The following is a 72089-nucleotide window of genomic DNA, read 5'->3' as shown; positions in this document are numbered from 1 at the left end:
ATGTTTTGCACAAGGTCCTGCTAGATTTTTTTTTTTTTTTTCCAAATTTAGTTCAGCTTCTGCAGCTACAGGGGCCAGGTTTGGGTCACATTGAGTTGGCTGAGTGTTATATTAGTGTGTACAGTTTTATTTCTTTCTCCAAGGACGGTCTCAGTCTGTGACTTGTCTTGTATCTCCTCTGAATCAAGAGGAGGGATGTGAATGAAGACCGTGCCAGCGGATGACAGGAGGTGTTTTCCAGATCCAGTTGCAACAAATCTGGGATTCATCAGATGCAGTGAAGTAAAAGAAGTAGCATGATCAAGTCATTAGGTAATTAGCACTTTTTTACTCTGCGCTGATCACAAATTTATTCTCACTGTAGAATATGTTCATTATTGCCAGTCGAGCTGAGCAGACTCCTCACCTGTTTCACCCAGTACATGTGGCAAGGCGCTCTTTCAGTCGCTGTAGAGTCTGTGCTGTAGTGGCAGGGGCAGCAGATGGAGCAGATGTTAGTGTCAATGCTCTGCATGTGTGAAGAGATGCAGCATTTCTCAACACACCCACACACTGTCTCCTCAGACTCACTGTTCGCCTCCTGCTCTAACCAACTCGTCTTGGACTCCTCTCAAAGGTAAATTAATGTTGACTTCCTTTGGGAGGAAACTCGTATATTGGTGTTGATTTAATAAACATGACATACTGAGAGGGAGGCCCAGGCACATTCTGACAGTTTGCCACCTTTCATCCTTGAAAACTTTTGCATCTGGTGTGCTGTTTTAAAGTATCGGACACATTCACAAGAGAAATAATCAGTGGTGGCAGACATACTCAGATCCTTTAATTTGGTAAAAGTAGCAATACCACAGTGTAGAAATACTCTTTTACAAGTAAAAGTCATGCATTCAATATTTTACTTAAGAAAAAGTACAAATGTTTCAGCAAAGTACTGTAATGTAAAAGTCTTCATTGTGCAGAATGGCACATTTTAGAATAATTTATAATATATTATTGGATCATAATTATTGATGCATTAATGTGTTCTTCACTTTAATGTTGCAGCTAGTAAAGGTGGAGCTCATTTTGATTAATTTTACTTGACTTATAAGGTCTGATCTTACATCATCGTTTTTTTGGTGGCCATATGTGTAATCTGAATAGTCGAGAGGAATTATAAAGTAGCAGAAAATGGAAATACTCCACTAAAGTGCAAGTACCTCAAAATTGCTCTTAACCACAGTACTTGAGGAAATGTACTTAGTTACTTTCCACCACTGCCTAACTCCATCTTTTATTTGCATCAAAAAGTAATTTCTGTGCTGTCATCTTAATGTACGTATGTAATATCATATCAATATCCACAATTGACGACTTAACGGAGTAAAATTTTGTCAGAGATTTAATATATTGACAAAAGATTGTAAAGGCAAGAGGTTGCCAATTTTACAGTCTCCATACCAATAAGATCAAGATTTGTAAATTAGTTGTAGTTAATTAAAGATTTGACAGGGATCAATTTAAAAAAATATTCAATTTGGAAACCAGGAGAGACAGAAAATTGCTCTGCATCTTGATTTAATGGCTTTATAGAGTTTTAACAGATTAAGATGAACTTTTTCCATCCACATCAAGACAAAAATAACCCATTTATCTAAACATAAAAATAAATGTACTGGAATACAAAGTACTCTTCCTTTGACATGTAGAGCAGTGCAAGTATAAAGTAGCAGAAAATGGAATTACTAAAGTACAAGGTACTCAAATAAGTACAGTACTTGAGTAAATGTACTTAGTTACTTTCCACCACTGTAGATATTTAGGATCACATCAATTGATAATAATCTGTACAAGGATAAATTATTTCATCCTACAGAAAGCACCCAGGAAGGATAGCAAACAAAATACAGAGGAAATTATGTGATCTCCACTTGCTGTCATTTATATCTCTGTTGAATGATTTGCACGGTTACAGAATTAAGATAGACATATTCTCTCATAATCCTGGGCGTTTTGTTTTTTTCTTATTAGAACAGCAAAAGTAGGCTGCCATGTTTCGAAAATTAAAAAGAAAACACAGCTCTCCTGAGATGAATCGATCCATTGGTTTTAGAGCCTCTCCTCTGCCGGTGTCTTATGGATTTTTAACTTTGCTGCTATTCAAGGAAAAAGGAAAAATATGTCTCCCACATCTTTGCTCCGTGTTGTTGTAACCGTCTTTAAAAGGACAACACCTGTCACACACACACACACACACGTGTTGGTCTCGCTATAGTTGTGAGGACATTTGTTGACATAATGCATTCCCCAGCCCCTTACCCTAACCTTAACCATCACGACTAAATACCTTATCCCAGCCCTTACCCTAAACCTGATTCTAACCTGAACCCTAAATCCAAGTCTTAACCCTTAAACAATTCTTTGAAGTTGTGAGGACTGGCCAAAATGTCATCACAAACTGAAATTTATCCACACAACCATATAAAGACGTGTACACACACACACACACACACACACACACACACACACACACACACACATATATATATATATATATATATATATATATATATATATATATATATATATACGCACATATATAAATATGTATATACACAAGCCACTGGCTAGGTAGTTGCTAGGTAGTGATTAACACAGGTGAAACAATCAACACAGGAGGTTACCTTGGCAACCATGTCTGAGGCATACTGAAGTCTGAAAGAGGGAACAGTGGTTGGGAGGAGGGGCAGGGGGCAGCTCTGTGCATGCACACACACACACACACACAAACAGACACACACACACACACACACACTCGTCCTGTTGCTCACGCTCATCTGAGGAGTCGTGACTAACCAGAGCAGTGCAAAGAATTGAAGTCTGCTGTGGCTCTTTAACCCCCCCCACACACACACACCCTTCCTCCCACCCCCCCATCGGTGTACGTGCTTTTATGACCGACTCACTTTCCTGGAAGAAAGGGAGCAAGTAAATGCATTCAGCATTCATTAAGACATAATATTGGAAAAAGTAGTGAAACCTCCATGTTTTTTTCCTTCGGGGTGGATATCAGTGGGATGTGTGTCTGATGCTGCTGAGGCATCTCGGGTCTTGTTCCTTTTCCACAGCAGCAAATGTGTTGGTTTGATGTCAGAGCAGCACTGATCAGAGTGACAGGGAGACTCCATGCTGCGCTCAGCCACCTCGCTGCTCTCATGTTGCCACAGCAAACACTTAGATCCCATGTCTATTTACCACCGTCACAGCTAGAGAGATTGGGGCGCCTATGGGATCAGCAGCAACTTTATTTAGACCCTCACCCCCTCCCTTAACCCACCCCTCCTGCACTCCAGGTCTAGCATCTCCGTCACCGCTGAACATAAAACACTTTCCATTCTCCTCATCTTACCACCCCTCTGCCCATCGGTCACAAACAATAGCACAGACTGAAATAAACATCTCTCGTGTTACAAGCCAGTTGGGATCATCTTGGAGATTTACAGTGCATCTTTGCACATTTTGGTTTACTTTCTCGGCGATAATCATTCATCAACTTATTTGCAGACGACACAGATACTCCAATAATCTGCTGAAGCTTTGATCACATGCTCCTCGGGCTGGATTCGCGAAGCTTTCTTCCTGCCGTGAGGAGAAGAAAGTTGATTAATGTTGCCAAAGACGTTGCCTGAAAGAGATGGAGCAGCACAAACGCCTGGGGACAGCCTGGTCCCTCTCAGCTTGTGCCAATATTTCCAGATACCACGCATGTTTTTCCGCTTCAGATCTCACACTGGGACTCTGAAGTGCACTCACCGTCATCTTCAGCACTCTCCCTGAATGATTTTCAGCAGCCTGAATGGGATCACTCAGTCATAATTTATTATTTGGATTGACAGATCTCTGCTGGTTCTCAGAAAGTGTAAATAAGTAGCTGTAACTGAACATCACGGGTTATTGAATATCCACACATTTGAGGGATGTGCAAAGGATTTTATGGTTAAATCACTGTGGCACCCTCTGCACTGTCAAGCCCCTCAGTTATCTTGTGTTGCAGGCAGTCAGGGTTAATCAATGTCACTACCCGTTCATTCAGGGCAGACAGCTCCTTCAGAACGTGGCTGCAGGTGCTTGTTATTACAGTGATGGTGTCATTGTAAATTTTCAGCCTCCATGGCAGACTGTGGAGCCATATTAAACAGGAGCATCTTCCCAGACTGCCTCTGACTCATCTGACATTTCAGTCTGAACCCCAGTCCCTGTCTCTGCAGCCTGCAGCTCTATCTTCCACCCTCTATCTCTCTATCCATCTTTCTCTAGGTTTTCACTGTTCTAATTCAAGGTTACCACTTCTTAAACATCTATCATGCTTTTATTTTACTTCTTGCTCTTTCCATTCACAGACATTTTCTGTCGCCATTTCCTTGTCTCTTTAAACATTCATCAGGTGAATTTAAATCAACACAAGCTCTTATCTCTCCTCTGTACTTATGCTATAAAAGGATATATAGCATTTGAAGTGCAGGTTCAAAAATCAGTCTCAACCACTGTCTGTCCATCTCTTTTTTCCTCATAGTAGAGATTCAGTCACCCTTGCACCAGTTTTTTTTTTTTTTTTGCTTGGCACTGCCGCTGTTTGTTTCCAGCTGATTGAATTTGGAATGTAATTAGGAGTTACTCTGAGGCAGGGGCCATTGGTTTATGGATAGCGTAATATCTCCCCGAGGAGCCCTTTGAAATAGGATTGACTTTGGAAGGCATGTCTAATTATGGTTTTGTACACGGATATATTCACTATGGGCTGCGCAGAAAGCCCTGCAGATGCAATTGCAAACTTTAAGGTCTCAGAGTTGCAGCCATAGTTGGTCAAAACGTCCACTGACTCGAGCTCTGCGAGGACATCGAGCTGTTTCTTCCAGGCGAGACATAATGAGATTTGAAATAACAGAACTAAAGAACAGACAGTATATATTGTATTTCATATATATGCTTGCAGCCCAACACGTTGGGGCGACATTTAAATTGGTAATAGGTGCATTTGTGTGTGTGTGTGTGTGTGTGTGTGTGTGCGTGTTAAACAAGTGCATAAAATTAGATTTCATGTCTGCAGCATACGGAAATAGAAACATAGTGCCTGAGCCACTGCGGCGTGTGATCCTTCATTGTTTACTGCATCTTCAACTCTGCTCTGTTTGCTCTCTGGGTTTCATAAGTTCACGACCTGCAACATGATCACACACATCTCTGTAGGCGTTCAAATAAACAGTTCACGTCGTATTTGAAGCTCCTGCATGAGGTCTTCCTCTCCAGTCACTTGTGTGGTACAGCTGACGGCGCGATGACAGATGTAAGGTTTAAGAAGAAAAACCTTTTGGTACTATTAGCAAATATAACACAGCAGCATCAGTGAGGTTTAGTGCCTTAATGCCAAATAGCATGCCAGGATGTTGAATCGCATGCTGCAACCTGTGATTGTAGTTATTTTACTTACAAAAGTTTCCATATACCGTAGGTCTGCATTGCAAAATAGAGCTTTTTAACTGTATCTATATATTAATCAATCAATCAATCAATCAATCGTAGATAATTATTCATCAGAAATGAAATGTTTATCATATTTTTTCGAAGAAGAATCTATGACATAACTGATAGGCAGGGCCACAGTTAACATTAAGGACACCAAGATCATGTCCTCTGTAATATTTCTTGACCATTGGGGTCTAATGGCATGAAAAAGAAATTGAAATTTGAAGATTACACACATATTAGGCATGTTGTGTTTTTTGTTTTGTTTTTTTAGGCTAGTTTGGATGTGTTTTAGACTGTTTGGTATCAAAGAACTAAATAAATTTAAAGGGGTTCAGTATTATCCACCAGAATTACAGACCTGTCAGTGTAGGGAAGGCTTTGAAACCGGAGTATGATCATAATCAAAGAAGATTTTAAATTCACAGAAAATATAACTGAACTGTTAAATGAATGAAACTAATCAGGCTTTCCGCTGGGGGAATTTGGACTCATGACCTCAGTGTTACTAGAATACGGACTGCATCCCTGCTGATAAGCTTACTTTCACGTTTTATGCTCCACTAACCTCGGAGAAAAAGCATCGGAAACATTTTGAGGAAAACAAATGGTTTCTTGTTTAGAAAGAATCCGAATTGTGAAAGCCGTCAAAATTGCATTTCATCCAGGCTTTGATGTTTCCCCTCCTACACAAGATGTTTGTTTGTTTGTTCTGTAGTTGAATCTCACCAATAGTTTTCAGCATTTTGCTCTGGGGAGGTGCTTCATCCTCTCGCTGCTTGTGTATGAAGAGTGATTGATGCCAGGGAACTAGGAGAAGCAGAATTGCCTACATATTTTCTATCATGACTTCCAAGTCTTTCAGCAAAAGTTATCTTTTAAAAAAACAAACAAACTAGGAACTAAAGTAAATGATACTCAGCGTAATCAGCTTTCTGTTGTGCTGCACAGTAAATTGTGAACTCAGAACTGCCTGCAGTTGTGGGCATGATTGCTTTACAATGATAACCGGAGTTACTCACAATGAAACGGGGCGAGACAGACTCCCCTCCTACGGTTCATTCATATGTTCAGTCTAATTGAACTTTGACGCACAAGGTAACCAAATGTCCAGCCAGTTTGAGAGAGGGGTTGGGACTGACCTCTCAGTTAGGAAATATTGTTTGATTAAGTTCTTCTTTTATAACTGCACAGCAAAACAACCCAGGCAGCAGACCCGGGAAGGGACGGTGACAGAGGTTGATGACAGTGAATGTTTGATTTAAAAAAAAAACTGTATAATTTACAACTTTGTGGACTGCCTACTAGCCATGCTAGGACCTGCAGTTTATGGTCACAACCCTACGCACAGTATTTCCTGTCCTCCCTACTTTCTGCCACACCACGTGAGTGAATTGCGCCCTGGCGAATTTTGGTCAGACTGCGCCTTTAGGCTACAGTCCTCACCAGGTTTCGGCTGAAATGTGGGTTGGAACATTGAACCAGGAATCCAAAGCTGTGTCCCAGTATCATGCTACGTGTTAAATTCAAAGATGTTAGTTTGCATATAAAATTCGCATAGCTTTGTGCACTTTGTGCTATTTATGGACCGATGCATTAACTAAATAATAACAGAAAAAAATGGAATAAAATCCTTTTGCAAACACATTTAGCTTTCTCCTTTTTGAGTTTCATTGGCTGCAACATTGCAAAGTCTGCAAACAAAAGTCGGCTGTACGGATTAGTTTGTAGTACATCGTGTATAGAATCATATTTCATAATCAAATGAAACTCGGACACAGCTCGCGACTGAAATATCTTCATTTCAGTGCCCGCAGCACTGGAACAAATTGTGCTTTCTTGCGAATGCTGCGTAATTCACTTCACTGAACTGTGCCACAGGTGTTAGAGTATGGTCATTTCACCTGCACTTAGGAAGACGTGCATTTGCAAAAGCAGCCAGGTCACTCTTAAACGAAACGCTCGACGCCTAACACTGATAAAGCGTAAATCTTTATCAGATTTACGCTTTGGACTTTTGGACACTCTTTGTCTAAAAGTCTAAAGAGTGGGGTGCTATTTCTTAGGATCTCGTGTACTTGATTGGCCAGGTTGTTGCTTGGCTGAAAAAAAAAAACAAACCCTTACATCCTCCAATGGAAAAACCTAGAAGCACCTCAGTCAGCTGAAATGCTCCTCCTGCCTCCTCCGCTGCGCGACACCGATCACCCCCCATACCGGGACAGCGCTGCACCGTACACGCCGCCGCTGCCCGCGCAGAGTCAGGCGGATGCACCGATGGCTCGTATTTCTGTTGACTTTCACATTATGTTGTCGTGTGTCGCTCTTTGTTTCCCAACACCTGGCCTCCCGCGATCCTCCGGACCGTCTGTGTGATCGGACCGACTGATGGTAGATGTCCGGAGTGTGAAGGCAGCGGATCCGTGCCAGCCGGTTTGGTGCAGGCGATGAAGGCGCTTTGAAAACCTCCATCTCTGCCCGGGTGAGAGTCGACTGGTAAGTTGAGTTTTACATCTGGTGGATGCAGTTTCTCTGCAAATAGGATCCTGACACTGGGTTACTTTGTATTTTACACTTATTAGGATCTATTTCCGACAGAGGAGCAGTGCTCATTCACGGCTCGGTCATAAATTATTAAACTTGTGGAGTCATCCACTCAAAGCTCCACATTTTCACACATTGTGGCCCTAAAAGACAGATGAGTAGGGGTTCAATTTCTTTCAATGAAGGGGTAGCCTTAAATGTTTCAAGTTTCTTAAACAGCAAAAACATTTGTTTTCCTGAGGACGATATGCAGTTTAAGACTTTAGGGACTGTACACAAATTATTAGGGGGAAGGGTTATGTATGTTTTCTTTTTGCTGATGGGGGGATAGTCTTGACTTTTTTGGAGAGTAGAGAAGAGTCTTTTTATTTTTGAAAACCCCAAATTTATATTTCAGCATTCTCTTGTGGGATTACAAAATAAAAAAAGAGAACCGTATAGTATCAAACAACGGTTCTTGTTAAATTTGTCCTATAGAGATGGTTTACATTATAATTCAAATTCAGCCCTTTTGTTAATTTCACCATAAATTTTCCAATTCAGACTTATGCAGCGGCGGCTATTGTGAAAATGGTGATTCCATAAATAAATTTAATATTTAAATTACATTACACCATCTCAGATCCTATATGCTTTATCTTTTTTAGTTATTAATGATTAAACAAGTTCCATATTTTGAGATATTAGGGAGAGGGTGTCGCGTTTTTTTGTGAAGTCAGGGGAAAATAAAATATCAATAAAGCTGGGGAGGGTCAGGCAGTATTAAAAAGTGAAATATAGGATTAAATCCCACTCCCCAGCCCAGTAATTTTTACACGGTCCCTCAGATACTATCCATTTAGGGAAGTAAAGCCTGCTGTGTAAATTAATAGCCTGATAATCACATGACGCTCCCTTAGACGGAGATATATTTTATATTAGGGCAGAAACTAACGACTATCTTCATTATAGTGTTTTTCTCACTGAATTGATTATTTTGTCTACAAAATATCAGAAAATAGTGAAAAATTTGAATTTGTCAAGGCCCAATTTGTCATCTATTGTTTGTTTTGTCTGAACATGAGTTCAAAACTCAGATATATTCAGTTTGCTATCGAAGTGGTCAGAGAAAAGCAGCAAATCCTCACATTTAAGAAGCTAGAACTAGTAAAATTTTAGCATTTTAGCTTGAAAACCATGATTCAATTATCAAAGTAGTTGCTAATTAATCCACTGTCAATCGAGTAATCGATTTGGCTCTTTTTGATATTAGGCCTCGATATAAGGCCTAACGATTACTTTCATTATCGAATAATCTGTTTACAATTTTTTCATTTAAAAAAAAAAAAATATCCATCTCACGCAACGATCTCCAGTTTCATTCAAGAAAAGCAGCAAAGTTTCTCATTTGAGAACCTGGAACCAGATAATATTTGGCATCTTTCACCAGTTTTGCTTGAAAAATGACTGAAACTGAGTAACCAGTTATCCAAATAGTTTTTTTTTTTTTTTTTTTGGGTCGGGTGACTAATCCATTACTTGACTTATCATTTCAGCTCTAATTTGATATTCACTACTTGTGGCACCAGATTTGAATAAAGATGAGTCTGCCTCGTTAGATTCGGATCAGTGTGTCATTTTTTTTCTTTGTTTAAAAGTGAAGTAGAGTTCAGTTATCTGTTTCTTTTGTCTGCTGTAGTGACTGATATGATAATACTTCTTCCTACAAACTTGGCTTTTTAAGTAAAATTCCATAATTGCTTCTATGTGTAAAATGTCTGAAAACTGAACGACAAGAATTGTGATTTGTGCGTGCATTTTTCAGCCACAGTGTTCTCTCTCTTCCGCAGTACATACATGCACTCACCATCTCTCTCTACGTGACATCTGGCCTTGTTTTGAGCCGCCCATGTTTTATCTGTGAGTTTGCATGTGTCAGTATGCGACATGGCGAGGTGTAACATTGTGGACTGAGTGAGCGGCACCCAGCCGCTGCTGTTGCAGGAAGGTGCCAAAGCCGAACCCTCGTGTCGTCGTGTGGAATTTGTCCCTCTGTTTCTATGCTGACTCTACCTCTTTTGAACCCTCCGCAGTTGACATTAAAGTGTTCTTTGTGTGCGGCAAATTCATTTTGTGGGTTGTGAAGCTGCGCCCGGTTGTGTCAGGATGAATTTGAGAAGCCGTGTCCTGCCTCAAAAAGACCATCCTTGTCATCGCTCCTCATTCTCTCCTGATCATTATCTAGTGTGCAGGCTGCAGAGTCACTTTCAGAAATCACTCAGACTGAATAAATGGATTGCCTTTGACTGAGAGACAGTGCTGAAAGGAGTGTGTCTGCTCGCACTATTTCCAGTTATTTCCCTCTTTCCATTCATCTTATACCGAGGCCTGAGGGAGTGTCAGTCAGGAATTTGGTGTTAACCAAGTCGAGAAATGATCCGGTGTGGTTGAGGTTTCACTGTCAGGGTTGCTGCTCTAGTTTTGCCCCGTAGGTGGGTCACGTTTCCATGTTGCGTTAGCGGAGGTGTAACCAGACCCCTGTGGAATCTCCCCCCAGAGAGAGCGTAACGGAGATCAGTGTAAGAAGATTTGTTAGGTGGGACCACCTGTTGACAGATCCGCCCTGTGTGATTGAGAGGGGGGCTGTGTCTGTAACATGAAGACAAGAATATTAGAAGAAGAGGAAGAATTGACATGAAATCTGGGTTTAAATTTGCTTAAGCAAAAGTCAGGATGTGCAGTGACTCTGTAGCTCAGTGTCCTTTGAATGCAATTGACCCTCTTCGGTGTTTTTTTTTTCTTTCTTTCTTTTTTTTGGAAGTAATCCACACAGTAAATTTGATTGACAGTGAGCAGCAGTATCCCCTGTTTCTCCAACATAAAGTAGAGTTTTCTGCGGCGACAGCCTCTGCATAATTTTCCCTCCTCCGCTCTCTGCAGCCTCATTCCTGCCCAGCCTGGGGTATAAATAACCATGTGGATGGAGCAAATCTGTGGTACATCAGCACTTTGGTGAGGGCCAGGGATTATTTGGTTCTCTTATCGCCCTCATCTCTCTGTTGATGTGGCTGCCACTGTCTTATACTGTTGGCAAGTAGGTTGCCGCAGCAACAGAGTTTGTACTTATCTCAGCTGATGGCATGTATGTCATCTATCTCCATGAATCAATGCATCAACTGCATTCCACCAGAACTGCAATAATTAGTCGATTAATGGATTTGTTGATCAACAGAAAATTAATCAGCAACTATTTTGATAATCGGTTGATCATTTTACTCAATTGTCAAGCAAAGTTGCCAAACATTAGCCAGTTAGCTCCTCCAAGGTGATGATTTGATGCTTTTCTTTTTCCTATCTCATTGTAAACTTAATATTTTTTGGATTTTTTTTTGACTCTTCATCAAATAAAACAAGCAATTTCAATACATGATCTTGGGCTTTGAGAAATTATAGCAGGCACCTTTCACCATTTTTCTGACTTTTTACCGACACAGCAGTTAATCACATTTAAAGAAAACTATTGGCAGACTAATTAATGAAAATGATTGTTATTTGCAGTCATACATGCCACGCAAGCAACACGTCTGTTTGTAGTTGAGTCTTCCCATTTGCAATAATAGCAAGATTCTGGTTTCAGACCTCTGAATCACTGCCCACATACAGTAGGTCTGGTGTTGTGCTCATTGATGGCTACTGGGGGAAAAAAAAAGTTGGAAAATCCGACTGAGCATGCTTGGCAGGTGCCGTACACTGGGTTCACAGAGAGTTTATCAGAAAGTTTTTGCCTGCTGCAGCTGTATACAAGGCTGTTGAGAGACTGAAGCAAAACAGTAAAGTTGGGGGCCGGCAAACCAAAACAATGAGCTGAAAGATGCTAAAATGGTCCGTAGAGCCAAGGGGAACTGTGAGGTCTGAATAATAACCTCTGGGTTAATCACTACAAGGGACACCTTTCACATGATATATGGTAGCTACTACTGCTACTGAATCAATCAGTAGTGATTGACTGGTGCAAGATAACCCCCAAAACAAACAGAACTCGTATAAACGTGACATAAAACTGAATAAAGAAGTGAAAAAGAAATGGTATTTCAGTGTGATTATCAACCTAAAAATTGTAGTATTGCATTTCCTGTATCATTTTATACCCGTAAGACAACAACATTACATTTGTTTCTCAAAATATAAGCACTGTTGCTGTTAATTTTAGTGCTGCAACTAATGATTTTGTTTATTATTGATTAATCTGCTGCTTGTTTTTATTTTTTACTTCAATTAATCACTTGCTCTATAAAATGTAAGAAAATAGTGAAAAATGGCTGTTACAATTTCCTCAAGCGAAAGTTTATGTGTTCAAACTGATTTTTTTTTTTTTTGACCGACCAACATTTCAAAAAATTATTAATTTACTGTCACATAGGACAAAGAAAAGCAGCAAATCTTCAAATCTAAGAGGCTGGAACCAGAGAATGTTTGATATTTTTGGTTGAAAAAATAAAATAATAATTATTAAAAAAAATAATCACAGATTAATTTTCTGTTAATCAGCTTATCTATTAATTTAGTAATGGTTTCAGCTTGAGTTAAATTGGACAAAAGCCGAAAGGGATGCTTTGCTGTGCTCTGAAATATCATCATCATCATCATCATAGAAATGCCTAAACGTATCAACAAACACAGACTAACAGAGTAGAAAATGTTTTTTTCCGACTTAGTTATTATTTATTTCATGCTTCTTGCAGAAAAGTCATTCACACTGTGTCTCAGTGCTGCTGCGATTTATCTGTGACCACCTCCTGATGTGGTTTGGGGTAAACACTCATTTTCCAGAGTCAGGATCCTAGTATTTGTTGTCTCATCACCAGTGGCGACAGTGCAGAGGAAGGTGGAATTAGCTGCACCACAGCTCGATCACGATCATGGCAACGGTTTCACAGGCAAAGTGCAGGGTCACTGGCAACCGGGAGCAAGCCAGAGAGACAGTCTGAACAGAGGAGGGAGGAGAGTGTGATTTTAGCCTTTTGATCCTTTTTTTTATGGAAAGAGAAGCTGAGATGGCAAAGCTGTGATCAATGGGAGTAGAGGGGTTTTACAGTTTGGAAGGTGAAGATGAAGCAAGGAGGCTCCGACCCTTGATGATGAGGATTTTATTGTAAAGATAGTATTTGTGTTTGTACTGGATAATGCATTAAAGCCTTTAAAAAGTGGGGTTACAACCTTGTAACAGCTCTGTCATGTAAGTAGAGAATATCTTGTAGGGAAAAAATAAAGATTTCACAGCTGTTGTGTTTATTTTGGCCTTTGTGATGTAACATTCAAAGCAATGGCTCCCAACATTGCTGTCTTGTGACCCATTAAGATAAACGCAACCCCGTAGCACCAGTTGTGACCATTTGAACCAAATGGGGGTTTTGGGGGGTTTTTTTTAGGGGCCTGGGGAGACAAAATTATCCATTAATTCACCAGAAAACTAGGAAAGGCTGCTTAATTTTGTGTAGCGGAAATATTGTTCTGATTCCTACCCTGTTAAATAATGCGTGACTCATCCACTTTGTGGTGCGACCCACTGGGCAGGTCCCGACCCCAACGGTGAGAACCACAGGTTTAAAGGATGAGGTGGTAGAAATTTGTCGTCGGATCACAAAGCTGCCATCACGGTTTCATTGTATTTTCAGTCATACAGGTGTATTTAAATACATGTCTCTCCACTTGTGTGTTTGATTGAAATTGAATGAATAAAAATCCTAATCTGCCCCGTGCTGTCTTTGAAGGTGACAGCAGGTGATGAGGTGTTTTTTCCTGCAGGCTGAATTCCAGTTAAAAGCAGTTGACCTGTGTGTCCGGTTAACCAGACTGTAGCTGAAAATGAAAGAAAAAGACCTGCCGGCCAGGCTGGTGCACAAGGTGTGGATGCACACGTCAAGTGCAACAGTGTGTGAAGTAGAGCCTGGAGCTGTGGGCTTTCTGCTGATAACTTAAATAGCACCCTGTACTAATACTTATCCATTATATACAGCGCCGTACAGACCTGGATATGTCACGTTAGAATTCCTATTACATCTTTTTCTTCATCTCATGTGTCATGCATCTTTATCTTCTTGTTGCAGCTCATAAATGCGAGTAAGGAAGATCATTTTAATCATCTTTTTTGGAAAAAGAAAATGGAATTAGAATAATACACTTTAGCAAATTTGGTGCTCAAATGAAATGTATTATCACTTTGGCATCATATAATATATGATTGCTTTCCACCCTGCCGTTTGGCACGATCCAAAACGACATTAAAGCAGCAATAGCCAGAGAGACGAGAGATGTAATCTGTATGTGGGGGCTGTGGATGGATGAACATGAGATGAGGTGAGTGTATGCCTTCAGGGGGTCTGTGCTCAGATGGCAGAGGGAGGCACATCTCTGTGTGCAGCACGGAGGCCAATAGACCTAAATGACACAAACAGTAGAGCAAGAGTGGCCTCTCTAGCTGAGATATAAACGCTTTGACTCTGTCTGAGGATTCATGAAAACCCTTTGATATAATTGTAACGTGAAGTCTGCGGATCAGTGGGTCACAGCCTCACAGCAGCATGTTTTTGAATTAGTCGACCGTTGTGACTCTTAACAGTTGTGTCTGTCTGGGTTTTTAAAGTTTAAAGACAGACTCAGACTGGAAAAAAAGATTTCCTGGAAACAACCGTTTCAGCGCAATATCGTCCAAAGATTTTTTAGCACCCTTGTTTTGGAGTCTTTGCAAACGGCAGTGATGTTACTCGTCCTTGTGAAGTGTGTGTTTGTTTGTTTGTTAGCCTGACGTCTGAGCCTCCACTGAAACAGAAAAAATATTTAATTAAGATTGTAAGCGAAATCTGTTTGTGTGTTACAGGAGCTGTCTGGCTGTTCCCCCCTCACTACTATGACTCTGAGCTGCTGAAGATTTTTCTGTTTTTAAATTTGCCAGCCTTCTTGAAATCCACTTGATTCCTCAATGGGCTCCCGCAGCCAAGGCTTCTTCCACAACCACCACCACCACCACCATCGTAGCTCCATGGTGCCCGCTACGGTGCCCAGGCTGCTGCCTGAGAACGGCAGCCTGCTCGGGGGCATCGCACAAATCACCCCCAACCTCTTCCTCAGCAGAGGGAACGTGGCATCAAACCGCAGCCTGCTGCTGTCTAAGGGCATCACCTGCGTGGTCAACGCCACCATCGAGCTCCCAAACTTCAACTGGCCTCACATGGAGTATGTGAAGGTCCCGCTGGCAGATATGCCCCACTCCCCCATCTCCCTATACTTTGACAGCGTGGCTGATAAGATCCACAGCGTGGGACGTAAGCGAGGGGCAGTGCTGGTGCACTGTGCAGCGGGGGTGAGCCGCTCAGCCTCTCTGTGCCTGGCGTACCTCATGAAGTATCACCGCGTGTCTCTGGCCGAGGCCCACGCCTGGGTCAAAGCCCGCCGCCCCGTCATCAGGCCCAACGGTGGCTTCTGGCGGCAGCTCATTGAGTACGAGAGGAAGCTCTTTGGTAGAAACTCTGTTAAGATGGTGCAGACGCCCTACGGGATCATACCCGATGTTTATGAGAGGGACCGCAGGAGCCTGGCTCCATACTGGGGCCTGTGAGAGAGGCTGCAGCATCCGTCCACAGAGAGGGATCGAGGAGCAAAGTGAAGCTGAGCCCTTTTAGCCCTCTGGACTGCAGGTTCGCGCCTTTTCTAGACAGGCGAAGTGAGACACATGTCAGTGTAGATCTGTGTGAAGCTTATTTAATGAATATTGGTGCACTTGGACAGAGGGAGTCTAACCAGACACTGGTTGTTGACGGGGCTGCTTGTCATCCACCCAGTAGCCTCAGTATAGTCTCTGAGTGGGAGAAAGGCCACTTCAAACCCAGAGTCCTTCAGGCCAAAGGATAGATTTGGACCCCAGTTATGTCAGACACCAACACAAGATAAAACTCAGAATGTGGAAGTCGGTGCTGTCTATCTCCCGGTCTGTCTTTACAGTTCCAGTGGAGGACGAGCGCTCTGTGAAGGTGTTAGCTGTGCTCGAGACTCTGCAGCTCTGACAGTGATGTGACTGAAGTCCTTTTCCTGACGTGGTGTCATGTGGTGGTATTGTGACAGTTTTGCAGTAATATTTGGTGTAAGGGCAGCAGCATGCTCTTAATTTATGGTAGCATTTAAGATTAAAGATTAGTGTACAGAAAAAAAGTATATCTACAAATTATTTTATTGCAATGTACTGATAGTGAGGAAAAATGCTTATGGTGCACTTTAACTGAACATTTAAAGATGCTATTATATCTACCTTTTTTAGGGTGAAAATCTAAAAAATGTAAGCTAGAGTCAAGGTTTTGGGAAAGCTCCTGTGTACCACAGGGTTGACTGTTCCATCCTGTGACCGAACTATGTTATTGTAGTGCTATTTGATGCCGTAATTTAAAAAAAAATCTGCCGCCTCAAGGGAAGTGGTAGCTCTATGATAGATGCGTGGAAGAATATTTTCTATTCCACTGTTTTTGCCTTGTGTCCATATTCAGGTAAGGTTCCAGAGAGATCAGTGCGGTTCAGAAGACACATTTTATTTCTGTCGGTACTTTTGTGGTTCAGGGCTTTTCTGAAGAGCCATGTCACATAGACTGAAAATCCTACTTCTGCTGTCGTGTAGTGGTTGAAATTGTCACTTTGCTGCACAGCTGTCCACGCTCTAAGAGTGCTGTTTAGCGCTAAAGGGGTGAAACCAAAAATTGTTACTGCAGTAAATCACAACATCATCAAGACTTTGCCACCAATACTATCACATAAAAGAAAACCTAATGAGTGAACAAATACAATGTATTGATTCCTGCTTGTTGAAAAATTTGCCTCCTATTTTAGAGGTATATTTTCCTCTTAAAGGTGCCCTCTGGAGTTTTCTTGTAAACAAACAAAATTTATGTGTATATTGAGTGTTACTCACCAAAACGCATGTTGTGTATCCTTGTGGTTTAATAAACGTGTTGGGTGTATTTTCTTCCTCATAAAACATTTGCAAAGCCAGTTCTTTTAAAAACATTTTAAATCCAGCATTGTTTAAAATGAATGTGTATTAGCAAGCGGTCTAATTTTTCCAAGCCTTTGTGGGCACATTGCTGCAGTTTTTTGGCACGTTACCGCCACCTGTAGATCAGTGGAATATTATGAAAGCATTGGCAGGAATGTGTATCGTGTTACTGTCGTGTACACGCATGAGGATACATATGTGCATGAGACAAAAGAAATGGGGCCTACTCATAAAAAATAGCTCCACAGCACTACTTAAGGTCAGAAACTCCATAGGGTACCCTTAACTTACAGTTTATTGTGCTGTATCCAGGGATGCAACTATTATTTTCATCATCGATTAATCTATTTATAATTTTTTTTCTATTAATTGAATAATTGTTGGGCTGTAAAAAAAAAAAAAAAAAAATGCATCAAAAGTAACAAACCCATTGTTGTTTTTGTAATGTCAGATATCAACCCGATAACAGACCGACCCGATAGGCGTTAGGGCATCAGGAACGGAAATGGGCATCGGGCGTAACAATTGATCGTTTTATCCCATGTGGTGTATTATAGTGGACGGCAACTGATGCAGAATCGGTGACGCCTCACGACGTCCTGACAAAAAACACTAGCGTGTCAGAACGGTTTTGCCTTCTCTCGACATTTTCCACGACGTGCTCCACGATGTTGACCTCCCCCACACACGCTCGTAAGCAGGATGATGTTCTTGATGCTGCTACTGTAGGTGCAACTTTTCAAGGGTTATGGAGCTATGGCAACAACAACCCTGACTTTTTGACGTCGGCCCCTGGCACCTACTTCCTGATGACATCGCGCTTATTGCGAAAGACGACAAGCTGCGACTTATCAGGGACCAACGCGTGGTCTGTCATATCTCAAGGCCAAGTCATGACAGGAATTTGTGACTCCATAATCGCCTAATCTGATAAAATGACAATCTTATCAGGCAAAAGTATCGTGTCGCCTGTACCTGGCATAAGCCTGAACCCCGATCAAAGACTTCTGTCTGAATGGCGCACCCTGTGTGTGGTACAGAAGTCAAATGATTCAGTGCTACGAATCATCAGCCAGGGTGTGCTGAACCTAAGTTGATTTTTATAGTGATATAAATTGGAAAAAGCAGCACAGTTTAGAAGCTGAGAACTAGAGAATGTCTGGCATTTTTGCCTTTTAAATGATGATTAAATTGTTCAGAATTGTTGATTAATTTTCTCGCGAATGATTAATCAATTTATAAACTAATAATTTAAGTATCTTATTTTAAATCCAGCATTGTTTACATCCATGTTTATGTTCGTCGTCTTCTCACCTAATTTCTTGGCATATTCCTGCCACTTGTGGATCAGTGGCAAAGTGTGAAGCCTTTGGCAGGAGTACGTGTCACGTGGCCTGTCCGTTCGGACGACTGCATGCGCATCCTTGTAATTTTTGTTTGTATTGTGTACAATACAAACAAAATAGGGACCAACTTGTGACAATAGCCCTACTAGTGATTGAAAAACTCCCCAAGCTACCTTTAATCAGTTCATTAAAACATTAGGAAATGGGGAAAAATGAGAACCGAAACTCATGAAGTCTAAACAGCAACACATACTGGACCAGCAGTACATGTCAAAACACCTGCACCCATCGTTTTCTGTGTAAACCTGCAAACCCATAGGATATTGACATGCGTATGGCACACCCTGTGTGTGGCACAGGAGCCAAGTTACACACGTCAGATGATGCGGTGCTACATGAAGTGCCAAGTGTGTCTTAACATTTGAATTGACGTCTTCAAATTGGGTATTTTGTCCAACAAACAGTCCAAAAGATGTAAAGACATTAACAGTGATGAAAACCAGAGAAAAATTAGTAAATACTCACATTTTAGGGACAAATGATTGTGAAAAATTGTTCACAACTGTCAAATTATTTTTATTTATATCGTTGTTTCAGCACTAGATGTATCAGCTGACTTTCCGTCGGTGGCAGTGAATGAATCACGTTAGTTTTGTGTTGTGACTTACCCTCCTGACTCTCCCCCCTATGCCACAGTGCAGTATGATGCCACCGTTGGGTTTGGTCAGACGTCTACCAGACCAAACGCAGTAGTGATGTTGATTGCGGTCACAAGTGCAGCAGAGTTGACATTTTCAACCCGCAGAGATCAGTGCAGCAATGCTTTGCTGCCATAATAGATTAAGTGTGATATTAAAATAAAATAAAAAAAAATAAAAAAAAGATTAAAGGTTCAGGGGTAAATGATTGTAGGAGAAAGATGTTCTTGTTCTGAGCTCAATCTGTAATCTGACTTTTCAAAATTATTTCATGCCCCATGTTAGTGACATTAAAATTAAAAAAAAGACCTCACTGTTACTGTTTGTGTTGCAGTTTTGATAAACACAATATTTCAGTCCAGTCCAAGTTTTCTCATCAAAATCATTTTATTTCTAACCATGCCTGGAGACATCTCAGAGATGTTTTCACATCAACAGCCTGCAAGGTTTTCTCCTTCCAAACGCCTCTTGATGTTCATGCTGCAAAGCCATTTTCCCCAAGTGGTGTCTTCAGATGTCAAAGAGACGTTTTGTCATTCATTTTCATTTGCTGTAGCTACAGAGCAGCAGGCAGATATTGATGAGGGCTATTTGTCTTGTGCCCACACTTCTGAGGGACCTCCAGAGTGGTCTCCACAATAAATTCCATTACCCACAGAGACGATGACAGGCCAACCACTGCGGAGATGCACGAGTGATGGGCCCAAATTATACACTGCACACACAATTTTCTCCCAGCCAAAAAAGAATTGAATCTTTTTTTTTTTTTTCTCCTCCTGCCACCCTCTCCTCTCCTCGTCCTCGCTGTGTTAATGTACAAATGCACGTGATTACCAGGACATAGTCAAGCGCTAAAAAGTAAACACATCCTTCACCAGCAGCAGGATATTATCATCTATCATTAAATCAGTAAGCAGAGCCATTTGCATCATCCTGAGCACCAGAGCAGGCCAGGCTCCAGCGGTGCAGGCCATGCAGAACAAACAGCGCTGATGAAGTTTGAGGAGATGACATTCAGATGACAGCTACTCAACAGGAAGCATCTGACACTGGTGAGCTGCAACAAACTGCTGTTTGTTACTGTTATTTTCATTCATTTATTTATTGTCGTCTTTTGTTTTTTTTGAATAGTCAGTTAATGTTTAGTTGATAAAACGTCAGATATTAGGGAAAAATGTCCATTACAACTTCCCCAAGCCCAACGTGGCATCTTCAGACTGCTGCTTTTGTCCAACCAACAGTAGACCCAAATAAACCCAATGATACTCAATTTTCAAATACATAAAACAGAAAAAAAGCTGAAACCAACGAATGTTGGGCTTTCGTTGCCATGGTAGCGGCGTGGCTCTTTTGACGGCAATGTCAGTCTGCCTGACGGTCAGTTCGCTGCTTAAGTCTAAAACATATCAACAACTGTCAGAAGGATTGCCATGAAATTTTGTACAGATTGTACAGATTTTGTATTCATGAGGGTGAAATTCTCCTGACTTTGGGAATCTCCTTTTCCAATAGCGCCACTGTGAGGTTGGCTTTTGTGTTGAGGGAACTATCCTGAAACATCTGGATGTATAGATTTGAAATTTACTACATAGTCGAAATAACTCAAGCACGAATTGTGATTTTTTAAAATCCTTTTACTTGGACTCTAGCACCATTATCAAATTGAATTTTTAATTTGTCAGATACTTTGGTTATTAAGCAGATACCTGCAAAACTGACGACATTTCCATCATCCTCGGCTGTACTTAGTGTGTAGCGCTAATTAGCAAATGTTAACCTGCTAAAATGCAAGACTAAGATGGTGAACATGGTAAACATTATACCTGCTAAGAATCAGCATGTTAGCACTGGCACTGTGAGCATGTTAGCATGCTACCATTAGCATTGAGGTCAAAGCACCACTGTGCCTCATTACTGCCTCGCAGCGCTGCTAGCATGGCTGCAGTTTTTACTTTTTGCTTGATAAACAACTTTATTAATTGTTAATCAACTAATCATTCAGGGCCATAGCTACCAGCGAGGACATGTTGTCAGATTTTTGTGTAACTTATATTTTGTTTTTTACTTTTCCCAGCTCTAAAAAGTGTTTGCACAGAAATTACACACGGTGTTTTCAAGGCTGATTTATTTTAATTTTTTAAAAACTAAATATCTTTACATTGGACTGTTTTTATACACAGAATATCAATTTGATTGGAGAAAATATTTCTCCCTCCTATTATTATATTCTGACAGTGTAGACAAGGCTATGATTAAGACAGATAAAATGTACTTTGTCAGGACTTTGTACTAATAACCTCAATATTTATAAACTCCTGGGTATGGCCCTGTAATTATTTTCTGAATGTAATGCCGGTTGTTGTGTCTCTGTCTATGCAGGTTTTATTTAGCTGCAGTGAATTACTGAATCATGGCTTCTCTAGGCTTCAAATTATAAAGCCTTTAATAATTTACTATAATCAGCACGAGCTACAGAACTATTCTCGTATCAATGTTGTAGATCCTCCATTTACATTTTAACATTTATATAAACATGCTTCTTTGACCTCTGCTGCATATTCAGGCTCACCACCCTTGTTATAGTTCTTATTTGACAGCCTGATTTACCCACACAGCAACATGCTTTATGCTTCAAGTGTTGGGTGTGATTCAAAGTATCTTTTATTTATTTATTTATTTTTATTTTCAGAACAGTTACAAACATAAAGGGAACAGCCACATTGAGAAAGATGCTCGTATGACTGCCAACAGCACATTAATAATAGACCGAGAGGACAGTTTTTAAATGCTTCTAATGCTTCGTGAAAACATAGAACTGAGGCAGTAATATAAAGAATCCATAACTCACAGTGGTGGAAAATGACTCAGTACATTTACTCAAGTACTGTGTTTAAGTCCAGTTTTGAGGCACTTTCACTTTACTTGAGTATGTGCATTTTCTCCTACATTATATTTTTACTCCACTACATTTCAGAAGGAAATATTGTACTTTTTGCTTTACTACATTTATCTGACAGCCAGTTACCTTGCATATTATGCAGATTATTTTACATTCAAAACATATGCAGCTTTTCCGACAGGTTTTGTTGTCTTTCCGAGCCATTGTAGTCTAAAAATTTGATTTTTATTTTCAACCAAAAAGTGGGAAAAAATACAGAAGAAATATTCCAACCTGTTATTAAAAAAAAGGCTTTTCAAATTTTTCTAGAATCAACTTTTGATAATTCTAGTGCAGGTACCTGCCTTACTTTGTCTTTTGTTTGCTTCAGTACATTTAAAAAAAGAAAATAATTTAAAAAAAGGGGTTGAACAGCACTGCAAATTAAGGTTTTTCGGACTTTTAGTAAGAAATGTCTTTCTAAGATTGGCATATAAAACGCCCAACATTTCATAAAGTATTTAAAATCACCTTGAGCACCTTCAACACAAATGCTGCTCACATTAATGCATCATTAATAGTAATCCTATAGTGTGTAACAGTGTGAAAGGGGCCAATCTGCAATAATGAATGCTTTTACTTTTGATGCTTAAAGTATATTTGGCTATTAATACTTATTTACTTTTATTTATGAACACCTTGAATGCAGAAATTTCACTTGTAAAAGAGTATTTTTTACATTGTTCTATTACTACTTAAGTAAAAGATCTGCATTTGTCTCCCACCAACGATAGCAGCATAAAAGACAAGAATAAGAGAGAGTGAAACAGTTTCACGGTCAGACTGTTGGTCATCTGAGGCACAATAGGAGACCTTGGCAGATACAATTTGGAGTATAGTGAAACAAGTCATTGTTCCTCGGTGAGCGACTGAATGAGTGTGTCATCTCTGTGGTGTAACAGTGACTCATCTGTCCCTCGCCTCTGAAGCCTCAGCTGTCTGAACTGATTGATAGAACGGAGACGGAGGCAAAGGACTGCGAGCCATGACGCTGTATTCAATTTTAACTCACCATCTCAGCAGTGAAGATGACTAATATTTGTGCCCCGGTCATTAATGGAGAAACTGAGGCACCATAAATCTACCTAAGTGTCACCTTTCGGTGACTAGCTAGTGTTAAAGGATAACTCTGCTGATGTTTTATTTTATTTTTTTTAAATCATTGTTGACAAATCCCATGAATGGACCAAGGCCAATGATGATTTGCAAGGCTGGATAACCAACTGGGCAAAGCAGACAGCAAAAGCCCCAGGTTCAGTCAATGTAATTTTTGTCCACATAATTTGATTAATCACTAATTTGTTAGAAACCTGCACCACTGAAGCACAATATAAACTCTGACATACTGTATCTTTTGTCCCAGATCTTGTAGAGGAACTAGATCTAGTTTTAAGACTTTAATTGTTTCAGTTTATATTGCGCTCTTTTGTTGTAGATTGTTTTATCAAACTGCTTCCATTTTTTTTCTGTCAGTCAAATAAGTAACACACAGAAAACCTTGGGCAAGGTTGTATTGTTACATCATAGTGGCGTAAGGAATATTGTAAGGCTTCAACCAACAATTATTTTCATTATAAATGTCTGACTGTTATTTTCTCTAATAATCAAATGATTTTTCAGTGTATAAATGTCAGAAGATAGTGAAGAAAATGCCCATCATTATTCTCAGAAGCCCAAGTTAATATATTGTTATGTCTTGTTTTGTCTGAGCAGAAGTCAAAGGCCCAAAAAAATGTTGACTTTACTAAGTTAGATGTCAAATATTCACATTTGAGAAGCATTGCTGCATAAAAAAATGATAATCAGTTACCCAATTATTGCCGATTCATTTTCTCTCAAACGACTAATTGATTGATTAACTCGTCATTTCAGCTCTACAGTACCGATTGGTTTGTGGGTGCCTGGCGAAATAATGAATCTGTCATGTGTAGTGGGGGTCAATCAGGGCCCAACAACACATTTTTGCTCCTGGGCCATGATGAGTTGACCCTACAGGCTGCGTAGCCAAAGCCGGGTACAGGAATTTCTCAATGCACAGAGCTAAATATGAGTCCAAAAATCATTAAAAATCCATAGATGAGCCAAACTGTTGCACCTTTTCTTTCATTACCATGAACACTGGCACTGTTGTTTATTTTGACTATCCCACATACACCGTCCCGTCGCTGTAAAAACTCACTAGTGCACCAAATGTGTATTAATCCACTGCTGAAAATAGTCCCATATTAGCCTAACAGCCTTTTTTCTTTAAGTAAAGCCCGACTGATAAATTCACAAATTTTACCTTATCCCAGATAGGCTCTGTTGCCAGTTTATTATATTCAGCTCAATAACTAACACGTAAAAGCTGTTAATACAAAGGAATGGTCATTTTCGGGGCTTTAGCGGTGCTATTGAATTGAATTTGACTGCATTATACTGAGAGATGTTTCTATCACCGTAATAGCTAATCTAATGCAAATCAATTCAACAACACCACAAACGTCCAAAATGAGCTGAATCAACACATCTCTAACTGTCATGAAGGGGGAATTAATGGGAGGAGTGTTGTATAAGACTGCATTAGCTAGCTGTTCTTAATAAAGTAGCAACTGAGTTCATTTCGGTATTAGGGATATATGTCTCGGCCGATAAGTGACAACAAATTGCAGAAACAGAAATGCCAAATACAATGGTACCTTTGAGGAAATTTAGAAACATTACGCTTTTTCCACCAGAGAGAGCTGACAAGTTTTATTATTCAGATATAAAATGTCCTGCTCAGTACATATCTTGGTGACAGTTCTTTTAAGGTTGCAGCTAATATTTATTTTCAGTATCAGTTATTCTATCGATTAGTTGTTCTATTAATCAGTCAATCGTTTTGTCTGTAATGTAAGAAAATAGTGAGAAATCCTCTTCTCAGAGACCAAGGTGATGTCTTTAAATGTCTCGTTTTGTCTGACCAACAGTCCCAGAGTTTGAATTTACAATTATATAAAGCAGAGAAAAATACTCACATTTAAAAAGCTGGAAACACAGAATGTTTGTCTTAGTTTTACTTGATAAATGACTTAATTTATCAATTATCCAAATTGTTGCTGGCTACGTTTGTGTTGATCGACTAATCCTTTAATTCACAAATCGTTTCAACTCAACATTCTTTAATAATCAAGTCATATTATCCAATACATTGATCAGAATATTTTAAACTCTGAAAGGTCACTATAAGCCTCAGAAATCCAGAAGTTATTCATCATGGACAGAAGACACTCGTAATATTTTTTAACTCTTCTTCAATCACTGTGATTTAACCCTGTAAACGTTAAAACAGCCGCTTTTGCTTTTTTACCAGCTTTTTTGAGCAACTCTGGATAAATGGATATTTTACTGGAAGAAAGTAAGACGGGAAGCAACTCTATTCACAAGGGTGAAGGCAATCAGTTTAAGCTAATGTGCAGAAGCAGGTTTTTAATCAATAATGTGATTGACCATGGCCATGAAATAGCCTACTAAAGAGCAGCAGTCAATACAGCACAGTATCACTTCAATCTTGCTTGTGTCCCAGAGCTACCATTTCTGCACGGCATCACAGACAATAGGCATGAAGATGACAGGCTCGGGAAGGTGAGAGACTGTCTGCAATGCAAATTACACAGCCTTACTCAGTAATTGATTTCAGCATTTGTAATTTTCTGTAATCCCGGTGTTCACCGTGAGAGGAGAGGAATTCATTTTCTGCAGGAAATGAATTAGGGAACAGCGAGAGATAAAATGGATGTTGGAGAACACACCTGAACACAAGTGTGAGAACGTTAATGAGACTGGTTTCACAGAGCCCCAAGACATCTCGTTTGATTGGCTGAGCTCAACCGCCAGCAATGGCCCAGCAGGCTTGTCGAAGGAGAATTTATTCCATTTTGTTGCAAAGTGATGGAGACGAGACCTCTCTGGCTGCAGAGAAAGTACATTATTGAGTAAAACGATCGAGGAAAAATGTGCAGAAACGTTCATGCATTTGGAAGAGGAAGCTTCTCAGGGAAGCAGCTAGGGAGAGTCAGATCAAGAGTGAGTTAAATGAACGTCTCATTTCAAAGCTGTAGTTTGTATTTAAACAGATTATTCACTATGAATTAATCCCAAAATCATACCTGATTTTAAAATGTACTAAAAGAATAGTTTAACATTTCGGGAAATACGCTTATTGGCTTTCTCGCCAAGTTAGATGAGAAAATTGATGCTGATTTTACATCTGTACATGAATACAAAGCTACAGCCAGCAGCGGGTTAGTTTAGCTTAGCATAAAGATTTGAAACGGGGAAATGGCTGGCCAAGCAGGAAACAAAAATTCACCTACCAGCACCACTAACGCTTCCTGATTAACACGTTATATCTCATGTATTTAATCCATACAAAATCCCAAAGTAAAAATAACAAGTTGTGGTTATGGAGGCTCATCATTTTTTAGTCGCCACCGTCTGTTTTCACACCTAAAATTACTACCGTCTCTAGCAGATTTTACAAGCTGTAGCTAGTTAGCATAAGCTAATGCTAAAATGTTGGAGTTGGTTAAAATCTCTGTCTCTTTGACTTTTTTAATGTTTCAGCCTGATTAGTTTTAAAAGATGAAGCCTGTAAAACGATCTTAAATATGTACAATGAGAACTACATACATGATATATCCCTAAATGGCTGAGGCTAAAGCTAACTCTGCTAAGCTAGGCTAGTTAGATTGTAGCAGTAATAATGTTATTTTTTCCTCAATTATAAATTAAGATATACCAACTGTATTATATATGTTGTATAATACACTCAATTATTAAGATGCTGGGGTATCAAAATAGATTTTTCAAATCAATGAAACAGGAAAAAAATGGCTAAATTGGGTTAGGTACGTTTATCTCACAAGCTAGCCTAAACTATCCACACCATTTCATATACTGTTGACAATTTGGCATTGGAAAGGGTGATTTAAAAAATTGGTAGGCTTCAACGTGTAAAGGCATGCAATCAATCAAATCCAATCAACTGAAGTAACCAGTAACACTGTTTAATGTACATGCAAGTTTTGTTTTAAAACTTGTGATCCTATACTGTCTGAACAATATAATAATCTGTGACACTTTAAACTGTATGCATACTCATTTATTTACATCACATTCACATTACAGTCAGTCATATTTGCATTGCTACAGCATAACACTGTAATATATACAAAAAGTGCTGCTGCAATTTAAGTTCAGAATCACAGTCAACTTTTTCCAGACTTTCAGCTCTGGTTGCACACAACACCAAGACAGAAAAACACAACCGTTACCATGGTTCCCTTCAAGTCCCCAAAACACCCCCCCCTCTGAAAATACCTATAAAATACAATTTAAATACCCTTTCCAACAGTGCAAAAGACATTCAAAGCAGTTAATTCAACACAATTCATAAAAAGGTAGATATCTGGCTTCCAGCACAGCATTGATGGTTTGATGTTAAAGATTTTCAAAAAGATATTAAAAATATAACAGCCACAGAGTTTCATCAAACAGACCTGCCAAACAAATGTAATTCAAGTACAATAATAGGCTTATGATTCAACAGCTCTGGTTCAGTGGGAATAAAGCGAGTCATGAATAAAATTCCTCTCAAATAGACGCAAAGCAGCAAGTGACATTAAAAACTCAGAATGTTTACAGAGGTGCTCTGCCAGTCTTTTTAAGGATATTGCACACCTAATAATTTAAATATGAGTCACTGACAAGTGATTTAGTAATATTGACTTTTTTTTCTACAATAATCATTTTCTAAAATAATTTTTAAAGCATAGATTTTATTAGTCATAGATTTAAATATCACCTACAGTATACAGCTGACATACATGTTTCAGGTGATTTACATGGAAGAACAAAAGGCTTACAATACCATGGGTGGTAAATATTTAGAGAAAGGCTCTGAATTTGAACAAACCGACAGACCAACATGAACCCAGCCGGAGCGAGAGCAGAGTTTTACCAAAAGTGAGACAAAGGGGATATTTTAGAATAAAAAACAAATAAATACAGAGGGATCCAGTGACTTTAAATGTCCTTTTGTTCTCCGTCCAAGGTGAGAGCCCTCGTCGTTGCTCCACCTATCTGATGTTGATTAGCCCGTGTCTCGTTACCATGGCAGCTGCAGCCAAAGCTCAGAGCAGGTCAGGTAGGATGAGGCCCGGGGGTTTGGGCTCCACACAGTTAATCCAGAAATTGGCACAGCTGGCGTGGTACTGGTGGCCCCCGTACAGCAGCTTGAAGTTGTCCGTCTCCGAGTTGAACGCCTGTCAGAGTGAGTGGGTGAAATATTAGAGACCTGATTCACGGAGACAATAAACCCATCTGTGCACACAAGAGGAAGAGAGATAGATATGCAGGGTATTTATCTCATGTCTACACCCCCCTGCAGTCCTGTTTCCTATATTTGAAACATCAATGTTGCGACTCTAACATTTTAGTAATTGAGTTTGTTATACCACATAAATAATGCAGCAGTTAAATCTAATAATATTGGAGAAAGTAAGCCAGATAATTGTCCTGCTGGACGCTAACTAGCCGTCTATGTAGCCTCTGATTGGTGAAATTAAGTGATGGTTAAGCTTTAAGTCACATTTTTAAATGAATTTTATCAAATATATATTCATTAAACTAGCTCAAATGAACAAGAAAGCTGAAGAAGAAACAAGATCATATTGTGTGTCGATATTGCCCTTTGTAAGCAGAGTGCAACAAAGAAAGCTAAGACGTTGCAAAGGTACAGTGCAGAGCATCTCTTCACATACAGTATATGCAGTCAAATTCAGTTTTGGTTGCAGCTGCTGGTGCAGTGTTTCATCACAGAGATGATTCTAATAAACGAAAACGACGGTGCAAGGTGGTGCTACAACAGCAAAACAATTCTCCAAAAAATTTGGACGCCGTAGGTTATTATCTGTTTTTACAGGCAATTAAATTAATCTGGCCTTTGTGACAGTTCAGGCTAAGATGTTGCAGTTTCTGTTATTTCATTAATTCTGACTCCATCAGGGATGCTGTCTTTGCCTACCACAACAACCTGTGAATCTCTGCTTTTATGAAATTTTATTCATCTGAAAAGACAAGGTTAAGAGTCTGAAAATATTCACCAGGGGCTGCCGTGATACTATTTCACAAAGGATAAGGTTGCAGGGATTTCCATCATTGCCCATGCTCTGTACTAGCGAGTATGGATCAAGACATTTATTTTGCTCAAGACAAAAGGGCGACATGAATCTCCACACTGTCAAAACATGTTTTCAGCCTGTTGCTTCATAAAAGCTTTCTGTGCCTGAAAATCTCAAATTTTGTTGAAGTTATTGTTTAAACTTTAATGACTCTCCCACGTTACATTTGAATGCACTGTGGCTGTCCAGAAAATGAAATGTGGTGACAAGCCCCCCCCGAGCGCATTTTCACTGGGCCCTGCTGTAGCACTGTGTGTGCAATCAGGAGATGCTAATATCTGTGCTGTGCAGTTTAAAAGTTTGCATCCCTGGTGAAATACTGGAGCTGAAGCCAGAGAGAGGTATGAGTCATGTGCAGTGAATCATAGCCTCCCACACAGAAAGAGAGGGGAGATGCATGCAGAAAGCAACAACTGCATACAAAAAAACCCAACCACAACACACCATTTAGCCAAATACATCTCCACTTGCCGGAGCGCAGTCTGCAGCACAGACGCTCTGCTGGATGAAGGGCTTTCTCAAGATACTGAATGACACATTCCACTCCGCTTTTTCTCACACACTTGGATTTCTCAAGCAGAGCAATTTCCTTTCGGAGCTCTTTTGTGCCCTGGCCCACTTGTTTCCACAAACCTGCACTTACGACTGCCAATGCTGGAAGTGTTGGAGGGAGGGGATGCAAAATGAAAGGGTGGTCACACAATGACATATTGTATTACCTCCTGCTTTCACTGCACAGCCTTTCCTTCTCAAACTCTCCAACTTCTTTTATACTTCACCTGCATGGCAGTGAATGTAGGCTAATTTAGTTTGTTTTAACTAAACTGATGCTATAGACAATTAAATCTTTTAGCCACTGGTACCTCTACTCTGAAACAGGAATTCATGCTTTCCAACCGTAGCTGGTTAGATAAAATTCACCTGACCTCTTTAGCTGCATGTAAAGGGGTTATGGATTCAGAATGAGCCACTATCTGATTAGATAATATTAAAATTTACCCCGAATCTACACTCTGCTTTTCTATTTTCATAAGAAATAAAATATAAATGAGGCATAATTACCCTTAACCTCCTGTCAGTGTCTTTAGTCAATGCCTGTAAGCATAAGAGGAGTCAGCGTGTTGAGAAGTATCCATGCAATGCCCAGAGCGAGGAAAAATGTGTGCACAGAATGAGCAGCAAGCAAATACTGAGATCAGCTGTTTCACCGGGACAGAGTTCCCTTTTACCGGATTATCTGTGGGTGAAAACGTGGAAGAATCCAAGTTATTACCCCCAGGGCTCCTACACATTTTCTCTCTCAGAATTCAAGAGAATTAGCCTTTATTGAACTAAGATGTTGATTGAGGATTTTAGTCGGTGCTGACTATGCTCATGGTAGCAGTCTATCACAGCTAATCTGGGTTGTAGGCAGAAGCAGACAAGCCGCATCACTTGTAGACCCACGTAAAACACTTTGATGTATGTAAAGTATTTTATTTTTTAAGCGCTTTTGCTAAAAAAAATCTGTCCAGTACATCCTGCAGGATCAGTTACATGTTAAAAGTATAGTCACCCTCTACCTCAAAATAAAGGTAATAATAAGAGCTGAAACAGTGAGTTGATTAATCAATTGGTCAATCGATAGAAAGATAATCAGCATTTATTTTGACAAGCGTTTCTGCAAGTCTTCCTGCATTTTTGGTCATATATTGTAAATTGAATATTTGGGGTTTTTGGACTTTTGGTTGAACAAAACAAGACGTTTGAAGATGTCATCCTCAGCTCAGTGAAATGTTTCGACCATTTTCATTGGCCAAACAATTTTCAAAAATCGGCAGATTAATCAATACTAAAAAATTCTGCTAGTTGCGGCTTGATGACAAAGAACCAACCAGGAGCCACTAAAAACGGAGCAACCTACTACGTTTCCTGGCCAAAATTCTATTTTTACAGTGTCATTTGTTTCTGATTAGAGCAGAAAAGATTTGTGGATTTATGGATTACTTGATCGATATAAAGTTAATTGGGAACTATTTTGTTAATTGATTAATAGTTTAAGTCCTTTTTTAAGCAAAAATAACCAAAATGTGAACATTTGCTGGTTTTCTCCATCTTCTACAATAATAAACCAAATATCTTTGGGTTTTGGATTGTTGTTTGGATAAAAACATACTTGAAGATGTTACGTAGGACTCTGAAAAATTGTGAACTATTTTCTGACATTTCTAAGTTAGTTAATCGATGAAATAATCCTTAGATTAGTGTAAAATGAAAAAAAAGGGAATTTCAGACCTATTCTGATTCTAATTATCATAAACATTTCCTCTGACTGCAATGCAAAAAAATAATGACGTTCAATGATTTAAATCTTAAACTAGCGTCCTGCTGGGTTTAATGACCTAATGTGGACTATGGACAGAAGCAGTACTTCAAAATTAGTTTTTTTTCCCAAAGCCTGTGTCATAACCAATTTCAGATTAGTGTTTTAAGACTAAATAACATCCACATTGCCACAGACAACCTTCATCTGCTAATGACTGTGATTAACCTTAAACATCTCTGCTTTCACTGTCAGTGAAAGCGGAGATGCTGTCACTGACTCTCCCACCCCAGTAATGGCTGCAGCGCTTGAGACCACAACACATGTATGAGCCACTGGATTCTCCTGCAGCTCAGACATATTCTTTACAGGGAAAAATAGGGGGGGAAATCTAGAAAATCTAAGACTTGTGATGTGTTTTTTGTTCTTTTGTCAATTCCCAGACTTTTGAGGCCTGGTATTGTCCAAGTAATTCTTTCTTTATTTGTGTAGGAACCCTGCTAACCGCAATAAGCATGCTGTGACAGAGATGGGCAACCTAACAAAAGGGCAACCTAACAAAAGATTTAAGAAAATAAAATGTGGAGGAGCTGGGAACATTCCCAGAAAAAACTGTCAAAGTTCGGAACTAAACTCAAATCAGCACCGCTATCGAAGCCACACTGACTGAATAATCAATCCCCAATCTTTGAGGCACTTCAGAAACCTGTGTTAATATAAATAGCCAGAAATGCTAAATTATTCAACTTAAAATCCTTTCCAGTGCTTCTCCCTGTAATTGCTCAAATTAGCATTTATCATTTAATGGAGGAACTGGAGCATCATTAGTCGAAAAGTATCACTTATGATAAAACTTATAACTGCTGCTGCTGCCTTCAAGTCACAAACTGCGATGAGATGAAGCAGCTGCCGGTCGCCCATCCCTGCCTCCTCAACTGAGGAAAAGAAAAAGATGACAAAAGTGCAGCCCACCCAGAATTGCTGGTCCAGCAGCAGCAAGGTGAGAATGAAAACGTTTGTGGAAAATTTCAATTCTGACTTAATGTGACAATGTGATTTTTTTTGGCTTTATTTGTATCAACAAGAGGTAAAAAATTTTGAAAAAATAATTTGAAAGATTAAAATTTACAGCGTGAAGTGAACAGGAGCCATTAAGCTGTCAAGCACTTTTCACATTTCTTTGATGCCACTGGATGGCTCATCAACATCTCCACCCTTCTGTACCTTTGGTTGAAAAACAAATCAGTGCCTCTTCACTAAAGGACAACGCAACAATCAGTGCTGTCTGCTGAAGCCAGAGGCGTTTTTTCACGTCATTATACTCTGAGGGGCTGCTCTTCTCCACTTGGCTTCTATGCATTCTAACCAGTGTGGCTCTGCCAAAAATGTAATTAAAAGATGGGTTATTAATCTCATGCTAGTGGCACAGAGACAAAATAAAACTGCATTAATTTCAGCCTGCCTGTATGCACACAAGAGTGAGAGGTAAGAGAGAGAGCGTTTGTGTGCGTTCAGGTCTATTATCAGCTGTACTCCCTGCTTATGACTAATGTGTAAGCCACATCTGCTCGCAGCCTAGATGCCTCTCAGTCAGCCATATCTTGCCTGGACCATCCATCTGGCTCTGGCTGAGCAGCGGGGGGAACGCGAGAAACAATCAGCACCACCATCCCGCCCTCTAAACCGCAGGGTCAGAGAATACCATTAATGGCCCGCGTCGATGAAAATCACAGCCACCGTTGGCGAGGATAAGGACATACAGCAATTCTGCACATAGTGCCCTAGTCAGATTTAATAACTGAACAGTTATCAGAAATACTGATGGCTGTTCAGCTCAAAACTGCAAGGTGAGCAGCAGCCTCGAGATGGAGGTGAAAGAACAGATAATGAAGCCCTTCCAAGACAAAGTGACGACCTTTGTGACCATGAAGAACCAACCCCAGAAAGCGAAAACCCACCCTGAGGGGCCAAAGTGACAACTCTCCTCTCTCACTTATTGCAAGAGCACTCGTTATTATCCTTAGACACTTTCTATTAGTCATCCGTCAGTATGAAAGCTGGGAGACAACAATGACGTAAATTGACAGTTTGCTAAACCCCACCTCCTAACAGTGATTGTCCAATAATAGCTTAGCAACCGTAACTAGGCAGAGCACGCCTGACACGTCTATGCAAGTCTATCCACTGTGTCGGAAGCTGGTCCTGGATGATATCAGAGTGTAGGCTAATGTTAGCAGCTCTGTCCTGCTCTTTATTGGATTTGGGGAAGTTTACACTTTACAGCTGATGTTACCTTAAATAGGGTTACATCTGCCAAACACATTGGTTAGTTCTCATACTAAAAGTCTTTTCTCTTGTAACGTTAAAACTGAAACATGCTGTTGGGAAAGGACTAACTAGCTCCAAACTGCAATACAAGAACTATTCTGTTTCTTTACAAGTCTTCGACACGGATCATCAGCTGGTGAGGATGCTTACTTTTAGAATAGTCTTTCATGACATCAGGTATGCAAACCTCAAACCAGTGAGCTGGAAACATAACAATTAAAAACCCTTGAAAAAGTCAGCCAGAGAGTGTTTTCAACCAATTCATGGAGTTAATCTCAGTTTAACTGTCATTTCAGCCAACAAAAATCCATGGTCACTGGCTAGCGATGGGAAGCTGCCCTTTATTTCAAACAGAAATCAAGGGACCATTGTGTCAAAAGTTACCAAGAACTTTGAGTGGTAAATCTGCCACTGTCATCACTGTAAACCATAATTGAGCTGTGGGACACCGAAAACCCTGACAGGGACGAAGGTTGGTGGGGCTTGGTGAACAGTCTGATGCTTTCTATCTGTTACAGTGTGTTTCTAGGCAGACAACTGTTGTTCGCCTGTAAGAAAGGAGCAGTGGAAAGACATGAATCCTGTCACTTTGGCCCCCTCGCTGGGCTCGTCTGTAAGAGGAGAATAGGACCCCCAGGCCCACAGTACGAAAGAGTGGAATGAGATTTTGTTGACAGTTGACTTTCATACTCGTTTAAAGAGACGTCCAATAGTGCTTTCTTCTTTGTTCTGCAAAATTTTTCAAAGTCAAAGAAATGTCAGTTATCCGCTGTGGATGGGCACAGCATTATTTATGCAAAAATGTATCCACTAACAGTTAGTCTGTGAGAGAGAGTGTGTGTGTGTGTGTGTGTGTGTGTGTGTGTGTGTGTGTGTGTGTGTGTGAGTGCGTGCGTGTGCACACAAACCTTGCTGCGAGCGTCGACGTTGAGCAGACACACCCCACAAGCCAACTCCTTGGCATTCTTGATGCCATGCCTCAGGATACAGGAGGAGAAATCTAGGGAGCTCTCATCAGGCTACACACCCACACACCCGCCCGCACGCACACACACACGAAACGCACACGCATACACACACGAAACCACGCACGCGCGCGCGCACACAAACACAAACACACACACACAGACACAGACACACACACACACACACAGACACACACACACACACACACACACACACACACACACACACACACACACACACACAATTTTACTTCCTGCTTAAGAGGGAAATGTAGTCATTCTTATTCTTATAACAATGCCAGTGAGAGCAGGTCCGCTTAACGGTAAACATCTCCAAGCGTCAGCAACCTTTTATAAAGACTTGGCTTGACTTCTACTATGCAGAGTAAAAACAATACCAGCACATATATCTGTGTTCTTTAAAACTACCTGCCTGTTTCAATTAAACATTAGTTCCATTTTTGTGTCAGTTTTATCTTCTGCACTTTGAAAACAATATTCCTCCTCTGCCGGCTCTGTGGATCAGGACAGTCCTCCACACTCTCTGTCTGTTGTAACAGACACTAACAGACAGCTGGATAAATAAATCTATACAGTCCTTGTCATCCCTGTTGATCCGAACACCGGCCTAGCAAAAGGCTCCAGCTCCATGGCATCCAAATCGATGGATCATTGATTTTAACCTAATGGACCAACAATACTGGATTCACTAACATTTCATTATTGTTATTGGCAGCCTTTTTATTGTGAATTGACCTTCAATGCTCAATTATCATGTGTACTCTCATACCTAAATCTAAAAGTCTAAACACGTCTGGGTGGTAATAGAAGGCAGTCAAAGCAGCTGCACGCTGCTGCGCTTTATAACGTCCTGTGCTCTGGCAGATTCATATTTTTTCGAGTATCTTACAGCGAGCTTGGCCAGCGACATGAAACCCATGAGGTTGTTCCAAACACGGCTGATGTCCTTCAGCAGCTGCTGCAGCTTCTCAGAGCTCACTGCTGTCGCCTTGATGCCCAGCTCCACACGTCTGGTGACGCGATACACTTCCACCACACCTGACAGAGAATTAAAAAAAAAAAAAGAAAAACACACAGGCAGAAAAATCTTAAAAACTTGTTCTGTTGCTCTTTTTGTTCCATTTTCAAGAGGCACACTGTGTCCAGTCCCTCGCTGTGACATGTTTGCCACTCACAGCTCATTAAAGGCAGAGAAACACAATACAGGTGCAGGACCTTGTCAGACCAGGCGGATATAAGCCATCACACCAGAGCTCGTTTTAACCTTGTCCTCTCTGTCTCTCTGTCCTTCAGAGGGTGTAAGGCCACACACAGGGTTCTTTAACAGCCTCTTGTTCACAACGTATAGCTAGCACTGGCTTGTTTATGGTGACGTGTGTGTGCTTTGCGATTCCTCACCCAGCAGGTACTCCATGCCCTGAGCAGACTGGATGACCTCGGTGCAGACAGAGGAGCTGCTGATGCTGTTCAGGGTGTTGTTAGCTTTGGTGATGACCTTAATGTGGGAAGACAGACGCCAGAGTTGTGGCATATATACTGTTTTTGTTCATCATAATTCATCTTAATGTTTAATCATCATTATCACACAACATTTTTGTCACACTTATAACCTCTGCTAAGAGTCTATGTCTTCACCAATGTTTATTACTTTTTGAGATGTCCTCCCTAAAAAAATAACACCACCACGTGATTTGACAAAAAACAGTTTTCGGCCAAGACACAACTGCCCACTTTTTCTGGGATTGACACCACCAAGATGAGTTTTTTTTTTCTTTCTTTATAAATTTGGGAGATGAGAAAACTAAACTCCTGCGCTTAGTCTCCCTTAATGTTGTAATACTTATCAATTTGTGACATGTTGGTCCGATATGACCAATTTCAAGTTCTGTTTCCTTCCAACGCACCTGTCACATCTTCAAGTGTGCTTTGAGGATGAAACTGTAAAATTGTTTTAAATCTAAATTCTTAAGTTAAGTTGCAGGAATAAAGAAAATAATTTGTCCCAAAATGTATGTGATATAAAAATTTTCCTTAGATGTAACAACAGGTTGAAAAACAATTCAGTGCCTTTTGGTTTTCTTAATTATTCTACAACATTTGTATAGTCACTCTCACGATAAAATCTTGCCAATCCACAAGGTCAGACACAGGACACAAACAAATACAAACCTCCAGAGCACTTTCCAGACACCTCTGCCACTCGTACGCGTAGCGCTCGCTCTCCTGAAACAACACAGCACATAATTATCTCAAATGAACACGAAGGCAAAACAGAACAGAGCAGAGGAAAATTTTGTGCATTTTGCTGAAATCGGGAGGTTATTAACCAGTGGCTAACACTTAGTGCAGTTATCACCGCGCCCCTCCTCACCTCCACCTCCCCAGTCAGGTCCTTGTACTTGTCCCTGATGACAGGCAGGGCGGGCTTCTCGCTCAGGGTGTTGGATCGGTCTCTGAAGGGCTGCTCTGGAGCTGGAGATGGGGGCGAACGCCCGATCTCCTTCTCACCCAAACTGTGACTGCGTTTGTGGGAGCCTGAGGCAAAGACAGGAAAGAAGGGGGAAATAAATAATGCTAAAGATGCACATATATACACACATGTTAATTAAATACACACACACACACACACACACACACACACACACACACCAAACACATTTATAAACTTTTTTTGTTCTTAATCAATTCAGCAACCCATGGTGATGACTCATTTTGAGATATACACCTGTTTGTTTGCAATCATTATACTTCCATTCTGTTGCAGCTAATTCCTCCCTGACAAGGACGGCATGAGTAAATACTTAAATTGTGACAAACAATAATTACGTATAAAACAGAGACACAAATATGCAGGTATAAATTATTCATAGGGACTCGCACACGAACAAATCCTGGCAGGGTACCACAACAAACACAGGCACAAACACATGCTAAACTCAGCCCATTCCTGTGGGGCTGCCAGTTAGTGCTTAAGTGTGTGTATGTGTGTGTGTGTTTGTTGTCCAGACAAAGGTAATCCACCCCCAGTCACTGCCATAAGAGCAGAGCTGTCATCTCAACACTGCCATCTAACGTCTGAGAGCTTCATTACAGATCTGACGGACCTATTATTATGTGAGGCTGGAGGAGGGAGAAGATGCTTGAGAAGAGTGTTGTGCCATTTTATGGCCAAAGGTTTAGAGTTGGCCAGTGGAGTCAGGGATTCAATTAAAAACATGTCAAGTTTGATCAAATTTAGGTATTAACATCACATTTTCGTACTGAAACTACTTATTAACTTATTAAGTGATCATTCCATCTACAAAATCAGTAAACGTTTTTGATAATTGATCTTCTAAATAATTTGTCCAGCAAAAATGCACAAGTTTACATGTTCTAGCTTCTCAAATGTGAGGATTTGCTGGTTTTTTTCAGCCTTATATCTTTGTAAATTGAATGCATTTGGATTTTGAACAGTTCATCAGACAAACAAACCAATCTGAAGACATTATCTTCAGATCGGTAAATTGTGATAGGCAAGTGATTTAGGGCTGCAATTGATTATTTTCATTATCAATTAATCTGGAGATCATTTTATTGATTAAGTGGTTTATACTGCCAATCAAATGTTCCCAGAATCGAAAGTGACATCTTCAAATGTGTTTTTTTTCCCTATCAACAATCCAAAACACATTCATGTTCAATTTACAGTGAGTAAAGAAGACAAAGGCAAAAAACCCTTACATTTGAGAGGGTTCAACTAGAGTTGTTCAGAGTTTTTACATGAAACAAAATCAATTACAAAACTAGTTGCCATTATAGTTGCCAGGTAATTTTCTGGTTTCACTTCTAGACTGATTGGCCAAGAGATAATTCAATTATGAAAGTAATTGCACTTGAACTCAAAAAGGATCAACATGATAACTGTGACTCACCTTGAACAGACAAGTCAAAGGTTGCCAGTTCATTTTTGATCATCTCCTCGCTGGACTTGACTTTGGCCTGAGAACTGGCCTTGAGGAAGTCAGACTTCCCAAACTTAGGTTTGTCCCCCTGGAAGGCGCCAAACTCATCCGGGGCCTCGCTCTGGGTTCCCTCAGAGCCAACCTCGGCAGCGGCAGCGGGCGAGTCCGACTTTTCAGAAACAGTACTTGCAAAGTCCCCGAAGTCGTCCTCGTCATCGACACCGCCGTGGTTACCGGAGCTAAAGTCAGCGAAGGCTTCGAACTTGACATCTGTCAATGAGCCATCCTCTGTGGGGAAGGAGGTGGTGATCTTCGCTATGGAGCTGTTTGTGATGTTTTTGGTGCCGTTAGCGGTCGGCTCCTTCCTCTGTGTTGGGACTAAGGATGGAAGGGAAGTTCCTTCCAAGCCCTGCGGTCTTCTGACTTCACCGGGCAGACATTCCTCCCGGTCTGACCAGTCATAGCTGGTCAGGGTGCTGAGGGCCGACGTCCCAAAGGGGTCAAATTTCATGTCATCTCCTTCTGAAATGACAACACAGACATACCAGTGGTTCCCAGGAATAGCACAGATGCTGTCACGATAAGAGGTAAATTAATGAACCTGGATGAGGGATTTAGATTTCTGTTGGATTACCACTATGTTACGTATCTGCAGTTCAAGTGATGTCTCTTTCCTTCTAGTGGTAGTAAGGTGTCGAGAAAAACCACAGAGACTCTTAAGAGGGTCAGTTCAGCTAAATTACTACAACATATTTTTTCACTTACCTCTAGTTTTATTTGTCCAGGTTTGATATCTGTCTCTGACATTTCTGCCTCCACCCCAACAAGAGGGAGGTGAATGAAATTTTCTTTTTTCTGTTTAATTTATGTTTACAGGATTGAAAATTACACACACGCGCACACACACGCAGACACACGCACAAACACACACAAGAAAGAACAGAAACATCTCTTTCTAAAAACAATATCCCAGTTACACTGAATAATCTACATACCTCACTGTGGACTGTTTTCATTGGAACTACTTTCAACTAGAGCTGCAACGATTAGTCTGTTAATGGAGTGATAATTGTTTGACAATAATCTGCAAGTATTTTGCTAATCAATTAATGATTTTGGACATTTTTAAATCGAAAACAGTGAAACAATGTCAAATATTTTCTAATTCCAGCCTCTCAAATGAAAAGATTTGGTGCTTTTCTTTGTCTTATACAATAGTAGATCCAGTAAATTGTTGTGGATCGTTGGTCAGACAAAACAAGACGTTTAATGACGGAACATTGTGATCTCGGAAACTGTGATGGGAATTTTTCACTGTTTTCTTATGTTTCACTGACTAATGGATTAATCACTTAATCAAGAAAATAATCATCAGATTTTTCAAGAATGAAAATAATCGTTACTTTTCTCAACCTAAGAAACATGCCCTAAGAAAACATCCAGAGAATCCTGCACATGGTTTTGGGGAAGAGATGTTTCTATTGAATCTCTGAGATGTAACTTTTCAGTCAAATGAAACACGAATAACCTCCATTGTACTGGGCCTGAGGCCGAAATCTCGCAGATCTTTCAAAACGTGTGCAGATAAAACCAAAACTATCTTCACTGCCAGATGTCACTACAGGTAAATGAGAAAATACTAATTTGTAACTTTACTTGTATCCCAGATACAGCATAGTCAAACGTGGCAAGAATGAGATCAGATGTATTGTACAGTACCCCCTCCCCATATTTTGCACTTCACAGAAATATGAAAACAAATGCAGCAATAAGCACAGATGTTATTATTCAACACATTTCTGATGGCAACTGCATTGTAATTATACTAGCAGCTGACTAATTCATGTTGTTTACAGTAATATATACTATGTTGGAGTAATACATCCTCCCACCCACATTTTAGTGAATTATGTTCAATAAAATAATTATCTCGAGAAGGGTAAACAAGTTGTTTTGATGTCTGAGCTGAATCATGTTTATGCAAACAAAATTACTGCCACCATTTTACTGAAACACAATAAACACTAACGCTGCTTTATTTGTACTAGACAATTCCTCTATTCTGTTCTCATTTGTGACAAACAGCTTTCCTAACAATAATCAGAGCTGATCTCTTTATACTCAATTTAACATGAAGGATTTGGTCTATGACAGCAACATTAAGAAAAGATCTTCCCTGTCATTATGTCCGCTCTGTTTCTTACACTGTGTTGTGTGGTTTGCGATCAGTTTACTTTATGACTAATACTAACCGACACATCTACGCAGTTTGCACACATTTGTCAACACTTTAGTATTTAGGTCTCTCTCCCTCAGTTTCTCACACACTCACAAACACACAAATCCACCTTGCTGAGCCCTTCCTATTTTGCATGACAGAACCCTCGAATACAAAAAGCAATTTGTGAAATTGACAAGGATCTATTGCTGTGCTTTACGGCCTCTCAAAAATAAAAAGAAAGGAAAGGAGAAAAATAAGACGGTACGCGTTTCAGCAATACCAACAGTAATATTTATTACGACAACATGAGTAGAGAGGAAGAGAGAAAGGTCACAAAGTACTGTGAAAGAGGTCTATCATTACAAGAGGTTTGTCAAACTAACACTTGTAAAATTAGATTTCAGTCATTTAGAATACAAGGGCATGCAGAGTCAGGAGAAAAGGAAGAAAACAAACAGCGAGAAGGTAAAACAAAGATAATCTGAGGAAATAGAAGCAGAAACCAGGATGAGAAGGCACATTCACAGACTAAAATCAGTAACTCTGGGGAGATGACAAACTTTGTTTTAATATTAGGATGTATAGCAACAGGTGTTTTTTGGAAAAAGATCTGAATACAGAACACTTGGAAAGCCAGGTTGAAAAGAAGATTCAAAGAACAAGCTCAAGGCAAGAGGCATTAACCCTTTGAGGACCTGAGGGGAAAAATTGGTTAAGAAGGTTTTTTACAAACTGCACTGTCGGAGCAGTGAGAACTTAAAAGCCACAATTTAAGAGGCTCTTTATGCATTTAGTCAATTATGAAATTAAGTCCTGGTGTTTAATTCAGACAGAAAACGGGGAGGAGATCACAATATCTGCATTACTCTGCATGTAAACATGTGACGTGATCTTGGTCAAGCACTCAAAGGGTTACAGAAAACAAAGAGGGCCATTCTTACACCTGACATCCCAGAGAGGGCCTTAATCACATCCAATCACAGATGGGGAAACAGATTTAAAGAGACAGTATCCTTTTTCTCTTGCTACAGTGACTGTTTGTCAAAAACAGGCTAGTGTGCACAAACTCTTATAATCCCCTAACTAATAGCACATCATTATTTTCTCAAGACAACAATGTTCAGATCAGAACATTAACCTAAAATACTTTAATGGACATTTGAATCCTACTAAATACTGTCGGCTACATTTAATTTACACAGTTGGCAAATCACAACAAGATCAGGGAGTCTTTCTAGTCTCAAAATAAGAGCTCATATTCCTGTAATAAAAATACACTATTAAATCTGTATGTATACATTTCTGATAAAAACAACTTGCAATACGTTTATGCATAAAATGGTTATCTTGTATTACGTTCTTGTCAATTTCACAAATTGAAAAGGCAGGCACACTGCAGCAAAAAGCAAGGCAGGAAGGGTAATACTAACTTCATTATGTTCTCAGAGAGCCAGACCGTAGAGCCACACACGATAAATTCATGCTGCAATATCACAGAGAATGGTAAAAAAAAAAAGAAAAAGAAAAGAAAAAAAGGAAAAAGAAAATCAGATTCCTTTTGTGCTCCAGACTCAAAGGGAACCTCTGAAAAGAAATACTGTCTCTTTAAGATTACGTACATGTCCAGAAACACAGTGCAAAGCGTGGTGAGGTGCTTAGACTGCTCGGCCTGCTACACTTTAATGACAGGTTTGTCCCAGAGCTCTCCAAGAACGAGAACGGCAGATAAGTTTGAAAGGGGAATTTGGAGCAGCTGTTGTAGTAGCGTAAAAGCTTTTAGGAATGTACTGATGTTAGACTGGGCACCATCTCTGTGCCCAATCAGCAGCAGCCTAAATGTCTAGCTGCATCTCCATGGACTGTTTGTTTGAACACATTGTTTTACTCTCAGTAGAGAGGGGCCTGTTCAGGTTAAACCAAATCTGACCGCTGTACAGTAACTGAAATAAGGCAATGGGGATGTTTACATTTATGATTTCCTCTGGTCAAGGAGATAATTAGGAATTCCTCTGATGAAATGATATGGTACTGATACTGATAATGAGCGGATATGATGAAATACTTAAAGCTGAGAAACATCCATGCAGACATGTGAGTGGCCGACTTGTCAGGTGAGCTCCTCGTCAACGACTTTCTCAAGCCACTGAAAATACTCAAATAAAGTTGAAAAATGAAAATCACAAAAGTCTGAGTTGCAAGGCTTTCATCTGACAAAGATTAGATGCAGTTAGAGTAAACGTTGGTTTTGAATGTTTTCTGTGAAACATGAGCCATGACATGGACGGTGAGATGCTCAATGAATAAATGATGAGCACTGGAGAGGAGAGGAGAGGGAGCACTGACATGGACGTTAACTGATCATTACAGATATTAGTTTGCTTTCCTTTTAATAAATGACCCGACAACAAGTTTTGGGTAAACTTTAACTCCACTTTCATGGACGTGAGGTAGGGGAGGAAAAGCCAACACGCTATTATAGAAACATCTCATAATTAGGGGGCTATTTAATCCAAATACTACTGCATGACAAGTCTGAAAATACTGCAAGGTAATACAATAGCTGACACGCTCACATTCAAACACCATGGTCTGAAAAAATTGTACTGCATCCAGGTATATTGTGCCTAACATCTCAGCTGCTTTTGTGACACAAAATCATTGTTAATCTATTTCAAAATAGCTTGTTTGCTGTTGCTGCATGCGGAATTTCCTATTTATGGTAACGTTTCATTTTCAGCTATCCAAAATTATATAATCTGGTATTATCTGGTGCATTCAGTACCAACCAAATGTCAACAGTTAAAAAGGTGAACGATGGCTTACAGATAATGCCTTTGGTAAACTGCAGCCTATTGTGCGAAACCTGTGATTAGAAAAAAGAAGAGGATCATCACCGCAACACCCTCCTGTACTCGTCTGTATTCAATTCAGCCTTTCTGTTTGTGTTGCACGACACGTCAACATCACACACGCGCTCGCAGACAGACAGACAGACAGACAGACAGGCAGACAGACAGACAGGCGGACAGACAGACAGACAGACACGCCTGTGGAGGCAAAAGGTACACTGAAGGGAAGTGCGATGTCTACCGCTGCAGCGTGGACACAACAAACAGGGAGCTTATCCGAGTCACGCAGACAGCAAGCGGGGACCTCATCTACAACTATGACTGCCAACACATCAAAACCAGGCACTCATCATTTGTAAATAAATAGATATATGGGCCAGGGGCCTGTTCCAGAAAGCAGGTTTAACAAGCTCTGAACCTAACCCTGAACTCTGACTTCACTAACCCTGAGATGGGAAACTCAGAGTTTTTGGTTCCAGAACAGCTGATCTGAGTTATTTCAAATCACCTCGCGGTTCACTCTGAGTTAAGTGCTTGCGTGCGCTTCACCATGGCAATGGGTAAATAAAGAGCAGAGCCTCCATTTTGATCCAGTGGAACTGGAAAGATTAATGTGTGGCAATGCACATTTATCTTTCTCTCACTCCTTCTTCTCACTTGACTCTCAAGAGAGTCAATGAGGTAACACTGTTACATTTTATTCAGTGTGTACCACTAGACCACATTTAGCAGACTTTAATTTCCTCAATGGATGATAAAGTGCTGGAATCCTACTGTTTGTTAGATTAAATTTTCAAATATATTTATTCAGCTGTAACCTGATAGGGACAAAGTTCTGGTGGCAGCAGAAGATGAAAATATAAATCAAACAGATAAGAAATAAGTTTATAGATCTGTGATTGTAACCTCAAAGTCTGACCCAGTAACAGCCTTATGATTTTGGTGTTTTGCAGTCGAAAAAGCATCCAGGTTCAAACCGATTGTAAATTTTCAGATGCCCGTTTTGCATTTAAAAATCTTGCTCAACAACATTTAATGACTATATTTCAACATGTAGTAAATGTAAATACAGTAACTGAAATGCTGTTAAAAGAAGTTCACACTATATGCAGCCTACATTCAAAGACTCACTTTTAAACTAAATTTAGTCTAGTCTTTAAATGTTAAAGTCTTTTCAGCTGCACTACAATCATCATCACCCAGAAATATCACATAATCTACAATATGATCACTATGACAGGAATGTCACATCAGTGCAACCAATCACACACCTTGAGTAATGATTATTCTTTGATCAGAGTCTTGTGTGTCTAAAGCTTCACATATAGATTTTTTTTTTTATTCTGAGCTGAGGGTGAAGACGTGCTGAGAGATTGCAGTCTAATGTCCAATCGGGATTTTAATCCTATCCCAACGTAAACTTCTACAAATTAACACGCTCCAATACGCGCTTTGAAATCAACCGTATGAATGAGGAAATGAAACGGCATGTCAGGCAGCTTGTTCAGGCTCCACAGGAGGAGGCAGAGAGAAACTCGGGGTTTGTTGAGGAAAACCTGCCGGTGAGCAGGTTAGATTCACAGAGTAAGTTACCACAGTAACTGAGATGTAGTTAAATTCAAAGTTTCCTTCAACTCGGGATTAACAAACTCACAGTTTTCACTTAACCCGCGTTCTGGAATAGGGCCCTGGACCTTTCTGTCATTACAATAATAATAATTTATGCAGACAAAGAGGGAGGGGAATGTGGAAATAAAAGAGAAACTAAGATTCAAACAAACAAACAAACAAATAAATAAATAAATAAATAAGTATGATGAGATGAATGATGAAATGTAGAATGAAAGATATGATATGTTATTCATGTAGTGCTATGCCTGTCTTCTGTATTTGAGCATATTAAACTCATTACTTGCCCTTTGACCCCTTGTTTGTTGGTCACAAGTGGGCAATGAGGAGGAGAGGCCACTGCTGGCCCTGGAATTAATACTGCGTATAACCGTACGGGGCCTCACCAGAGCAAACGCACTAGTTCCTCACCTGTAGCAGGGGGCTGGTGGGCCGAAAGACCCGGCAAATCCAGAGAGCTGTCCGACATCACGTGCTTCAGGTCTCCGCCCATGTCTGAGAGCTTCATGTCCAGCTGCACTGAGAGTGCATCTTCGGAGTCGTCCTTTCCTACACTGCTCCCCCCGATGGACGGGAGGTCAAGGGACTTGACAGAGGCGGAGTCCTCTTTGGCCTGTTTGAAGGCGGTCACCTTATCCACCAGAGTCTTCTCCGATGCCCCGAGTGCTGTGCAGAACTTCGACGACTGAAAGTCGGCAAAGTCGTCCGTGTCGCTCTTGAGGGAAGAGAAGGAGCCACCGCCACTCTCCTTGGTGTCATCGTAGGCAAGGCCTCCCTCCAGAGACAGCTGTTTGAATACGTCGTACTTGTCTGAGCTCTGCTGAGCCCGCTGCTGAGTGGAGGTCTCCTCTTGGACCCCCACGCTGCTCTCGCCTTTAGGCTCCCCACCAGAACTGCCAAACGCCATGAAGTCTGCAAAGTCGTCCTGAGGCGCTGCTGCAGCTCCGCCTGCCGCTGAAGCATGAGTGGAATCAGAGGAGGAGCCAAAGAGAGCAAAGTCACCAAAATCATCTGCCCCTCCCACTGGAGGTTTAGCTCCACCTGGTAGGAGCGCTAAAGAGGGGGGCACAGACACAGATGGGAAGGTAATGGGTTTTGTCTCAGTGGGGGCAGGAACAGAGGGAGCTATAGAAGAGAAAAGGTCCAGGTCGGCCATGTTCAGGGGGTTTTTGGGCTGAGAAAGAGACACTGCTGGCTGCTGCTGCTGTGGTAGTTGTTGTAGAGACTGAGAGTTTGGGAAAGCAGAGGGAAAGGCAGGCTGAAAGATTTTGGCCTGTTCTGAAGGGTCTAGTGGAGAGATGCTGTCGGCGGTTTTAAAGTCTGTGAAGCCATCATCAGCGCTGACAGACTTGAAATCTGCAAATCCTTCCCCTGTGAACCAAAGACAACAATTCACGATCAGTAAAAACAACATTTAAAATGGCAGACAGACGTAATGGGATATCAGACATAAAACCTTCAGCTGCGACAGCCATGATTTTTTCATTTTATAATCCTACAAGAAATGAAGTGGGTGGATTAGTTTGCCGCTGCTTCATTGTGAATGCTCAACTTCCAGTCTTCAGATGAACTGTGGGCTGCCGAGTGTTCAAAGAACGGCAAACATCACTGCACAAAAAAACTACATAATCTAAAGACACATACGTCTCCACTACCATGCAGTCTGTTCAAACTGAAACAGAATATGATAAAAGCCATTCTGCAAAAAAAGGCCCATCTTAACAAGTAATTTTGTCTCCTTACATCTGAGAATCCCCTCAACTTTCCAAGTGAAAACTTCTCCCAGAAAAGTGATAGAGGTGAACTTGCTTCCAGTTGCCGCTGTTACGGCATTTTTTTAGTTTTAGAAGTGTCAAGTAAATTTTTAAGCAAAGCAGAATAAGAAAGATACAGTGAAAATTTAATTTTCTAACTATAACTAAGATCCCAACTTTTTTTAGATGTGTGTAACCCAGGAATTAATGTAACTGCAAAGGTTTGATTTTTTTCTTCTGGGATAGTTATATCCGCTTTTATACATCTTACTTTTACTAATTAAGTGCTATGATCTTTTATGAATGTGGCAGAGTATGCAATAAGGTGTAGCTGAAAAGAATTGTGAGCCAAAGTTCAATAAAAATAATGTTTTTCTGATTTGTGCAAAAATTGTGAAAAGATACAATTCTTACAAGATCAACTGCAACAATCTTATAATAGTTTTAACTTTTTTTTCTTTAAAGAAAGGTTAAGTCCAAAGATTCAATAGTAACTGAAATTACTAGTTAAGATGGGTATGTTTTGCAATAAGAAAATTCCATATATGCTATAAAAACTTCGGCAGCAATAATGTTTTTAGTCTTTTTTTCTCAAAATGATGCAACATGATGCTGATATAAACCACACAGAAAAAAGTCAGAATGCATTCTTGAGTTTTAGCAGCTGTTGAATCAACTGTGGTATAACATATGCATAGACTGAAATAGAGAATCTGTTCACACTGCTGGTGTACGGTGGAAAAGAGATAACTAATGGGCTCATTAAAGAGATGGAGCCTGACAATGCCAAGGAAAGGTCACTGCAAAGCATAACTTACTGGAGTTGTAAGAGCTGTCCCCATCGGAAACTGTTCTAATGAAACAGGGACGGGAGACATACTGGTATCAACACTGCAGACTTGCAAAACAAGATACGGTGTAAATATGGAACAATACTTACATGGCATTATAGTGACCTGACAGCTTTACCCAGCTTATAATACAGTGTTTAATTACACGAAATCTAACACTAACGCCACTCTCTTCACTACAAATTCCAACCAAAATACACCCAACAGGGTCTCTCCTGTCCTCTAGCCATTTGCTTACAGGGACCATCTCAGAGCCCAATATGTCCCCTTTGTTGTTTGGTGAAGAGGCAAAAGGGATTTGACACGGCAATACCCAAAAATGTATTGAGAAAGGACAATGGATTTGCTAATATGTTCGCAAATGCCACAGCGCTGTCTTGAATGTGTGACTGAGTTCCTTACCAATTTGTTTCTTTTCAGCAGGTTGCTCAAGCTGTCTGAAAACACTGTATTTGTCTCCAATATCTGGATCAGAAAAAATAAAAAAACAAATCGGTAAAGCTTGAACAAAACATACAACACATTTACCAGGCAGGCAGGCGTTGCCGTATTGCAGTTTCCTATGGCACACCATTTCTCTATGTATGTACGTCCAGAAGAACTGAGTTTATAAGTAGTTAACAAAACTTCCATGAAACTGCAGGGGCTATCATTTAAGCTGCTTTTGAAATAGTTTCCCAAGTTTAACAAGACTTAAAGTTGCAGAAGGTAACCTTCAGGGATCAATATTACATTACAAGTCATAAAAATGCTGTATTAGGTGGACAGGAAAAGATAATATTTCAGAATCTGCAAAAAGAGTGGTTCAGCTATTCCTCAGCTGAGTGAAGAGACATCTGAGGTGATGGTGTGTCTCTGCTTCGCCAGTTACTTAGCTATAAAGTAGCAGGAGGGATGTCATTCTATGTGTTGCTGTGTTGGTTTCAACGTTGAAGATCATATTTATTATTCCCTTCCCTAACCTACTTTATCTTTTCTTGCCAAGGTTTATCTGGCTGGAGAGCAGACAATGTTTCTAACAGACCATAAACCCTATATGAGGTGTATGTAGAAGGTACCTGAGGCATGAGGTGTAGGCTCTGCAGGCTGATCCACAGACAGCTGTTTGAAGACAGCGTACTTATCAGAGGATGTGACGGATGCGGTGGAGGAACCAGACACTGGAGTCAGCATGGCAGGCACGCTGCAGGGACACAATAGCTATAGTCAGGCATCAGGAAGAGTGAGGATCAATAGTAGAGTTTAATCCTCATAAGCTGCCTGAGCTGATTAAACATTTGCCCTAGGCTCCAAAAGTTTTACACACAGTCACAGTTTTATTTTTTTGTCAAAAGCTTTGTCATTCTACTAACCATTTCAGTGACTGATGCTGATGCAAGCTGAGGGAACTTTTATCCATAGATGGTTGACTAATTAAAGGAAAAAAACCTGAATAAATAAGTGGAGCAGTGAGCAGATGCTCCCACACAGGTGCACTGTGTGGTACAATTAAGCAGTTAACATCCTATCATGCTCTGTGGCGTGTATAAAAATACTGAGCAAGACCAGTTTATTCTGATTTTGTGTCAAGATGGCAAGAGGACAACATCCAAGTGACTTTGAAAGAGGGTTCATTGTTGGGGCACGGATGGCAGGAGCTTCAGTCACAAAGACTGCTCAGCTGGCTAGTGTTTCAATAGGAACAGTGACCAAAGTGACATCTGCATTTAGATCTATGAGAAAAACATCAGTAAATAGGGTCTCAAATTGTGGTCGATACATTTGATGACCATGATGTTCATGCATTAGTGTGATATATAAGGAAAAACAGAAGAGGAAGTGGAAAAAAAAAGGGACATGATGAGTCATCCTTCACCATATTTTCCACAATGTTTTCCACAATGCATGTTTGGCGCACACCAAGAGAACGGTACGGGCCTGAATGCTTGACCTTTACATTGAGGGGATCCGGTGGCTCTGTTATGCCGTGGGGGGGAATTTTGCTGGTATGGTTTGGGTCCACTTGTCCCCTTAGAGGGAAGAGTCACTCAAAATCAATAATAATGACAATCCCCCTCATCCATAGGGCATGAGGGGTAACTGAATGGTTTAATGAGTTTGAAAATGATGTGAATCATATGCTATGACCTTCACAGTCACTAGATATCAACCCAACTAAAAACCTATGGGAGAATTTAGACTGACGTGTTAGACAGCACTCTCCACCAGCGGGAGCTGGAATATCATTTGGAAGAATGGTGTTCATCCTCCCAGTAGAGCTCCAGAGACTTGTAGAATCAAAGCCAAGGAGCACTGAAGCTGTTCTGGCAGTACGTGGTGGCCCAACACCTTAGTAAGACATTTTATAATGGTTTGTCACCCGTCTGTATATCTTTGTTTTATACAGGCAAACACTAAATGAAAAAAAGACCAAATCACATTTGCAAAGATTGCTACAGAGGTGGGTCATATATCAGTATTTGTCTACCTTCATATACTGTAAATATCTGTTAGTTTTAACTAATGTCTTGTCCCGTTATCACAGCTGTCTGTCGATGTTTGACATTGTTTTGTTCTGATTGTGAGGAAGGTTTCCCTGACATATTAAACAACTATGCTGTTTTTTTTTTAAAAACCAATACACCTTTAATTTAGGCAAAGATGAGTGGGCCTCTTTGCTACCAGATGGCATTCAGCTTCAGTAAATATGAAGTTACAACCAGAAGCCAGTATGTTTAGCTAAACACAAAGAGTAGGAAACAGCTCACTAATTAACATGTCATATCTTATTTGTTTTAATCCATACAAAAACGCAATTTTATGGGTAGTTATGTGCTGGACTTGGCTGGGAGCAGTTGCCAGACAACCATCAAAGACAAGCCAAGAAATAGTCTGACACATAATTCCCCATAAAAACATAAATTATTGTTTTTACACTTCGGTTTTTGTATGGATTAAACATGATAACAATTTGACTTATGTTCTGTTGCTTCTGTGAGATACAAAAAACAAAGATGAGCAGGCATAAAAATCTTTAATTTGCTAAATTTGCTCATTTGATAACATACAAGAATCAAGCACTAAGGGGAATAATTTAGCTCACTTTCCAGCAAATGTTAGTTTCCTCAAAGCCCTTTCTCAGCAAGACAAATTATGCCTGCCACATCAGGCTGGCAACCTAACAAGAGCTTTTCAGTTCTTTCATTTAATTAGACAACGATCTCAGACTGGGGAATTCTTGTTGGCAGTGTAAAAAATCCTGATGTGTATGAAAACATACACATCAGGAGTGTATGTTTTCAGGGGAGAAAGAGAGAGAATTACAAAACGCCCATGCCTCTTACATGTGAGAACAGCAGGGCAGAGTGAAAGGAGCTGATTACCTGGCTGAGAAGTTGGAGGTGTGCGTAATAAAAGTTCGACTTGTGTTTCACCAGTTAAATGCTTTTAATGTGAATCTGCACCAGTAGGAAATGTTCAACTTGCATTAGTAGTAAGTTAAAACAGCATTTTTTCCAGAAATATCGCCACAAACTCCCAGTTCTTAATACTGTAAATATATAAAAATTGTACTATTTTCATCAGCCACAGGCTCAATCACCAATTTGTTACCTCAATCGGCGATAGATATTGACTTAACAGACTTTTACTTAAATGAAAATCTTCGAGACTGCCACTTTAAGACATTGTTAATCATGTTGGCTAAAATTAAAATTGCATGCTGTGATATTTAAATTTAAAAAAATAATTACTCGTTTAGGCAAACTCAGTGTCTCCATAGCACTCACACCCTGTACCTGTTTTGGTGCTGAGGTGTTATGGTGGTGGGGAAACTTCCTCCTGACTCCCCCTGGAACTCAGTGAAGGCCTGGTCTCCTGCTCCTGCCTTTGGAGCCTCCTGGAAGTCTTGGAAGTCATCGTCATCTGCTTTGGTCCCCTGCGCCAACAATGTGTTAGTTAATAAGATATGAGTTACAATTAACTACAGTAATCAGGGCACGAAACAAGCGTCCAGGAAAAGGCCGGACTGAAACCATGGCTATGTTACCTGTGCTGGAGGGAAGGTGGCGATGAAGTTAGTGTTTGTGGGCGGTTGAGCCGGTGCTGCAGGTGTCATGGCCATGACTGGTGGTGCTGGTGAGGGCATGGCCATGGAGACTGGGGGCTGGGTTATCATGGGCTGCTGGTGCTGGGGCATGACGGGCGCCATGGCCATAGCCAGGGCCGGCAGGTTGGGCACTGGTGGAGAGGGGAACTGACTGAGGATTTCCACATTCATTGCTGGGAGGCCACTCTGAAACAAAGGAAATAGGTTTAAAGGCTACAACTAGTGATATTTATGTTTTCAATATCAATAACAAATCCAGTGAAGAAAACAAAATCAACAATGAACTGATCCTGCTAAAATGTATTGTGTGTAGCCGAAGCCTGCTATACTGTGTCTTTTAAGTGTTCCACAGACCTCCATTGTTGTCCATGTACTATTAAAAACACAACAATGAGCCCCATTACAAATGAACAAGGCCAGTGTAGTTTATTTTGAGTCTGTCCCAAATACATCGCTCTGCTGCAGTAAATACTCACTAGAGCAACAAATGTGTATTAAGCCACTGCTAAAAATAGGCCCCAACAAATACACAATTCACTCTCGTTCGGGTAACATTTGATAAAAAATTCCGATGTCCAGCTGTTTTAGGAAGTTACTTAAATCTTTAAAAATTAAGCTATAAATCTTTGACAATTTTAAAAATGAGACGAGATAAAAACCACAGGCAGGGTTGCAGGTGAGAAAGTATTGCGAGACGGACTAACCCATTGTTGCTTTTGGTCCTTTCATGGGAATTGTTGACAATATGAAAAATATACACCCAACTTATTTATTAATTTTTTAATGTTGTATAATTTCATTTATAAGACTGTTGCAAATAAAATGCAGATTTTGCTTTCAGTTAAATCATTGAAGATCATTTGAGAACGACAAAGATCATGAGAGATATTACAGCTTAGTGGCTACTCATTCACTGAACTGTGAAAAAAGACTAATGGCTGCATATAACTCATTCAACACAGGCAAGTTCCTCAGAATAGATGTCACTGGCAAGCTCAAAGTTTTTCCCCCTCACTTGAGAATGCACCTTGTTGTGTCTGTGTTTTAAGGCTCTTGCAGATTTATACCACCAAAGGTGTTTTATCATTATTCCTTGCATGGATGTGGTGGCACGCAGTGTTTTGTGAGCTGCCTGCAGATTTGCATCATACCAGAGGTGGCGGTAACAGGCCCAGGCTGAGGATGATAAGGAGCCTCCTGCCAAACTCGGCTGATGTAGACTCAGCCATATATTTGGTTTACGATGCATCGCAATTCCTCAACTGATTCACAGCGCTGCTTCTTTCTCTGTTTTTAACTAACCTCGTCTACCGTATGGGGTTTATGGCGCAGCTCTGTGGAAGCCACGGGGAATGATAAGTTAAGTCATTTTATGTGGATAATTTGTCTTGACTCCACTTATTACCTGCGCAACACCAATTAGTGCAAGTACAGTGTAGAGCTCCTCCTTGGTCAGCATGCCAGGTGTTGTGCGGTTGGCTGACGCCCAGATTTGACCCAGTGCCTCCCTGGGAAGACCTGATGACATTAATATTGGGTAGAGCTTGGCTGTGTCTATCCCTGCCGGGGTCATGGTGAATTCAAGAACCTTCTTGAACATTTCTAAGGACAGAAAAGCAGAGAAGAAATATTCATGCATGCTAGAAACATAAAGGTCAACCTAAAATTAAAAATATTAATTTATAATATTAAGCTTAACTGGAAATCAATATGGTGTAGTGTCATTTCTTTTCACAAAATACAGAAGATTTGGTACGTTATACTGGACGTTTTCATGCGGAAATGTTTACCTGGGACGAGGCTGTCATTGTACAACCAGGCTGGCAGCATGGGCTGGAGGTGCTCTTGTTGTGGGTACACGCCAACACCTGCTGTCACAAGCAGACACACACACGCGTGCACACAGTTAGTTGTTACAGCAGAGGCCTTGTCCAGGCATATGATTTGCCAAGCCTCTGGGCAGCTGAGCCCTGCTTTGTATCAAACTCAACAAAATCATACACCTGATGTCTGGAAGGCTCAGTGCAGGTGTAACGCTCCCCTGCACTTAATCAGTCCTGCCACATCAGAGATCTATAAATCAGTCTGCGAGCTATTTCCAGATTCAGGGAGAGGGGAGAGAGGAAACTGCCTTGTAAGAAAAAAAAAAACAAAAAACTAATTTAACTGCTCACATTGACCTAAATAAACTTTTTTTTTTTTTTTTTTTTTTTACAGCAAATAGACTAGAAAACATTTTGAACAAAGCAATAATGGGTTTTGAGTTCCTGTCTGTAAGGCATCTGTTTACTCAGGCAGCCATTTCACACACAATACTCCCATCAGTCTTGGGCAGTTAAATGAATCTTATTACAAATCTCTCTGGTCTCCACGATGATCCCTTTATTTCCCTTGATGACATGGAGAACACGGACACAGACAAACAAATTACAGCACAAAGGAGTAGCAGGGTAGCATGCACAATCAGCCTTGGATTATATTTTGGCCCCAGTGGCAGCTGCCAATCCATGCGCATCCCTATTAAACCAAAGCAGTCAGCATGCGCCAGAGGTCATTCTCTGAGAGTTGTTGTTACATGGCAAGAGAACAGACGGCGGCTTATTGAGCCAGCAGGTATTACCCCAGGACCTCGACAGACTCAGTCCATTTCAAATATATGTGCAGACAGAGCCAACATGAGAAGGCCCCTCTAATAAGATGTGGCCTGAAGTAACAGAGGTACAAAGCAGGCAGAAAGAAGAGCATAGACTTGGCTTAGGAGAAGATGTAAATAGACCAGTGAGGGTACCTCAAAGACACCGTCACTCCATAATAATCTCAGAGGAGAAGAAAAATTCTGCGTGATTTCATGTATGAGCACATACAGTAGGCTAAAATGGTGTGATGCCCAGTCTAGAATCTGGTATAAACCAATCATGACCCAAAGAGATAAAGAATTATTTTGTCAGGGTTAGAAAGAGTGAAAAGATTTTCCCAGGACGGAAAGAAAACTACTGCTCTGATTGCGTGTTAATGCTGCAGCAAAGCATGGGAGAGAAGAAGAAGCTATGAAGTCTAATAAACAGGCACTTCTCTCACCACTGTCACTACTGGTTTGGGAGGATGAGTCAGCAGCTGATGGGGGGACGCTGGGTGCTGAAACTGGGGCCTCAGGTAGCTTTTCTGCGGCGAAGACAGAATTCAAGTCTTCGGGGGCCGCAGCCCAGTTCCTTGCTTTAGTGCTGGATTGAAATTGGGCTGAAACTTTAGCTCTAGGGCCCATTTTAGCCAAACTCTGTTTGGACTTAAAGCTAACCTGGGCCGTCTTATCAGCAGTAAGATCGCATGAGGAGAACAGCTTCTCTTCCAGGGAAGGGCCTAGAGGAATGAATGAGGAACAAGCTTCCTTGTAACACAGACAAGCTAATCAAAGCAGTTCAAGTTTCCTATGTATCTGAAGCTAAACTGAAAATTACACTTGCTGTTATATCCATCTGTTAACTAAGCATTTTTGGTTGAATGGAAGAAAAACAGCACCAAAAACAAAACTGCATCTGTAATTTTACATCCGGGAAAAGAAATCTGTTGTTTTATCAGATGCATACAAAGAGACTATATCCCGGTCGAGCTAGTGGATAAGAGATGGTTCTTATTTTTCCTGACTTTTAATGGATCATAGCAGGTCCAGTTCAGTGCAACTGAAGCAACTAGTAACACTCATTGAAGGTCCCCTGTGAAGTTTTAGACCTCCAGTAGCACTTTGGTGCTGTTTTTCTACGAATGGGTCCCTGTTTTATTTATTTCTTGCGCAAGGATACACATGCATGTGCGTATGCAGGCGATACCATACACAGTCCTACCAAAGTTTTCACACTATTCCACTGATCAGCAGGTTGCAGTAACACACTAAGATATGTTGCAAAGCACCAACAAAAGCATGTGAACATAACTTTTGCTTGTTTACAGGAAAACTCCACAAGGGACCTTTATCTGCCTAATAATCATCAAAAGAGTCTAAAACTTTTTAAAATATAAATTTTTTTTTATCTCTCACATTTTTGTTGAGCTGAAAACATCAGGCTATTTAACTAATGTCTCTTCACATACAGCTTTCCTCTTGCAGTATGAACACATGCTCGCAGTTCCAAAAGTGTCCTCTCCTCAACCACTATTACAAGATCAGTAGGACTGAAAAGCTTTCTTTATTGCTAGCTTAAAAACAGGACATCATCAGATCTTATTTTGTGTTACTTCATGAAAAAAGCAAAGTTTTGTGCCCCTGATGAAATGTACACCGGGCTTAGTAAATATCCCCCTTAGTGTGTTTATACTTGGTTTAATGTCACACAGTATTTTCTGTCCTACACATGATATCTTGTTGCATTACTGTCTGCATATAGTATATTAATCCTTTATTACCAGTATGTACATTTTTTTTCAGGACCGTCTCAGGTCTCTCTTCTGTTCTATCAGACGCAAGCAATCCTGACGCCATCTAATCTGCTTATTCCAGATGCTAAACAACTAGGTCAGAAATGTCTCAGAGGATATGGGATGACACTCGATGGAGGGCTAGCTGTTGCATTTCTCTGGACAGAAGGTGATCTCACTGTCCTGTCATTCATACAGACTGAGAGCTGTCACAGAGCAGCTGCTCATCACAGATATTAGATGGCAGATGACATATGAGAGTGACCGTCTTCTATCACTACACAAACCACAAATGGATTCAGTAATGGGTTCAACTACTACGTGGCTCAAACCTGCTGAGAAACCTTCTCTCTTAGGATGAAGCAAGCTGGGTTACTTATTTATTCTGTATCCTTGTTTGCCTAGTTAGCAGTGTGTCTGGTAGCTTTAAAGGTTTAGATAATGAGGCCATCTGCTGTGCTGGCGGCATGCTTGCACTGCAACGCAGGCCAAAACCAACCCAAAATCTGGAGGTACCAGTGAAAACATTCAGCATTAGCAATAGAAGCAGCACTACAAGTACAAAAAAAATCTTCCAAACTAATTCAATGTATGAATGGCTGAGTATAAATTATGGGGAAAGGAGGGGAGGTGTCAACGAAGCAGAAGAAGAGTTACCTTGAAATGTAGATTGGGAGCTGGTGTTGACAGCAGAGTGTTGGGAGGCAGTGGGAATACACACAGAGGCGGGAAGGGACTGAGGGTGGGACTGTGAGGAAGGGAGCGAGGGTTGAATTTGGGTCTGAGAGGAGAGGTGGAAGTTGGAGGAAGGGAAAGTGTTTGCAGGACCCTGAACGAAGTCACTAAAATCATCATTGTCCTCAAAGAAACCTGTCTTGGGGGCAGGGGACGAGGGCTGGACATGAGCCTGAGAGGAGAGGCCATAGTCGGAGGAAGTGGAGGAGGAGGGCGGAGGGAAGGAGGCTGGGGCATCTACAGGCCCCTGAAAGTCATTAAACTCGTCATTGTCCTCGGACAAAGCTGGGGGGAGGGAGTGAGTGGTAACAGACGGGTGTGATGGCGATGAGTCTGCAAAAATGAAGAAATAATGATGATGGCACAACACATGACACACACCACAATGGAAAATAAATTAAGGGCTGCACTTTGCAAAAGTGAACCACTATTTTTTGCAAGACCAGAAACTTTAGAACTGCAAATTCAAATAAAATTCTATTCTGAAAATTCTGAAATACTGATTATCAATTTTTCTAAACTGCATTTGTATAAATGTCATCAGCAGAATAATGACTCTAATGCAGAGGTTCCCAACCTGGGGGTCGGGAACCCTCCACTGGATCACAAGATCCCAAAAATCATGTGGGTTCATGAGATGATTAATGGGATATAAAAGAGACTTACACAGCAGAATAAATGTATGTATTTTTCTCTGACTATTCTCTAATCTTTGCAATTTTCTTGTGAAATACGAGACAGTTCTAGTTTGTCTAGTCACTAATAATTATTCAAATCAAACAAAGTGAGGGAAATCTACAAGACTAAGACACTATAAAACGTTCACAAAGTGAACACTGATGTCCAAAATGCTGCTGCCAGATGCTGTATTGAACACAGATCTAAAAATTAAGATAGTACGAAAAGGTGATAATGACGATACTGGCAGTGAGATACAGGATGAAGTCAAGTGAGAAACAAAAGCGATACGATTAAAAAATGCGATTAAGAATCTGAGTTGCATAGTATATATTCAGACAGAAAATCCCAAATTTTGCTGATCTGGCTGCCAGCTGGGTGGCCATCATACTGACCTGCCTCTAATCCAGTTATTATTCTCAGACGGGGCCTTTCAGCAGAGCTACAGAGAGCAGATCTGCTGAGGCACAACAGGATAATCCCAGGGATTACAACTAAAATTGTTTAGGTGAAGGTACCTGGCTTCTTGGTCTGTGATGATGGAGTGGGGTGCATCTTTGCATCTCTGCTGAAGCCGTCCAGGTTGCCTTTGATTGCCTCCAAGGCATCATCACGACTCTTCTCCCCTGTCTGAGTACAGCACAACAGAGTATCGAAAGACCAGCGGGGTAGAGAGATGAGCAGTGGACATGTCAGAAAAATAGAAAAATAATCAGGATGTGGAGAGACACTCACCTTAGGTTTGACACTGCTGAGCAGCCTCAGCTTCTGTTTCTGCTCTTCAAATTGTCTTCTTTTCCTGTCTTCCTCCAGCATCTTCTGCTGCTGCTCCAGACGCTTTCTAACGGGCAAGAAAAATACAGACATTATATGTAGAGTCAAACAAAATAATATTCTTGAAGGAGCTGGGAGCGAGGCAAAACATAGGAATTGAACACGACTTAATCTAACATTACGTGTACATTAATTGGTTAAAATCAATATTTATCTGTCTTTGTCATAGTTGACAAATGATATTCTACTGGTTATTTGTAAATTAATGTTATTACGGTTATATGTAGTCACTCAAGCCATTGCACTTTGCACTTTACATATAAAGAATGCAACATTGCAAATACACAGTAAGGGTCTAAAAACCCCTAGGCCACCAGCATGCTCCCAGATAATAAGACATTTAAAACACATATATAGTGTAATACATAGATGCAATGAACAGAATGGATGGAAATGCATAGAAAATTCCAAGTCTTACTGATATTGAAAGAAGGATAAACACAGGTATTTTGTCATAAACCAAAATATTGGTGAAATAGAAAATTGTGACTTGATGGCACTTGATGACAAAAGTTAAGGGATCATCAAAGTGATCAAAATGCATCCAAATTACCAAAGTACCAAATGTAATGGTGGACCATCCAATAGTTGTTGAGACATTTCAGTCTGGGGCTAAAAACAAGGCCTCTTTTCCACATTTGTTCAATGCGAGCATTCACGCTTACACACAGTCTCCATGGTATTAGTGTAAAGATGTCTTACTGGTGCTCCTCAGCCATTTGTTTCTGTATGTCAGCAGTGTACTGGGGTCCAGCAGGTCTCATACCCATAAACTGTGGCTGACCCAAGAACTGCATCCCAGGGGTCTGCATCCCAATTGCCATCCCACCCTGTTAGAAAAAAAGAAAAGAAGAACATACAAAAAAGCAGCTCAGAAATATCATTAGCATTTTTCCTTCCACTCTCCGTTCACCTGATGTTAAATGCTAAAACAAAGGGAAAGCGATATAATTCAGAATCACGTTAATAATAATGTTTCAGTTTGTGACTTGATTAATTTGGGCACATGGAGGGTTAAGAGGGGCTCTAAACCCGGGCATCCACTTCAGTGAATGTCAGTTAAATCTATACAGCAGTGTTCAGTTATATGCATTCATCAATCGAAGCCCTCATTAGCAACTTTGTTAAAATGGACAAAACACCTAAAGGGACTTAAAGAGCTACAATTTCAACCTCAAAATACTAAAAGACAAACACCGAACCAGGAAGATAAACTCTAAAAACCAAATACAGATCCATAAGCTCACCTGCATAGGCATGGCCCCTGGGGGCATCTGTCCCCCAAAGTTCATTCCCATCATGCCCTGCATGTTAGGTTGCATGACTGGAACGATAGGAAAGCCCTGCTGTTGCTGTTGCTGCTGTTGCTGCATAGGTACCATGCCTGCAAAAAGACACACAGACACTGTTAAGATATACTGTAGACATGGCAAAGAATAGTGTATTCAATTACTATTTGTAGCATGACAGTAACCCCAATTTAAAGTACACGCAGGAAAAGTTAATACTAGTCTGGAGTTTGGGGGGAAAAAAAAAAAAACCTCCAGAATGTGGACATGATATTACAAATCAATTTCCTGGACAGCTGGAAAAAGACAGAGGCTCAGCAACAACCAAATTTGTTTTTCTGGTGATGACTGTGACAGCTTGGAGCAAAGCAAGACAAGTGAGGAAAAAAAAAATAGCGGAAGAGTGTGTGTTTGTATTCACAGATGCTGTGTAATCTGACAGCCAGAGCTGAGCAGCCAGCTCCTACTGGAGCCCCCAGATGATTCACCATGTTAGGGTTCAACCGGGCTGAATAAATGGCTTATTTAGGGAGGCTGCACATATTCTAATTTGTCTGACTAAAATTACATTGCTAACGGGAGCATGAAATGACCCCTGAGAGACGTCTGTCCCAGTGATGTGTGGATGGTTTATCAGGAGTGTTGCTGCAAAGTCAAACAGCCTAAATATGACGCTCACTCACAGCTAAATGATAGGTATACTGAGGCCCACAGTGCACAGCGCTGGGAACGGGTAACAAAGGTATGCGCTCCTTACTGCTACTCACTTCTACCTGATGACTTATGGTGATCTTAAATGGCAATGAGCAAATGTTAACAGGAATGCCTAATGAAAAGTAAAGCAGAAGCAATCTGGCTACAGTTTGTCTACATCTTTAATGAGCGATCCCAGTACTAGGTCATTTGTGACACGCAGCAAACTAAACATGTTCTGCATTTGTGTGTAATCAGTCAAAGTGCATGCTATGATCAGAATCTAATCTTTTAAAAAGTTAACTTGTATTTACTTGTTTGGAAATTAGTTCTTCAGTATCTACAGTATTTCCATTGAAACTAAAAGGAGTTTCAAAGTCACAACATAGCAACATCAAGAAATGCAAGAACAAGAACGCGTTTTTACAGTTTTTAGTCTCAATCTACACCGAAACTCCCACTAATCTGGTCAGCTTCTGATGAAGTTGGTCAAACATATTTAAGACAAAAACTGTTTTTAGGAACTGGTAATGTTAACTGCAAAATGACTCACCTTGTGGAGGTCCCAAGCCCCCTCCAACAGGATACATAAAACTGAAAGAGAAAAAAAAGATGAATACAAGTTATGAGATTCAAACTAAAGCTAAAATAAAGTAACATACTGATGACACATCAGGTCAGCTGTGAACCTTCTATGTGAACTAATGATGTGAGATACATAAACATGCCCTCTGAAGTCTTGAACAGCGTAAAATATGAGGCCATTACTGCATCAGTAATGTTTTTCCACACCTACAGCAAGTGAAACAGTGGCAAATGATCAGTTTAAGAGGCTCATGTAAAGAGGCTTATGGCATGATGACTAATATTTTGTAACCAATAATTGTTTAATGTTAGTATTAGTATGTGCCATGTAAGACACCATTTAAAGACTAGGTAGATTTTAAAAAAAAAAAAAAAAAAAAAGGGTGGGGTACTGGGTCTGAATGCACACAGCCACTTGAGACTGACTTGCTGTTCGGTTTTTGACTTGTTTTTTCATCATCTACTGCTTCATTGAGTTAGACCACATCTGAATGCTGCATGAATCTTGTTGTCAGTCTATCTCCAAACACCAAGTTACTAAAAGCCGCTTTTACTACAAGCACTAAATCTGACAGGAAAAATGTAACCAATATACGTTCGCCGTCAGCACAACGCAACAGTCACAGAAAGAGCCCTTACAATGAGCCTTTGGTTTGCAACCTAACTGTAGTTTCGGCTTATTCACAAAGATCAGTTTCCACAGGCAACTTGGAATCTGTCACTGGGTCTTTGCTGAGAAACAGGCCTTTAAGAAATAATCAGAGGAAGTCTCTCCCTCACCAGAGCCAACTCACACAGGCCTTCAGCTATTTGTCAGATAACTTATTACAGCTCAGTTCTTCAGGCTGGAACTGATGGAGAAACAAACAGAAGAAAAAGCCAGCCGGGCCTCTGCTACCCATGACTGCAAGCTAAATTTGCAGTCAAAGAAAATGTTTATTTTTGAGTACAAATCATGAAACTGTACACTAGGGCCACAACTAACAATTACTTTAATAATAAATTAACCATTCTGATTATTTTTATTAGTATAAACTGTGACAGAAAGTGAAAAATTATCATTACAATTTCCCAAAGCTCAATGTAAAACTTTCTTAATATTTGTTTTTTCTGGCCAACAATACAAAACTCAAAGATATCAAATTTAAATGTATTAAAATCCATATTTGACAAGGTGGTCCCAGCAAGTTTTTGGCTTTTTGTTGATAAATGACTTGATTCGCTGTTGAGTCATTTTCTGTGAGTCAACTGATCCTTCAGCTGTATTTTACACGTTCCACTGCCACATTTTGTCTATATGAGAGGAATTTCAGTACACAGAAATATTATCAAGCTAATAAATAAACTTTAAAGCTGCAATTATCAATATTTTGAAATTATCAATAGATCAAACAGACTATGTGTAATTTGAGAGGGGTCTCTTGCAGTGATTAACCCACTGCGACTTGTCACCAGACTCTGCAGTTCTTATCAATTCTGAGGAGCATTATTGTGTCTATCAGCTTATTGTTTTGGTTTTTCGGGGCCAAAACTTTACGGTGTTGGTTCAGTCTCAACACTCATTAGCGTTTTATTCAGCGAAAAAAGCTCCAAAACTGTACCCCACATGCTCAGCACCAAACAGCAGACAGACACAGTTAGGCACCAGCTGGTGATTATAGCGTAGCATTTAGCAGCTAAAAAACCAGATATTTTACAGCTCTGAATGAATGAGATGAAGCGAACACCTTTGTGGGGACATCTCTCATGATTCATAGGACAATGATGGTATTTAAAGGTAATATAGATCATATTTGTTCTGCTAAGTCATTATAAAAAAAACAACAACACAAAAAAGAAGCTGAGGTTACCCTTCACAGTGTACTCATGTAGTATGAATGTGTTTTTATCTTCAGTGATGACGCTTGAGCTGGAGGGATTCTCACATCTGCTCCCTGTAAGATTTTTAAGCTTATAGGAGCTTTTAGAGGAGCACTAAAGCACTGCTGCCCACCATCCTGCAGCAAATAACAGGTCATGGCTGAGCAGATTAACATGGAGGGAGATAAGCAGCGATAGCAGCTGTGGATGCCAGGCAGGCCAGTGCCTTGTAAGAGACCTGTAATCATCCAACAGCTATCATCAAACTGTTGGGAAAGCTGGGAGACAGAAGGCAGGGTCAGGAGTTTCAGGCAAGCTCATCATCACAGAAGACGCCACTAAAATTACTTTTGGCTTATTCTGAAACTGCTCCTTTAGTGGATTATACAGAAGATTTGACAAGACTTCTTTCACAAGGACAGACAGACTTAAAGGCTGTCACTGAACCTGTTACATCTATGTAAGCTGAAACGATTAGTTGATCAGTTGATTTGAGACACAATTAACGTCCTGTTTGATTATCAACAACTTTGACCATCTATTTATCATTTAACTGGTTTATCAAGTAAAAAATACCAGACATTCCCTGGTTTCAGTTTCTCATATGCAATGACTTGCTGTTTTTATGTTTTATATCACTGTAAATGAATATCTTTGACTGTTGGTCCGAAAAAAACAAGCAATGGTAAGACGTGGGGTTTTGAGAAACTGTGACCAGTATTTTTCATATTTTCTGACATTTAATAAGTTTAAGCTTGAAAAGGTAAATTGATTAGTTGATCAAAACAAAGTTAATCAGCAACTACTTTTATAATTGATTACAAATGCCAAACATTTGCTGTTTGCAGCTTCTAACATGAAAGTATTTCTTTATATTTTCTTTATAATAGTAAATGAAATGTCTTTGTGTTTAGAACTGTTGGTTGAATATAACAAAATCTCACTTTACGCTCCGAGAAATTATTAAAATGATCAATAAGGAAAATTAATTAAAACTTAATCTAAAGATAATTGATCATTAAAAGCCTAAACACCATAAAATTTCTGATTTGGATTACAGCTGCAACTAACGAGTCTTTTCTCAATTAATCACTTAATCGTTTGTTAATGTCAGAAAAAATGTGACAAATACCTGTCTTAATTCCCCAGAGTCCAAGGTAACATCGTAAGATGTCTTGTTTTGTACAAAAACCAAAAGATGTTCAGTTTGCTATTTTATATGAAAAGCTGAGTATTCAATTCTCACATTTGGGAGGCTGGAACCAGAGAATGTTTACATCTAATCGTAGCAGCTCTAATTTGGATCCTGTTAATCACTTATGTGGCAGGGGATCCAATCAAGGTGTGAACCCTTTATTAATTGGGGTTTTTGGAAGTCCACCACAGGCACTAGAACTAAAGGCCCCTGTCCTGTTACCACACACTAAGATGGTAAAGACAAACGAAGTCATGTATAAACACTGTGACCTGACATAAATTCGACTCTGGCCGTCATAACTTAAGAATAAATGTTTTAATTATGTCCCCAATTGTCCAGAACTGACAATGAACAAATTATCCAGCTATAATTCCAACTTGGAAATGTCAACAGTTACGAAACACACCCCGCAGCAAGTTGACTAATGGGATACTACGATATGACATCATATGACATTCAGGAGGTCAGCTGTCTGATGAATGGTGTAATCACATGGCCTGCTGAAGACAGAGGAAAATGCATGGAGCCTTCATCACCTAATCATATTGATATCATGCATCTCTGTCACAGTCTCAAGGGGGGGAGGTTCAGTTGCAGCAACTTGGGACTTAACAGCTTGGCTTCTTTATGTGTATTCATAATACTGATACATGCTTCAGCTGTCAAGCAGGTTTTTGTAAGCTGCACCACTACTCCACCTCCTGGCTCTCCACTGTGGCACTCCTGACACATTTTGCTTTAATATTGCTGAATTATCATGTCTGGCAGGGAAAAACACATGGAACCGAAACTATCCAAAACATTCCTTCATTCATATCCGTTATATTTGGAAATATTTCAAAAAGATTAAAGGAGACTTTAATGTTCTACAGATAAAAGATGCCCCAGACAAAAATATTGTGTTTTTAACAGAGCTTCTCTCTCAATTTTAAGGCCTTATCAGCAACAGTGAAGAAGTGGTACTTGGCTTGGAGTGTCCAATATGAATCAAATGCTCTATCTCGGGGTATCACTATACAGTTGTATGTAAAAGCTTGGGTGCTCCAGGGAATATTCCATATTTTGTTGATTATTATCATGAAAATAAGTAAATTCAATTACTGCAGCAAAGACACATTTAAGAATTGGCCTCTCTTCAAATGTTAATATACTGTAAGTACTGACTTAGCCAGGTGCCCAAACTTTTGAACATGGCACAATTACTGTTTAATTTTTTTCTATTTTTTCAGTTCAAGTTCATGAAATAAAAAGTGCAATAACGTTTGATGAATGGCTATTTTTATTTATTTTTCTGTTTGCTGATGGCGTTGTATTTATTTCGATTTACTTCAAAAATCAACTAAATATAGAATACCCAGGGGTTTTAGATATAACTGCATAAGTATATCATCATATAGTACATTTTAAGATGAAAAAAAATGTATAGATACAGTATAATAACCAGAGAGGAATATCTGTTTTTCAGTAATTCAGCAAATCAAAACTCTTCAATAATCACATAAAAATCCCATATTATGCTATAAAAAAGTCCCCCTATTAATTAGTAACATAGCCCACAACTGTCTAATAAAACCAGACTCTACACAACCAGAAAGATTAATACTGTGATAGCTGTCAAAGTATTAACAATACAGGAAAATCATCTGCTGGTTTATATTGTAGAGGAGCACTGATTATTAAAGTAATCAATTAGTCAAACAACAGAAAATTAATCATCAACTATTTTAATTACATGTTTTAGTCATTTTAAAGCAGAAATGCCAAACACTGGTTGGTTACAGCTTCTCAAATGTATGATTTGATGCTTTTTCCTTGTCATATATGATAATAAACTGGATATCTTTGGTTTTTGGACTTTTGGTCGAATAAAACAAGACATCTGAATACATCTCCTTGGGCTGTGTTAAATTATAACAGATATTTTTCACTATTTTCTGACATTTTATAGACCAAACTAGACAGAAAATGATTCTGCAACTTTTGATAACTAAATAACCATTTAAGTCATTTTCCAAGAAAAAATAAATGCCTAAAATGTAAAAATTAGCTTTTATTGGTTTATATTACATGAATTTTAATACTTGGGTGGTTTGGACAGTTGTTTGGACAAAGTAAAGCATTTGAAAATTGTAACCTGGGATTTTGTGATGGGTGTTTTTCACCATTTTCTGATGTTTTGTAGACCAAATGATTAATCGAAAACATAACTGATAGATTAGTTGATAATGAAAACAATCTTTAGTAGCAATAATGTATTAAATTGCCTCATATATAATCATACCACTGACCCCATCTGTCTGATAAATTAAGTCAAGTTTTCCCACTCAACATATTTTGTCCGAGCTGACACTCTGCAAACAGGCATCAAGCAAACAAAAAACTGACTTTAGCCAAGAGATGTCACAGCACAAGTCAATAACTCTTCAATGTCAGCAGAATGATAAACACATAAAAGAAGAACTATAATTATTTCCAGCTCCTCTTCTTACACCTGCTTTCGAACTGCTTCTTCCTACTGCCCTCACTCACTCATTCACGCAGTATTGGGGGCTTTAGTTACACCTGTCGGATCAGTATCACCTGGCTGGTCAGGACGCTTGAGCATATTTATTATTCAAGCTTCTCCAGCTCAGCCTATAAAATAATCATGAGGCCGGCCTTTTCATCTCCTCTGCAGACCATCATCCTGCTGCTTGAATAAGATACCGCAACATCACCTAAACATTTGCAACCACTTACTGGCTGGAGATGTGGAGGCTGCATGTGTGACGGAATTGATTATGTGATTCAGTAAAGAACTACTGATTTGGCATAAAGCAGAGCAGTCTGAATCCCGAAAAGGGGAACACGTAGAGCATCTGCAGCTGGCGTGTAAGAGAAAATATTAACTAATTTAGCAGCTTTTTCTAGGATCCTCGCGTCCCATCTGCTTCACCTTCTTAGATACATAGCAGTATACCTACACGATACTAAGTAGATAGATAGATAGATAGATAGATGACATTTTAGTGAGAAAATCGGAGTTGATAAGGCCAGATGTCAACACAATCAGCCGTCCACAGGCCTGTCTGCAAGAGAGTTGTGTGCATTTATTTTCAATTAATGTCATGTTTTATCACGGGATACCGAAAGCTCCAGGGATAATAACTGCTAAGCACGGCACTGCGTGTTAATATGCGTTAATATCGTGAACATTATGGCGTTATTTTTGGTCCACTCTGACAGGCAGAGGCAGGACCAGCTAGCTAACGTTAGCTATGACACCTGACAACCAGCCATCTCATCTCAACATATCAAGCCTCGACAACAAAACCCTGGCTCTCGGCGCCGTCTCTGAGGTCCCTCCCGGGCGCTGAATGTGAGGCTAAGCGGCTACCAGAGGCGGCCGCTTCACGAACACACCGTACTTTTCGGGACAGAGTTGATTTTAAAAGGCTAAAATACCTGCTGCCTCCTCCTGATCCTGGCCGCAGCGCCATCTTGATACCAGTAGTCACTAGCAGGAGGATGATGTCAGCAGTGACGAGCGTGGCCTTGGGGCGTGAGCCCTGAGCTCGGTCTGTCAGGCTCAGCTCTCCGCCTGAGGACCTTGGGAGCTAGGAGCCCTGAGTTTGGACTCCCTCCCTGGTCATTTTGAACGTTACCGGGCCTGAGTTTAGTCTGTCGGGGACCGCTCTCTGCAGGCCGTTCCGCAAACCTCTCCTACCTCTTATTCTTTTGTCGGTGTTTTACGGCAGCTGGCATCGTAAAGGTTGCATTACTGCCGCCCTCCGCTTTTGGTCCTCGTCGATGTCAGAATAAGAATGATAACCAACTTTATTGGGCCAAGTATGTCTGTGCATACAAGGAATTTGACCCCGGTTTCGAGTGGCTCTCAGTGTACCTACACACCGCACACAGTGCCGGTAACAATGTTCAGGCAGGTACAAAGGAACATACAGCAAAAACAAGGACAACAAAGCTGAAAAAAGATAAATAAACACAACATATGACTTTTATGTATAACCCAGTGGGTGAGAAAAAGTACATATATGTATGTGTATATATATAGACATATATAGTTGAATAAAATTCAAAAAAAAAAAAATATATATATATATATATATATATATATATATATAAACATATGGTCAATAAATGTAGCAACAACAATGGACACAACATGCAATATCTATATACCAGTCAACCAGTTTCTGAAGTTGGCAACAAGGAATCAAGTGGTGCGGGTATGGAAGAGCGCAAGGAGTGCTGAAATGAACATTAAATGGGTAATGTTATGTACAGTATGTGTATGTATACACATCTGTGTACAGTATATACCTCCCGCTTGCATTTATATTTGATAAGTGATGGATGATATGTACGTGTTATTGCACTATATGAGTTTTTAACTATTATAAATCAGATTAGTAGGTACGGGTGGGTGGGTTTTAGTGTTATAGGGTTACTGCACAGGGACCGTCTCTGATATTGCATGACTCATTTAACTGTTCACCAGAGTGATGGTGTATGGGGAAAAAACTGTTTTTGTTAAAACAAACAAACAAACAAACAAAAACAGAAAACAGCTGTCTTCTGCCCTCCCCTCTACTTCCATACTCTAAAATAATTTTCATACTGATTTCTTAGAATCTTAGTTTCTGTAGCTGTGTGATCATTTCTCTGCGTATTTCCCACGTGTTGCACTGCCTCTGCTTCCTGACACAGCTCACAAGGGCCTGTGGGATGTTTCCTCATGATGAAAAGCGGGCTGTTAAGGTGACTGTGTCCAGTTCTCATTGTGACGGGCTCTTTCCTGTTATTACTCCCACCCCCACCTTGTTCTGTACTGAGTGCCACTGTCTTCCATCGGCTTCATGATCCAAGTTCTGTTGCCGCTCTTGATTAATTAACCCCAGCACTTAACTTTTTCAATCTGATTTTGACAGTTTGACTTCACCATTTTCTGTTATTTACGGCTTGTTTGGCCGGCCTGTCTGCTCATTTCCAGATATGCCTTTGTGTGCAGGCACTCGTGAACGTGACTTCTTTAGCCTGACTGACTATTCTTGAGTCCGTGAGCAGTATTTTCTATAGATAATCCTGATGATTTTTGTAAGTGTTCCTGTATCTCCAACTGTAAAATGACCATAGTCATATTAAAGTAATAGCTTCCCTCTCTGTTTCTACCATTCATTTGTGTCACAAAGTAATTTGTGAGCTGCCATTTTAATGCCCTTATATTCATCTACCATCATTTAAACCTTGATACCTATGATGGCTGACATATTTTTGCAAAATTTCTTCATATTTTCCACTTTACATTATTTGTTTATACCTTTTTTTTAAACAGGAAGTTTCATTTAGATTGTGATCTTTTTTTTTTCAGGAGAGACCTGTGCACAATAATGAACATGTACAGCTTAAATATGGACGGTCACACAGAAGGGTCACAAACAAAAGTTATGTTGACTTCACATTAAGAAAATTACTTGAGTATAGCCTTTTAAAATCTTCCAGTGAAATGAGAGGTTTTTGCAGAACGTTCAGTTTGTAGGGAGCATAATGTCTGAACCCAGTTCTTCCAAGCCTAGTTTGATCACGTGGTACAGCTCATGTTAAAATGTCCTGTGACTTGACAGCGTAAGTGCCATATTTATATGGGACCAGAGAGCAGAGGTAATGAGGCAGTTCTTGCAGTAGAGCCTTACAGATAATATAAATGAAGATAACATGTAATATACAAAGAAATGATTGTAAAGGCTTTCTCTTGAGACTCATATGTCTTTATTTGAAAATTATTTTTACCTAATTAAAGAAAAGAAAGGTACAATTCTATTTGGCATTCAGGAGAGACAGAAAGTTAGCAGCCACATAAGGAGGCTATATATAAGGAGTTAGGGCCATGTTAGAAATCCTCAAGTTTTAATGGATTTCGATGAATTTCGGCTTCTACATCAAGGAAAAACACAACAGTAGCAAGAACTAGAGGATTTTGAGGTCCATTTAGGATTTTTGAGAAAGTCATTCCTGCCATAATCTGCAGCGATGTAGAATGGTGGAACAACTTTATAACTTTTATTCACTTATCTATTCTTCTTTTTTCTACTGTATTGTCTTTTGTTGGCTTTTTACTCTACTTTGTTTTCCTTCTCATCAACATTTAAATGTTTGAATAGAGTTTATTCCTCATGTAAAGCCTTTGTGTTTGAATGGTGCCGTACAAATACACGTTCCTTGTCTCTGTGGACTCATTTCCCTCAGGGATTCTCTTTAGTTGATATGTTCTGCCTTTTCATAAACACAGCCCACAAATGACATGGAGATCATTTATGAGTAACTACTGTGTTAAAATAAAAGTTGGTTTTTAATTTTGTTTCATTATGAATTGCATAAATGGCTAAAATAAGTTTGAGATGGAACTATTACATTCTTGGATGTGGGCTTTGATGACAATGGAAGAAAGTTCAAAAGCTGTTACGTCTCCTGTGACCTCTTCTTGCTACCGCCAGGTTGTGTCCTTGCAGAAGGACAGAGCTAGTGAGAGGGACTTGGAAACAAGCAGGAGAAAAGACACCCTTGAGCCACGGGTTGGGTTTGAGTAAGCCACGGGTTTGATATAGGTTGTGGCCAGATTCCAAACCCAGGGCTAGATTCTGGGGAAGGTGAAGTCTGTTTCAATGTCAACGTGTTTCCCCTTACCTTAACCTGACCCCAACCTTACCTGAATTAACCCTAACCAGTTATCTCCGCCCACTCCCGCGCCTCAGAATCTAATGTTTACTGTTTGATATTCACCCTAGAAGGGAGGCCTACCTGAGGGGTAGCACACAGGGCAACAAATTTCCACTCTATCAGCAGATGTCAGTGTTTAGCTTGTTAGCTGCTTGGCTCATGCAAAGACGCTGCCGGGGCTCCTTGCTGTGACCAAATCTGTCTGCAGCGTGAGCAGTTTGACACTGGGCATGTAGTTTATGTCTTATTTGAGAGACTCGCCAGCTGTTGTCATACTGATGGAAAGCTGCAGACAGATGCTCGTCCCAGCAGATGGAGTCAGTTAACTAGATATTAAAGGTCTGTGACAGTTTATGACTTTGACAGGTTACTACGTAACCTTTTGAACCACAACTTCTCCCCTTAAAAGCGGCTTTGAAATTACATAACGCTTTTCCACTCTATATTGCAATATCATATAGTCTGTATCTAGATTGTTCGAACGCATTATTAAAGATACTTGATTCTTATGTTGACTGAAGTGTTCAAGAGGAATATGCCAGGGTTTTTTCTTTTTGCTGAACTATTATATCAAATGCAAATGCAAAGGTCTTTTGTATCATTTTATACACAAATTTTATAAACACTTTCCTGTAATTTACCTGGTTGTATCCATCCATACCCTTTTAAATTTAGGAATTAGTTCTAGTTTGCTTATTTCCTTGCCAAATGATTCCTGGGTAGATATTTATGATGCAGAACATTTATCAGCCAAGACGATGCTAAATACACTGTATATTCGTTGGTAAAAACAACACAGTGGCATTCTTAAAATTGCACTTGGATCATCGTTATCGATACTGTATCACTTATGTTGCATCCAAAATTTAAACAGTCTCTTTCACTTCTTCAAA

The 72089-nt window shown here is 40.1% G+C and overlaps 2 protein-coding genes across 10 annotated transcripts; one reads left to right on the top strand and one right to left on the bottom strand.

Annotated features, from left to right (window-relative positions):
- Positions 1–7729: 7729 nt before the first annotated feature.
- On the top strand, positions 7730–17017 carry dusp14 (dual specificity phosphatase 14). Its single transcript, XM_040131161.1, has 2 exons — positions 7730–7998; positions 14903–17017. The coding sequence occupies exon 2, from the start codon at positions 15005–15007 to the stop codon at positions 15638–15640; it is 636 nt and encodes a 211-aa protein (XP_039987095.1). The 5' UTR covers positions 7730–7998; positions 14903–15004; the 3' UTR covers positions 15641–17017.
- A 10139-nt stretch (positions 17018–27156) lies between these two features.
- synrg (synergin, gamma) lies at positions 27157–68118 on the bottom strand. 9 transcript variants are annotated; one of them, XM_040130364.1, is made up of 24 exons: positions 67927–68118; positions 61393–61433; positions 60105–60241; positions 59560–59687; positions 58759–58864; positions 58542–58653; positions 57268–57678; positions 55279–55557; positions 53991–54071; positions 53606–53802; positions 52141–52386; positions 51890–52029; positions 49172–49296; positions 48516–48578; positions 45920–46879; positions 38780–39331; positions 37237–37400; positions 37035–37088; positions 36264–36360; positions 35755–35903; positions 34788–34898; positions 34570–34608; positions 30312–30344; positions 27157–28331 (listed from the first exon to the last, which is right to left on the bottom strand). In XM_040130364.1, the coding sequence occupies exons 1-24, from the start codon at positions 67959–67961 to the stop codon at positions 28200–28202; spliced, it is 4392 nt and encodes a 1463-aa protein (XP_039986298.1). In that variant the 5' UTR covers positions 67962–68118; the 3' UTR covers positions 27157–28199. The 9 variants fall into 9 exon arrangements, with proteins under 9 accessions (XP_039986298.1, XP_039986300.1, XP_039986303.1 ...); XM_040130365.1 differs by having other exon boundaries at positions 28200–28331; positions 53991–54068; XM_040130366.1 differs by lacking the exon at positions 30312–30344.
- Between the last annotated feature and the right edge of the window lie 3971 nt (positions 68119–72089).

Source organism: Xiphias gladius, chromosome 7 (assembly GCF_016859285.1).
Source record: "Xiphias gladius isolate SHS-SW01 ecotype Sanya breed wild chromosome 7, ASM1685928v1, whole genome shotgun sequence".
NCBI lineage: Eukaryota > Metazoa > Chordata > Actinopteri > Istiophoriformes > Xiphiidae > Xiphias > Xiphias gladius.
The sequence above is the reverse complement of the archived record's forward strand: the minus strand, read 5'-3'. Positions and strand labels throughout refer to the sequence as shown.

Excerpts from the sequence above, each read along its gene's own strand:
- synrg (XM_040130364.1), bottom strand. The coding sequence starts at position 67,961 with ATGGCGCTGCGGCCAGGATCAGGAGGAGGCAGCAG. Across the intron at positions 61,434-67,926 it reads GGATCAGGAGGAGGCAGCAG|TTTTATGTATCCTGTTGGAG; the intron begins GTATTTTAGCCT and ends TTTCTCTTTCAG. Across the intron at positions 36,361-37,034 it reads GTCTGGAAAGTGCTCTGGAG|GTCATCACCAAAGCTAACAA; the intron begins GTTTGTATTTGT and ends TCCCACATTAAG.
- dusp14 (XM_040131161.1), top strand. The coding sequence starts at position 15,005 with ATGGGCTCCCGCAGCCAAGGCTTCTTCCACAACCACCACCACCACCAC.